This window comes from Notechis scutatus, chromosome 11 (assembly GCF_049901735.1).
Source record: "Notechis scutatus isolate UNSWTSFEM ecotype Mainland chromosome 11, rNotScu1.2, whole genome shotgun sequence".
In the NCBI taxonomy this organism is placed as follows: Eukaryota; Metazoa; Chordata; class Lepidosauria; order Squamata; family Elapidae; genus Notechis; species Notechis scutatus.
In genome coordinates this window covers 9,203,000-9,261,358 of record NC_142019.1, presented here as the reverse complement: position 1 = coordinate 9,261,358, position 58,359 = coordinate 9,203,000, and the positions used below count along the sequence as shown (strand labels likewise).

The 58,359-nt window shown below is 41.1% G+C and overlaps 1 protein-coding gene across 1 annotated transcript; it reads right to left on the bottom strand.

Moving 5' to 3' along the window:
- Positions 1 to 20,895: 20,895 nt before the first annotated feature.
- RHCG (Rh family C glycoprotein) lies at positions 20,896 to 40,714 on the bottom strand. The gene is made up of 11 exons (XM_087972751.1): positions 40,303 to 40,714; positions 33,052 to 33,238; positions 31,582 to 31,732; positions 28,612 to 28,759; positions 27,773 to 27,939; positions 26,849 to 26,986; positions 26,469 to 26,605; positions 25,992 to 26,116; positions 24,189 to 24,262; positions 22,723 to 22,817; positions 20,896 to 21,969 (listed from the first exon to the last, which is right to left on the bottom strand). The coding sequence occupies exons 1-10, from the start codon at positions 40,505 to 40,507 to the stop codon at positions 22,746 to 22,748; spliced, it is 1,404 nt and encodes a 467-aa protein (XP_087828877.1). The 5' UTR covers positions 40,508 to 40,714; the 3' UTR covers positions 20,896 to 21,969; positions 22,723 to 22,745.
- Between the last annotated feature and the right edge of the window lie 17,645 nt (positions 40,715 to 58,359).

Sequence of the window (58,359 nt, the reverse complement as noted above, 5' to 3'; positions counted from 1 at the left end):
GCTTAGCAACAGAAATCTGAGGCTCCCCTGGGGTCAAACACTATCTGACTTGGGATTCACCCATATACCCACACCGATAGACTCTGACATCCTCGGTCCTTGGGAAGAATTTAATGCATGGGAAGGCCAACAGCAACTCAACCGGCTGCTGTGATTTCCCAATTTTATACATAATAATAATATGACCGTTCACCTCTTTTTATACTGGCCGAAAACAGAAAGATTCCAGGATATAAATATTTCATTTTAGAAAGAAAGTGTAAAATATATATCTAACTTGTCCTCCCCCCCACCCCCACCCCCAACCTCCTGTCTCTGGCTTTCCAGCATTTGAAAGATAACTAATTCCAATCTTTCTACAGCCTCCCTCTTGGGGGGGGGGGGATGGAAGAGGAAAGAAAACACATGCAAAGCCCTCAAACCCTGATAATAAAGTTCTTATTTCCAGCACATTTGCCATTTCCTGGTCTAAATAAAGAGTGTCATAAGAGTGACAAGCTAAAAGCCACTGATTACTGTGGATTCTTAGCATTTATTCTCCCAGTTAAAAGAGCAAACATCAGAAATAATGCCGTCCAGCCTAGCTTCGGAGTCTAACCCTGCAATTAATCAGCATTCATGTGAAGAAGGTGCAATATGCATCTGATATGTATGGAGAGGAAAAGAGAGAGAGAAGAGAGAGTAATTAAAGGCAGATGCAAGGGAGAAAGCAAGGGAGAACTGGGGGGAAGGGCTCCCCCAGCATCTTTTAAATACGCAGAGAGGGTTGAGATCTTCCAAAGGCAGCTGTGCAGCTAGCTGCCTTTGCTGCTAATTTCAATCAGTCCTACCTCTTCTCAGCACAGCCCTTCTGCAAATGGGGATCTTGAGGTGGCCAGAATGGCCATGGCTATGCCTAAGGATACCTGCAGGAAAGTGAACAAAGGAGGACAGAAGGATGGATGCTGGATCGATGAATGAATCTTGAAGGTGCCACCAGAGATTCCATCTCTTGGCCAAGGAATGGTAAAACTCAAAATGGTCCAATCAGGATGGAATGTGCTGACAGGCCATCCAATCTTGATGATGATGAGGAAACAAATGGAAAATCATAGGAAATGGCAGGTTTGATGGGTAGGCAAATGTCTCAATCATTTTTTTTGCATGGTCAAATATTACATTTTTCTCACATCCCCTTTGAGCATTTATTTCTTCATTCACTTACTTTGTTGATTTTTAGCCTGCTGGAATCCATCGACTCTTGGTGGGTAACAATCAAGAGCTGATGTTAAAATATTCCCCAGGCAATAATCCAAAGGAAACCATTATTATAACAATTTAGAACTACACAATAGGCCATAAGACCTTTCCTAAGATTGAGAACCAAATAAAAACCTTAAAACTCTTCACGGTCCTCCTTCCCATATTTCCTTTAATCCCCATGTATGAATTTCAGCTCAAGGATCACTCCAGAAAGGATTCTCTGGAACAGATTTCCTCCCCGTGAGGCCTACAGAACGCTTGGGGTTGCAGAAATGATCTTCAGGACAAACTAGGGTGCCATTTGGAAGTCCGGCATCTCATTTTATAGCGTGTTCTTCTCCCACCTTTATTTATTTATTTTTTATTTATTTGATTTGCCAATTGTTTACAAGATAATAAGTATAAGTGTATACATAGTTGTGAATACATGAAATGGGTACATATAAGAAAAATAAAAGAAGAATAAGAGAAACAATAGGACAGGGACGGTAGGCACGTTGGTGCGCTTATGCACGCCCCCTACAGACCTCTTAGGAAAGGGGTGAGGTCAATAGTAGACAGTCTAAGGTTAAAGTTTTTGGGGTTTGGGGAAGAAACTACAGAGTCGGGTAGAGTATTCCAGACATTGACCACTCTATTGCTGAAGTCGTATAGAAAGGTGTGGCCCGTACCCTTAAAGAGAAACACGCTGTTTGTTTTGTCAAGGGATGGAAGAATCATTTGAGAAAAGTGCCCTTTGATTCCGCTTTTGAATTGGTGATCTGAACCCTGACACAGCTCAACAATGCCAAAAAGGAATGGGAGTGAACCTCTCAGGGGTAGAAATCGCTGCTTCCTCCTCATCAGGCCAGCCCTGACCTATGGCTGGTGCATTTCTAGAGGTCCCAGAGAGCCCCACGGAGACCTTTAATCCACAGGGATCAGTAAATTAAGCCACTAAGGCGTGAAGGGCCCAGGCTGTGTTTAATCACCCTCTTTTGTGTATAGCAATGGCTAAATGACTGTACAAAGAGATAAATCCACAGTGAGGTCAAAGAGGGAAGCATTGGGCGATTAACCCTCATCACCTTTTACTGGGGGAGGGCAAAGGGTCAGATTGGCACCAAAGGCTCTCAAGCAATGGCATGGAAGATAAATCGAGAGATAATAATAATCCCAACAATGACAACACCTCGTGAAATCGAGAATCAATTGCATCAGGGCGACTATGAAAACCAGCACCTAGGCTGTTGACGGTACTGGGTGGATTTTTGTGCAACTCAAACGGCATCTTTGCAGAAGGGAAACAAACCCTGGGTTGAAAGATTAAAAAAATTAGTTGCCCACCCTTTCCTGTACGCATCTAAGGTATGTATCTTAAAGAGGGGAGACCCCCCTCCCTCTCATTCCCCCAAATAGAGCAAGGAAAATTGGTCCTGCTCTATGGCCATGGAATTAAAGCGCACATGTAAGAGTGAGGGGCTGGGGACATGACACTTAGTGAAATTTTGAATTGCAATATTTTATGCTGTATCATTTGGTGTCAGATCTCACGCTGAATCATCATCCTTCTATTCACCCTGTCTTAGATGCTCAAGTGTATGACCTGTGATATGCATCTATGCTTGAATGAAGTCATAGTTTCCCTTAACCATGGCTTGTTGAATAACCACGACTTGAGACAATGGTCAATTTAAAGTCATATTTTTGCAAGTTGAAAGGCTCACACCAAGCACTGAACCGTTTAGTGCAGTATGGCTGCTTTTGCACAGCATATGAAGATAAGATCTAGGTTTTCCATATCATGTTTTCAGATTCAGATTAACAGAGTCAGAAGGGACCTTGTAGGCCATCTAGTCCAACCCCCTGCCCAAGCAAGAGACCCTACACCATTCCTGACAGATGGCAGTCCAATCTCTTCTTGAAAGCCTCCAGTGATGATGCTCCCACAACTTTTGAAGGCAACTTCTGGTCCATTGGTGGATTGGCTGATTTTCAGAGATCTCTTTGGCAAAATGGAAACTGGTATGCTAATTGATTATTTTGCCACATTCTCCTTTTTAATAGAAGAATATTTTTACCTCAGGGTTGAATTGGGGGGGTCCTTGGTGTGCTCCAGGGCTGGGCTGCTGGGGGTTTGCAGGGGTTCGGGAGAGCCCCTAGCTAAGATTCTGTGCAGTTTGGAGAACCCCCAAATCCCACACCACCCTGCCCCTCACTGCCCCGCCCCTCCCCACTCCTCCCCTCCTAGAAGTCCCCACGTGGTCCATTTTGGATGCAGGTAAGTGCAGGGCTCACACGGAGGCTCAGTGAGAGCAAAAAACAGGCCTCCCAGAAGTTCGGGAAGGCGGGAAATGGGCCCGTTTCTGGCTTCCAAATAGCCTCCAGAGCCCGGGGAGACTGTTTTTGCCCTCCCAGAGGTTCAAGGAAATCCTCCAGAGCCCGGGGGGGGCAAAAACACCCCCCCACCATGGTGCAGGGGGCCAACTAGACCATGCCCACGCTCACCCAGCAACTGGGCAGAGAACCTTTTGCTAAAAAAAAATTAAGCCCACCCCTGGTGTGCTCTGAGTTTGTTAGTTTGTTAGTTTGTTTATATTTCTTCTTTCTAAACTGCTCATCTCCCTCTATGTACTGATGATGTTACCTAGTTCGGTAATGAAACCTCTGCAAGGAAAACAACCAAGCTCAGAGAACACCAAAGACCCCCAACCTCCTTTCCATTCTTTCTCTCCCCACAGGGACAGAACTGAGCTCTTTTTTCCTTTCTTATTCATGCAAAGCTGAGTAAGTCAGTTGTGCGGCCCAAAGTTTACTCCTTCCTTGCAAACAGGTCAATAATACCACCCAATTCTCTTCTCCCCATTTGGCTCTTCATCCCTTGTAGCTTAGTACCAGATGGCTGTGTGCCTATAACTGATTTTGACCACTGCTTTTATAGGGAGAGCTGGAGGAATTCTCCAGTGTGTTCTCCATCAGGGTATTTATTTATTATGTATTGAGACAATTCATGTAGTTGCCAATTTTTAACCGGTAATCCTGGGTGGCTAACAAACAACACAATACAGAAAATACTATAAAGCTGAAACAAAACAAAGGGAAAATAACAAGAGCACCACATAAATAACTCACAATGCCAAAGCACAACTATAAGATTCCATTAGTATCCTGGCCTTAATGCCTAAGCACAATGCCAGATATTCATGACCTTACAGAAAACAACTAGAGTTGGGTGAGTGGACATGCAGACAGCTAAAGAAAAATGTTTTGCTAAGCAATAGAGGGTAAAATATTGCCTGATTTGGCTAAGTGCCAGTGCCAGTGCCAGCATTGAGGAACCGCTGACTGGCTGGCATGAAAATTCCTACCCTATATAGAATTGGGGGTTGCAATCTATGCTCAATTTAACATGCCCATTTGGCTAGCTTTGTTGTTACTTTAGCAAATGTGGAGTAGCCCAGGTATGAAATCATAGAAGATTACATAAATTGAAGATGATCAGATTTAGTTAATTGATTTGACTCAGATTTGTGTTCCCAGTTTGGTTTTCAACTTCCAGCTATCTCCAGGCCTTGAATCCAATCAATTTGATTCAAATTTTCTAATATGTTCAAGACAAATGCTGCCATCTGCAGAAGACACCCTGATCATTCAAACCAATTTGATGCAGTGATTCTAATAAATTAGTATATTGAAGAAATCTGATTTAAGGGTTTGAAATGCCATCAAATGTCCAGTTTAAAAACTCATACAGCCCTAAAATGACAGTCCTCTCTAAAATGTTTGTAAATTTAATAAATTAAACTTTGTGGAAGGAAGGAAGGAAGGAAGGAAGGAAGGAAGGAAGGAAGGAAGGGAGGGAGGGAGGGAGGGAGGGAGGGAGGGAGGGGAGGAAGGACTATTCCTTTTGAGTAGCAACAGCATATCTGTTAAGAAATAGAACCAGGACTGTAAGGGAAAATGAACATAATCTGTTGGGGCTTTGAGAGAGAAAAAGAGAAGAAGCCACACACCTGAATTCCATACCTATATGCTTAACAATTTTAATGGGTTGGTTTTCTTGTCTTAATTTAGCATATTTTTCTTTACCGTAACTGGCCATTGATATAATTTGCCTTTGGTATAAGAAAAATAATAATGCATTTTTAAAAACCAGGAGGTGGAATACAGGATGGTTTAATGGGTGGATTTAGGCTCAGTCTTTAAATGTTAATGAAAAGCTGCCACCTCCTGTTGACTGTTGGTAGTTTTAAATTCAGCATTCTTTTTTCTCCACTGGCTGTACCCATTTCACAATTTATCCTCAATTTCAGTCTGCTTCCTCATGAGCAAGACTGATCGTGAAATTAATTCCTTTTGTTGGTGATGGATTCTGCCTCCCTACCTCTAGAGATCAATTGACAATTTTACTCTTCACATTTTACCCTCTAATCCATGGCAAAATCAGTGACAAAGAATTCAGAAGAGAGCATCTATATTCAGGATGCTCTCTTCTGAGAGAGAGTATAAGTAAGGAATACTTATACCAGCTGGAACATTCAAAGGAGTATGTCCTCACTATGAATTTATTTGTTCATTAAAATAATGAGTATATTTGCACATGATATCAAACCATCATCTTGGTTTGATATCATGCATTCTCCTTTTCATCCTGACTTGCTGAATGAAATATGGTGACTTTGTGTGCCCAATAACCCCAATAAACCACTGTTGATTGTACTCCTAGACTTCATAGTAAAATGAGTTTGAATATATAAAGCTTGGCAGTATGGAATAGATTTTCACCCCATATCCCTAAGAGCAGAGGGATGAATTGCCACAAATGGGACAGTATCACCACAACAACCCTACATAACCTTTGGAACTCCTTGCCTAAGTATTCTTGCTTAACTTCCTATCAACTGCTCACCTTCTCTGAAGTCCTTCCATTTCTGCTGGACCTTCAGCCAGTTGTAATGGATTATTATTCTAACAGATTCCCAAAGAAACAATTTTCTGTATAGCTTTTCCTGTGGTCTTTTCAATGAGATAGGGAAGTTATTTTATTTTTGTATTCCAAATTCCTACACCACCTATCTCACTTAAGTAACTCTGGGCAATTTGCAAAGTTATACACACAGATGGCTTTTTGTTAGACTAGGATTTATGTTACATGCTCATACTTTGGGAAGTGTGAAGCTCATTGGGTTAGATCACATGTCAATGATTTCTATTTCAGGATCTGACATCTTCAAAAAAGAGAAACCTACTGAAACTTCTAAATGACAGTATTACCATTCCAAATTATATTGATCTACATAGTCCACTGTATGTAGCTTTCTTCTCTTTGATATAGATCTCGGCATACAGAGGTATTCATTCATAAGGAATCATAAAGAATCAATCAGAAAAAAAAGGATCCCATGTCTAGGTTTTCATGAGATCTAGTGCATTAGAAGGCCATTCCATCTTTTCAAAAAATGATGCTCCTTTTAAACAGAAAAGCTATAAAGTAATGCATTTAATAATGGAAGAACCGTGCAGTTCTTAGTTAAAATGTATTCACCCTTAAAGTCTTCACTGATTTAGAGATTGACTGAATAATGGCCATCAACTATACACTTCTGTTCTCATCTTGAAATAACTGTCCATTTTCAGATGGTACAGAAACTACAATTTGCCTTAAACCACAAAGGCATGGCTAACAAACCATAAACAGCTTTATTTTGTTTACACACTTGGCATTTTGTTTTCTGGTCTGTTCCTAGAGGTTTTTTTTTTTAAGAGTCCCCAGATTGAAGAACATACTAAACAAACCAAGCAGGAATCTGTCCATGGTAGGTTAGCTACATCCATTCACATGATGAAGGCACCATAGGGATGGTTGAAGCAGTGTCTTCTAGCACATAAGAATTTACCCAGATTGTGGCTTGCCATGTTGTTCAAACACACCTGCTATCAGAAATGGCACACTAGAACAACAGGGAGTTACATATGCGAGATGGTGTTTTTCTGTGAAAACACTACAGTTGAAGAATGAACAAAGATTGCTAAGGTGCATGTGAGGAATTATTTTTCGGGTTTTTTTGCACTCCCAAAATATTTACATGTCTTTACAAGTTTTCTTTTTAAATAGATTGTGAATTTTATGTTACAAAACTGTTTAAAAATGTATTTATGTACATCTTCCAGCCTTTTTCTATTATGTGGAGAGAAGCATAAGACATCTCCAATGAATCTGTAAATCAACATACACACCTACATTTAGAGTTGGGAATATTTAGCTAGCTTTTCTTAACTGGTTCATCAAATGTGAGGTTTTGACAAGGGGTTCCAAATCATAGCAGCTTAAAATGCACCCTTCAGATTTCTCTTTAGCTACCTGAAACACCATTAGCTCATCCCTCTGGATCCCTCCTCTCTCCCCCCTCCCTTCTTTCTTTCCCTTCTTCCATTTCTTCAAAAGGAGAATAACCTGTGGTATTTCCCCCCCCCCTCTTTTTTTTCCAAGAAACTAATGGACTCCTTAAATAGCAAAAATTGCACCCTGTAATTAAGATCTTGCTTTTTAAATGATTAATCATTCTAACCCCTTTAAGCAGCATCCCACTTACTTCTCCTCTCCCATTGAAATGCAGATCAGAGGAGTGGAGAAGGGAGGGGATTGTTGCTAGAGACTGGGAGAGCACTTAAATCCCTCACAGCTGTCCTTCTGTTTGGTGATCTCTCCAGCTGCCCAGTTATCTGAAGGCCTGATGGATGTGACTACCTCACATGAGAGCTATATCTCATCTGAGCTTCTGCTAAAAAAATATGTGATCCACCAATCAGGCCTCCTTTCCTGAAGTTTATATACATATATACATGCATACACACACACACACACACACACACACACACACACACACACACACACACACTCTTAAGTGTTACTTTGCTAGAACCGTTCAATTCCCCCCTTCTGCTACACTAAAATAGGAAAAGGCAATATGTTGTCTGTGGACACCTTAGTTGACATCTGTCAGGCTCCCTCCCCCCTGACATTATTTTAATTAAAAGAGTCTTTTAATTAAAAATAATAATTATTGAGAAGCTGGCAAAGTGCCAGTTTCTGGCATCATCTTTATTTACCCGATTATCTCTGGGTTTCACACAGGCCTGATTGGCATATTTAGAACATTAGCATGGAAGGTGGGGGCTTTGTTTGGAAGTGTGCCCAGCTGCCTCCCTCTCCCCCCTCCCTCCCCCCCAAAAAACCCCAAGGAGCATCATGGGAGCTAGCGAGAACAATCGCCTGGAGAATGGACAAGCCCAGGTGACCGTTTGCTCCAACTAAACTCCATTTGTTCGTCTCTGCTCAAGAAGAGGAATGTGACCTAATGTAAGCAGGCACTTTTCCCACTCATGTGTTAACCAGATGTATGATAGTGGGCTTTTGGCCCTTGGATAGTTATATAGAAAAAGGTATAGTCTGGGTATTTTTAATCTCATGTGGCAGAGTTCTTTGTTGGCATGCAGCTTAATGGCTTGCAGGTAAGAAGTGGTTGGCTTCACAAACTTGGTTGAGCCCTGAGGAGAGCACATCTTTCTCCTTCTGTCCTGGCCACTTTTTATGGAGGCTGTGATGATCCAGGGTGGGATACAAAACAAACACAGCCACAGAAAACAGGTGAAGCCCCTTTTATTCCTTCACTTTGCTTCCAAGCTCCGAATATTCTTGATGAAAGACAAAAACTCCCACACAAACAGTTACAACAAGAAGGGAAAAAGCAACACAAACTAGGCAAGATAAGGGCTGGAGGACATCCACAGGTAACACACACTGGGAAGAATGCCAAACTCAGAGAGGAACCATCAACTAGAGATATTTCCATGCTTTGTTTCCAGCGTTCGCCCATACACATGTCCGACCTCTTATTCAGTTGTCACATCTACAGCCCATGAAGAGGATCAAGGCCCTCTCCTCCTGAGTAGACCACATCTCTCCCTTATCCTCTCTTCCCTGCATGCCCTAGGATGGAGAGGGGATGGGCCTGGGTCTTCCTCTGACTGCCCAGCTGGCCTCCGCCCTTTCCCAGCCTCCTCCACAAGCCACACTTCCACTCCCTATCACCTGTTCCTCCTCTCCCTCAGAGTCAGCCTCCACCAGGGGCATCACAGAGACACAATTTAGAGTGTTTTAACAAACTGCATCCCTGATTGGTTTGGTGGGAGCAGTGCCCCAGATAGAAAGTCCATACAGAGAGTGGTGAGGACAGTAGAGAAGAGTATAGGAAGCTTGCTTCCCATTATTCAGGATATAGCTTATAAGCACTGTGTGATTAGAGCTCAAAGCATTGTTAGAGACCCCGCACACCCACTCCATGGTCTGTTTCTGTTGCTTCCCTCTGGGAGGAGGTTTTGAAGTATTTCTAGTAGGACTACCAGAATCTGTAACAGCTTTGTTCCCAAGGCCATCCATCTAGTAAACTTGCAAGATTAGTTTTTCTTGCCATGTACATGTATACATCCAAGCTAGACTGTGTTGTTTCTCTGTGTCATATAATATATGTGGGGACATACCTAATTTTGTACTTATTTATTTTAGTCATGTTTACGTAGTGTATAATTGGTGACCCTTTGAGAGCTATATGCAATGAAATTTCATTTTAGTGTACATTCAAAGTGACAATAAAAGCTATTCTAAGTTCTATATGCCTATATATTAACCCTAAGTATGTCACTGGTCCAGTATTTATCATTTGCCTCTTTTTTCTAGTGTCTCTTCTCGACATTTGTTTTCCAGTTTTCTTCTCTGTTGCTTGTTGTCTCTTCAAAGATCAAGCATGATATAAAAACCTCTTCTCTCAATTCATTCTTTTGAGGAGATCACCTTGAACAGGTGAAACAAAATGGACAGAGGTGTGCAGTATGAGATCAACCATCTCCAATAACACCTGAGTAAGATAGGAGCCCAGTCCTGAACCTGTCAAAAATGCAAATGTTGCAAAGCACTGTGATTTTTGTTGTTTTCATCTTCATTGGCAGGCAATCAACCCATCTGTTGGAATCCTTTCCCCATGGTGGAATTTTACACTGGAATCCTCTTGTCTTTCTTTTTTCTAGCTAATGTCCATGCCTTTCGGTTCCATTGTGACTTGACCAAAGGTGGCAGGGTTGGTTCTTCACTCACCACCCTTTATGTGGTCTGAATGATGATTCTTCTGGGATGTGGGAAGAAAGGAGAGAGACTTCGTCTTTCTCTCAAACCCTGACAAACAACATAGCTGTCCTTTTCTATTCAGGATCTTCACACGGTTCGAGCCCCAGACAACATACACCCTGATCTAGACTGAATCAATGCCAAATCAGTATGCAGAGGTAGAATCCACTTGGCAGTGGATTAGCATAAACACTCTAGGAGGCAAATAGAGATACAAACACAGCCACTGTGTGCCATGGGGAGATGCCTCTTTGTTACTTGGGTCTTCCCCCCCTCCTTTTAAGTACAAAGTTGCAGACGTCTGTTAAATGTCAATTATGGGTAGAAAAAAAAGATGTCTGCTTAAGGCTTAGTTATGGGCTTCTTTTTGCCACAGAGAAATGAGCTAGAGACTTAGGCTAGCCAACAATGCATCCAGCTACCAAATGTGAAGGTTGTAACTTTATAAACAGAGCCTTAATAGAGGCTGGCGGGAATGCAAATGAATAAGAGGAGAAGCTTTCAAACAGGCTAGCCATCTTGGTTTTTTTGTGTTTTTTTTTTTAACTTGGGAGGAGTGGAAAGGAAGAAAGAATTAAAAAAATAAAAGGAAATTCAAGAAAAAATTTTAGACTTGCTTCAAGGGTGAAAGACAATTGCTTATACATTGGGATGCTTTCACTGATATCTGTTGCCATGCCTTGGAAATCTAGGAATAAATTGAAATGAATTGGACTAAATCCAGGGGCCTTAGAATATTTGAATATGAGCATTATGTTCTCATTATGTTGAAGTCCAAGAGGACATTAATTGAGACTTCAAGATGGTCCAGTAAAAAGACAAGCTTGGAGGAACAATTCTTAATCACAAGTCCTGTTTCAAATATAGAAACGAGCGCAATTCCTTTATTCTTGATGGGGCTTCCTCTGATCAGAATAATTCAGGTTTTCATAGGATTTTATAACAAAAAACAAAATAGACAAATATTTATCACCAGTGGCAATCTTGTTCTGAGACTGAAAAAAAACTGTTGTCTGGTAGTGACTGAAACCAAACTCACACATTTGGAGACTAGATGATGCTTTATTTTGGGTGAGATTTGAAATAATTATTCTTAGACTGCAGTTATTTCCATAAAATACTTTCTACTGAGTTTTGCATTCAGGAAACATGCAGGTGAGGTCCTGTACCTTCCTGTCTGAATTTCAGTGGAGAATCCAGGTCACTCATTTCACCCAGGTGATTTCTAAATGTGATTAAATAAGTAGATATGTAATAATCGCATATTCATAACACAAAATAAGAGGGGCAGAGAGCCTAACTCCGCCTATCTAGTGACCTACTGAAAAATTATCCTGCACTTTTCAGAACTAGTTCTCATTTAATTTGACTGAAGAGAATTTGCTTTCAAATTTATTTTAAAGAAGATGTTTTATGACCCCAAGTGTTATGTAGTAACTATGCACTTAGTCGATAGTGATGGATGTATAGCCTATGTTTCACTGGACAATCCATTCTTGGTGTTGCCTACAGCAAACTGTGATGATGTCAGAATGACAAAAGCAAGGTGATCTCATCTCATCCAGTATATGCTACAATTATGAACTTAAGTCCTGATAACTGGTACAAGAACCTATATCACAGTTTTTGTGTGATAGCAATAGCACTTAGCAATAGCATTTAGACTTACATATCACTTCACAGTGCTTCACAACCCTCTCTAAGCCATTTAAAGAGTCAGCCTCTTGCCCTCAACAATCTGAGTCCTCATTTTACCCACCTCGGAAGGATAGAAGGCTGAGTCAACCTTGAGCCTGATGAGATTCGAACCGCCAAATTGCAGGCAGGCAGCAGGCAGCAGAAGTAGCCTGCAGTAGTGCACTCTAACCATTGCGCCACCATGGCTCATGAGACAAGTTTCATCACTTGCCTTCACCCAGTGGACATGCATCCTCTATCTCTTTAATGTCTATTCCAATAAATCTCAAGGTAAGAAAACAGAATGGAATCCATCCCTGTAGGCTTTATCAAAATCATTGATTGATTGATATTGATTGATTCATTCTTTTGTTCATTCATTCTACATCTTGCCATCATCAAAAATTGATTCCCATTTTTTTGAATACCCACAGTAGAAGATTGGATTAGAAAATTGATGGAGAATCTGGCAAAATTGATTTGTTTCGTTAGGGAAAAAGCAATAAAAACTTTTTTTTGTAGAAGACTGGACTTTTTGTTGAAAGGGGAAAAGACTGAATGGATGATTTATGAATTTGTGGATTAAAAAGGGTTAAAGAGGGATGGGAATAAGTAAAATAGCAAGACAGGAGTCATAATTCTATTTTCTTTTTTTTCACTTTTTTCTTTTCTTTTCATTTAATTTTTAATACTTTTTATTGTATTGAAAAATTCTAATTAAAAAAAAGAAACACTTCAAAAAAGCAAGTACAAATTTGATAGAGAGATGCGTAGTGATTGGGGAATAAGATGGAAAAGTAAATACCTATTTTCCAGAGGAATAAAACTATGAAATTGCAGGGGAGATTTTTGCAATAGAGTAGGCTTGAGCTTAATCCTTGTCCTCACCCATTTTGTTTCTTCAGATATGACATTTCCCTCCCCTCCCCATTGCACATAAAATGTTAAATGTAGCTTTTATCTTCCAAAGGTTCCCCAGAGCTCACCTTGTCATACATTTTCAATCTGAATTGTCACTTGGATATGTTTGCAGTGCTAATCTGGGTTTTATTTTCAAAGGAAGGATTCATGGGAGAAGATGGATAGGGTTCAAACTGCTCACTTATCCGTAATTAGCCAAGAATATGCAAATTGCATTAATCCAGGTCATACAATTTTACTAAATGATGTGAAGTTAGGGAACAAATGGTTTGTTTGTTTGTTGTCCTCATTTTTAGTCTTATCCTCTGTGAACTATTATCGCAATCTTGGCAAGGGGATAGATAGGAGAAAAGAATTTAAGTTGATGTGTACATATGCAAAAAATGGAGCATTTTTGTTCTGTTCTGAACTGATTTGCTAATTCTGAATTATTATTATTATTATTATTATTATTATTATTATTATTATTATTATTATATACTTTATTCATTAAACATGAAACACAAGTCAACTGAACATTCAAAAATGCATCACAAATACCATTGACTGGTGCTAATGGTTGATATGGGTTGCTGCCAGTGTCCTAGGTAACAACCAAGGGCCTTCTTAAGATGTACAATGTTCCGAGTAGCACAGTTTTTTGCACTTCTGCTGGTATTATTGCAGGAAGTTGCAATTTCTTGATGTATTTTATAAAATTCTTGGACATGGTACTAAGTACCCCAATGACAATGGGTATCACTGATACATGTTTCATCCATAATCGCGTAGTTTTGATGGCCAGGTCACGATATTTTGTTATTTTTTTTCTACTACTACTACTACTACTATTATTATTATTATTATTATTATTATTATTATTATTATTATTATTATTATTATTATTATTATTATTATCATTTGTTACACAATCAGCCAGATGTGTATACTGGATATGGCATTTTTATCCACTTATTCAGTCCAAGGACCTGGCATATGCAGATGTTGTTTGATGGACCAGCGTTGATGATGTTACCTAATTTGGGTAATGAAACATTTGCAAGAAAACAACCAAGTTCAGAGAGCACCAAGGACCCTTCATTTCAATCCTGAACTTCAAAATTTCTCTTTTATTGATTGTATTAAAGGCATTGTGGAAGAATGTAAGCTGTTCCAGGTGAAGTTGCCTTTTGCAATTGACCAATGGCAAGTTTGTTCAATGTCAATGATGTTCAAGAGGTGCCCCATTGTTATTATTAAATTTAATCTCACCTTTTATCTATTATGGTCAACTCATGGTAGCAAACATGCCTAATCCCTCTGCCTCCTGATTTATGCCATTGAAATGATCTGGTGTCTTAAAAAGAATGAGAAAAGCATTTGATTCTCATTTTAATTATAGTGATTATCATCACTAATTTTTTTTCCTAAATAAGAAGCTGTCATATTTCAAAGCAGTTTTTCCCCCCTCTTAAATCAAAGATCTTCTCTTTCATTGTTATTTCCAGGAACATACTAAGGTTTGAAATATTCTTGAGAGTTAGGGAAATAGTTACATCATTACAATCGTCAGACATGCAATATTTAAAACTCTGTGAAAAAGTTTCCCCAGAGAGGCTGCATTACCTTTCCTCATTATGGCTGATCCCTAAGTCCTATAACAATACCCTGAGTTGTTATGCAGTGGGAAACTCCATGTTTGTTTGAATGGGGACTGGACAAAACAGGTGTCCTGTAGTGGGACATTTATCACCCAATCCAGCAAAACTGTGAGACAGAACAGCCAGCATGTTTTATGGCCGCCAAAGAAGGATAAATGAAAGGATCTACCCTTGTCTCCTTATGCAAATGCTTGCAACCCTCTCTATACCCCACAACTCTGAGAAGGTCCCAGAAAGAAGTTGCAACTATTTGGGTTGGAATTTGAGAAGAGGTGTTATCTGCCAATCAAATGCCATTGAAGGAGGAGAAGAGTGTGGGGGGAAAGCACCATATAAAACAAATTGTTTGGTCTGAATCTCCTTATCCTGTTAACCTGAGGCCGGCCAGTCTAGGCCCCGGCCTCCAAGTGTGGGCCTCACACCATTTTGCCTAGCAACAAGGCAAAGACCAGTGCAGAAGAAAAGGCCCATTCTTGTCTGTGAAAGATTCATCATTTGGGGCTGAAAGTGGTCCCTCCCCTCTTTCAAATACTTGTCAGCGGGGAGAATGCAGCTTAGATACGAAGTTGATCAGATCATAGCTAAGCTGTACTCCGTGGCCACTAAAACTGCCAGCAGACTTTCAAACAACTTCACAGAGCATCTGCGTCATGTTATGTCTGGAAGGGTGGAGGAGAGAGGCGGCGGAAAACAATAACGTCTGCTGGAGACATGTTCCAATTCTTATTGATTCCCCTCAGTGTCTGCCTGTCCAGATTTCTGGGCCCTGGGTGAAAGACAGGGGTGCAGCTGAGTCATTTGACACTTTTGGACATAATGAGCTGATGAGAATGACCTCTGGATGTGTATAGCACTGCAGAGGTGAAGCAAACAACTCACAGGGAGATAAACAGCATTTTGTCATAGAACACACACACACACACACACACACACACACACACATATACCATCAATGATAAAATGCTGTTTATGTCCCCATGAATTGTTTGCTTCACCACTGCAATTCTCTGTCTCTCTGTGTGTGTGTACATGTGTATGCACATATGTATGTATGTATACACACACACAGACACACACATTGTGTCAGCAGCCATAACTACATCTGTGTCACATGAGCCAATCAAATTTTAAAAAAAAAGTTAGAAAAAGGAAAGATGCTGGAAGCAGCTACGGTAATTAAATAGTTTTACAGTGGTCTTTTCCATCTAGGTCATTTTGCACCTATTGACCCTAAGCAATCCTAACCACTACAGTTATAAGCAAACTGATTAGATACCACCCAAAAATACAGTATATATCGGACCTGCTTTAGAAACCGCAGGTGATAAAATTATATTCTAGTTCCTGTTTTAAATAAAAATTTGGAGACAACATTTGAGATACTATAGCATCGTCTGCAGGGATACTCAGAGCAGCTGGTGACAAAACTGAATATGGGATGCAGCTGCAAAAAGGGCCAGTGTGATTTTAGACTGCACCAACAGTAGCATCATTTCTAAATCACAGCATTGGCCATGCCTTATTCTGAATATGGATTCGAGTATGAAGAAATCTAATGGAAACCAACTTGGTCTTTAAATAAATGTACAGTTTTTTCTAACCCTCCATTAGCTTTTCACTCACTTGTCTCTACATAGAACAGAGAATATGCAGGAATCCATAAGCTGATAATTATGAAAAAAATGCAAGTAACTGTGTATGAGGCTAAGAGCAATTGCTAGGATCTTCGGAGGGAAATGTTTTTTTTAAAAATGGCAAATACAGATTTGCTTATTTGTTTAAGGATTCAAATCTCCATATTCAGGGTATCTAATATGTAATAGTATGTAAATCCAGTCATAGAAAAGATGTCTTGTGAGTTCTTATGGTGTTGAGAGTTGAATCAACAATTCATGTGGAAAATTGCCCAATAGACATACATGTTAACTCAGCTGAATAGCAAGGACATTGAAACTTCTCTTGAAGTTGCAGTTTATGATACCTGTTTTACGTTCAAGCAGAACAAAAACCCATGAGTGGAATGTCTATTGAGATTTTCAGTCACCAGATCAGGTCATCGTTGTCCCAAAAGTGCTTTTTCAAAAGGCAATTGTTTATCCTTGAAGGTGTTTTCCTTTGTTTTTCCTTGGAGATGTTTCGCTTCTCATCCAAGAAGCATCCTCAATTCTTCAGTCAGAACTGAAGAAGCTTCTTGGATGAGAAGCAAAACATCTTCAAGGAAAAAACAGTCCAGATGCCTTTTGAAAAAGCACTTTTGGGGCAACAATGAGTGGAGCGAGCTAAAAACAATATTGGTAGCCGAAAAAAAAATATTTTTATGACCTTCCCAAGAAAAGAGCTGTGCTCAACATGTTTGTGAACATAGCCAGAAGTAAATAAATTAAGAATCATGCTGTTAACTCTCAGGCCACTAAAGATGACATTTGCCAAACTATACTAAATGTTACTCCGGTATCATTCCTGCCACTCGCTGAATTCACACAGTTGTCAAACAGGACCATGGACAGCACACAATGGACTTGTCTTTAGGACATTGTTTCGCTGAGGAATTCTGCAAATGGAAAGCCATACATCTTAAAAGGTACTGAGGTTGGGAAACATTGGTGTAAGAGAATTCTGCCCCTCCCAAACAGACAAGCTGGGACATTGCTCTAGCAAGTATGGCAGATAAACTCAGTTTCCCCAACTCTGTGTCCTTCTGATTTAGCCATGAAACCCAATTCCCCACAGCCCACATAAAACTACAGTATCGCTCTGTAGAAGTCTGCTACCTTGTGAAAGGATCACCTCTGGAGAACAATTAAAAATAAATAAATAACTAAAATGCTCCATGTGTTATGGGGGGGGAACAACCCTCACAATTCCTTCAGTTGTACATTTTGCTTCCAATCCTCCTAGCTGATTTTGTTCCAACCTTCCCTTCTTTATAAAACTTGTTTCAAGTTTCATAATATTCTGAATCTCCCTTATTTTTCATTTCTAAAGTTAGTCTATCAGCTTCTGCACACGCCATTATTTTCCTTATTATCTCTCCTTTCGGTAGTATATTTTGATTTTTCCAATACTGTGTGTAAACCATTCTTGCTGTGGTCAATACATGTATTATTAAATATGTTGTACCTTTACTGTGGCCTTCTGTCATTATTCCCAACAGGAATAATTGTGGCTTAAATTGAATGTGTTCTCCCACTATTTGCTCTACCCATGCCTGTATCAATGTCCAATATTGTCCTTGGTTGTGTTTTTGAAGCAAAGCAACATCACTGCATCTCCAAACACCAGCCTCATTCCCAGAATTGAGAAGGCCATGCTTCTCTTCTATTACCACATGAATGAGGCCAGGGGAGAGAAGAATGGAAGAACCCCAGCGTCCACTCAAGCAGACAATTTGGCTAGTGAACTGACATAATTACAAGGGACGGAGAGGAGGGGGAAAAAAGCAGGCCTCTCTTGCTTGTGCTTCAGAGGGCTTGACCCCTGCTGGTTTACTTGGACATTGGGGCTAGGCGCTGATTAGAAACCGTATGTCCTTTTCAAGAGCTCAAAGTGATTGGCCACGTTAATCTGATTAGAATTTTTTTCCCCTAGAGTTCAGAAAATCTAGGAGCACTTCACATAGGCATGGAGATCGGCAAGCACATGCACAGACATGGTGACAGGCATGGTGGCTAATATGTCCATAGGAATGGACTTGGCTTTTGGATGTACAGTGCATGCATCTCTACCTTCAAGGATGAATACAAAGCAAAGCTGGCCTATGCAGGGCACATAGCCATGTGGAAATATGAAGAACAGGAATTGGGCATGTCTAGTTTAATGAAAAGAAGAACTAGGGATGACATGATAGCAGTGTTCCAATATCTCAGGGGCTGCCACAAAGAAGAGGGAGTCAAGCTATTCTCCAAAGCACCTGAGGGCAGGACAAGAAGCCATGGGTGGAAACTAATCAAGGAGAGAAGCAACTTAGAACTAAGGAGAAATTTTTTGACAGTGAGAACAATTAACCAATGAAACAACTTGCCTCTGGAAGTTGTGGATGTTCTGACATTGGAGGTTTTAAAGAAGAGATTAGACAACCATTTGTCTGAAATAGTATAGGGTGTCATGTTTGAGGAGGGGGTTGGACTAGAAGACCTCCAAAGTACTTCCATTTGTTTAATGACTGTTTGAAGTTGGCAACAAAAAAGTGACTTATAACTGGTCCTTGTACTTACGGCTATCACAGGTCAAGTGAGCAAAATTCAGACACTTGGCACAATTGAGTCTGACCCACTTACCAACTGTCTTGCTTAGCAATAGAAATTTTGGTTCCAATTGTGGTCATAAATTGAGGACTACATCTATTTGTCTATCCATCCATTCATCTGTTTAACATTTATCTATTTATCATCTATCTACCTATATACCTACCTACCTATCAGAGAGAGAGGGGGAGGGAGGGAGGGGGAGGGGGGAGAGAGGGATAGAGGGAGAAAGGGGGAGAGAGAATCCTACATGTTCCAAAGCAGTTACCAAAGCAAGATGCAACCAAGTAACAACGAACCCTTCAGCAATCAATTTTTCTACCTTCTACCACCACTTCTGCATCACCCTTGACAAAGAACCTAGGAGAAAAAATAGCTGTGGACCAAGACTTCTGGTCATTGTTCCTGTTTTCTCCCTCCCTCCCTCCCTCCCTCTCTCTCTCTCTCTCTCTCCCCTCACCCCTTCTTTAAGTCAAAGTGATAGTGGATCAAGCCAAGCCAAATCCTCACTTATTTTGACAGATGGATCTCCTTCATCCCACCTCCCCATGCCACACAGAGGGGACACTCCTAGCTCTGGAGCCTCTGCCTTTGTTGCTTTCTACTCCCTCCCCATTTCCACAATGCCAACAGTCCAATTAGAACCGTGTCTCATGTGCTTCCATCTTTGCCGACAGTTAATTAAGATGCTGCTGCTGGCAGCTGCTGACAAATTCCAGGAACATGTGATAAAGAGAGACAGGTTTGGGGCAGGGGGGTGCACTGGCCCCTCTTTCTCCAGCATAGAAAATGAGGGTGTTGTATCCCAAGGGCACACAAATGGCTTACATCCAATTCGTTCCTTGGGTGTGAGAATATAAGCAGACACTGTGGAGAGCAGCCCCTCCTTTAGAAAGAAAGAGAGAGAGAGAGAGAGAGAGAGAGAGGGAGGGAGGGAGGGAGGGAGGGAAGGAAGGAAGGAAGGAAGGAAGGAAGGAAGGAAATAAAGAAAGAAGGAAGAAAAGAAGGAGGGAAGGAGGAAGAGAGAAAGAAAGAAAGAAAGAAAGAAAGAAAGAAAGAAAGAAAGAAAGAAAGAAAGAAAGAAAGAAAGAAAGAAAGAAAGAAAGAAAGAAAGAAAGAAAGAAAGAAAGAAAGAAAGAAAAGAAGAAGGGAGGGAGGGAGAGAGAAAGAGAGAGAGAGAGAAAGAAGGAAGGAAATAAAGAAGGAAGGAAGAAAAGAAGGGAGGGAGGAAGAGAGAGGAAAGAAAGAAAAGAAAGAAAGAAAGAAAGAAAGAAAGAAAGAAAGAAAGAAAGAAAGAAAGAAAGAAAGAAGGAGGGAGGGAGGGAGGAAGAGAGAGAGAGAGAGAAAGAAAGAAAGAGAGAGAGAGAACAAGAGAGAGAAAGAGAGATAATGAAGGAAGGAAGGAAGGAAATAAAGAAGAAGGAAGGAAGAAAAGAAGGAGGGAAGGAGGAAGAGAGAGAGAAAGAAAGAAAGAAAGAAAGAAAGAAAGAAAGAAAGAAAGAAAGAAAGAAAGAAAGAAAAGAAGAAGGGAGGGAGGGAGGAAGAGAGAGAGAAAGAAAAAGAAAGAAAGAAAGAAAGAAAGAAAGAAAGAAAGAAAGAAAGAAAGAAAGAAAGAAAGAAAGAAAGAAATGACGAAGGACCAGGAATGACATGATAGCAGTGTTTTAATATTTGAAGGGCTGCCACGAAGGAGAGGGGGACAACCTATTCTTCAAAGCACCTCGGGGCAGGACAAGAAAAAATGGATAGAAACTGATCAAAGAGAGACCTAGCCTAGAACTAAGGAGAAAGTTCCTGGAAGTGAGAACAATCAACAGCTTGCCACCAGAAGTTGTGGGTGCTCCATCACTGGAGGCTTTTAAGAAAAGACTGTCTAAAATGGTATAGGGTCTCCTGCTTGAGCAGGGGGTTGGACTAGAAGACCTCCAAGGTCCCCTCCAACTCTGATATTCAATGTTCTAAGAACCAGTCTGGGTGGAAGATAAAACATGGCAAACATTGGTCACTTTTTGTAAAAACGCCTTTACTTACAACATTTACAGATTTAGGAAAGCATAGTTGTCTGTTGCAGCCTCAAGGCCTTTAATTGATTTGGTGACACCTGGTGTCCCATTGAGTGGGCCAAGATATTCATCAGACTGTAGACAACCACCCCAAGACCTATAACAACACTTAGGTGGTTCTTCTTCCATGCAATGAGAGGGAATCTCACCTGGGAGCCCTTTGAGAGCTGGTTGACAATTTTGCAAATTCAACCACTTTGCTACTCTGGGCTGTTCACTAGATCATTTTGGAAAATGCCCCAATTTCTGTATAGATCCTATGGATGGTCTTATTTTCTGGCATTCTTTTTTTGCAAAACTCGCATTACATTCATTCCCCCTTTCTAAGTCTTGCAACATCTATGAAAGGATTGGTCTTCTCCCTTGATTGGTAGGTTGACTAAGGCTTCCCTGAGGGAAGATGTTGGCTAAAGCATCCAGCTAAAAGACTGATCAGGTTGACTCCTTAAAAAACTCTTTAAAAATTGGGGAGGTGACACTTGCCTGCCCAGAAACCACCATATTCATTCTTCCATATGGCTTGTAGTTTTATCTTTCCTAATGCTTTCCACAAATTTACCTAGAATGGGAGCTGTAATTTTTAGCTTCTTTTGCCTTCCTTCCTTATTATATTTTTTTTTTAAAAAAAACTAATCTCCAGGCCTTTAAATTAAATAAAAAACAGCCAATTTTAGGGAAAGTTATATGCTTTTGCTAAAACTTCAGCTATTTCATTTTAAGAGCTCTGTGGGGAATGCCTCACTCATTTTTTATTGGTCAATAAGCTCTAACATTTTATAGCTTATTCTATGTCATTGTTGTTTCATAACTTGTTTTGGTTTTAGCAAGATGCTTCTGAATCTGAGGATTCACCCTTCTCAACTTCATTATAATTTGTTTGCATATTTTTGTGTGTGTGAGTTCATGTTTAAAAATAATCTCTTCATTTGAATGATAATATTTTTGCCTTCTTCCATTTCCTTAATTCTGCTGTAAAAAAAAGGTGGGGGGGGGGGGAATTCCAAAGGCAGAGGTTGATCACCCTAGAAGAAAAGAAAGAGAGAAATCCCATTACTAGCTGTGGAAATATTTCTTATTGTCTATTTATAGGTCCCTTCTCCAGCTTGGGACCTGACAAATATTTTGTGTACTATAACCCAGTGTTTCTCAACCTTAGCATCTTTAAAATGTGTGGATTTCAGCTCCCAGAATCTCACAGCCAGCAATTCTCACAATCAAAGAGTGTTGTTCTTGCATTACTTTAGCAGTAAGGTCAACAAAGAGAGCATGCAAAATAATTTTTCTTGCTGCAAATTTCCGGACCTCACATGCTTCCATCAAATGCTGAGCCAAGGCAGAAGATGTCTCCTATGGGGATTTTCCAGATTGGGAAGTGGGAGCAGCCAGGAAAGTTGCAGAAGGATGGAAAACATTTGAACCCCTCTGAGCATAAGGCAGAAAACCAGAAGCCTTTGTCACTAGGGTGAGGAGTGCGGGGGAGGGGGCATAAGATTATGATAGCACATGCTGGATATTGCCATTATGAAAATCAACCAGCCACTAAAGAATATCAGGAAGGATGCCTTGTAAATAAAAAGCTTCTTTCCATTGAAAGCATATAAAACTTAGGCTGTAGGCCCAATTTTTGGCAAGTGTGTGCAAAGTATCTGTGCATTGGTTTCATTTGGGCTTTAATACCCTTGGAGAACCTGATCAGGTCTGCGTGGTACTGTAATATTTTAAAAGAAAGATAGAAAGAAGCCAGCATATAAAATTGGTCAAGTTGTCTGTCTTACCCTTTGTCTGTTGATGTCCCGGGTTAAGGGTTAATCACAGGCTTAGCATTGGAGTCATGCATGCAGTAAAGGTTGCTCTCTTCCTCGCCAGGGACCTTTAGAAGGATGACAGAATGTGGGGTGAGTCAGAATCACCTTTAAAAAAAAAATCCCTCTTCCTGCATCAATTGCTTTCACTGTCAAGATATCTGGATTACGGTGTCTGTGGCACACAGCTAGGTGGCTGAGAGGGATGGGAGTTAGAATCCAATATGCCTGGAGGGTAACGCTGGTAAGCTCCCAGCTTGCTATTTGGCAGACAACAGTGTCACCTAGTGGCAGTACATCTATCCTCATACAGTATATCAGATAGATTAGAATTAGATGGATGGATGGTGATAGATGGATAGATAGATAGATAGATAGATAGATAGATAGATAGATAGATAGATAGATAGGAGAGATTAAAGATTGATATAGATAGATGATGGATGAAATAGATAGATATAGATATAGAGGGATAGAGCAGAGAGAAATAGTGATAGAGAGAGATAATAGCTAGCTAGATATAGCTATAGAGAAATAGATAGATAGATGATAGATGATTGAGAGATGATAGATATGCGCGTGTGTTTGAGAGGGAGAGGGAGAGGGAGAGGGAGAGGGAGGGAGGGAGAGAGAGAGAGAGAGAGAATTTCTGTCTCTGCTCCCATATATCTAACTCATATATATAATATATGCTGCATTGTTTTACATCCAGAATAATATATTTCAAGGACTTTGAATATGAGTTCTGTTCCAAAAAAAACAATGAAATGCACAATTAGAGAGCTAGGTTTGGCCATATTGATCTCAAGACAGAGACCATCAATAGATGAGAAATGAAATTCGAACATTTTGGCACTAATATAGAAGAGGGAATATTCTTATGGTATGTTCCTCAGGGGCAGTGAGGATAAACTGGTTTTCAAATTATCATATCAAATCAAAAATACCGGTAGTCCTCAACCTGAATTAAGGGTCAGTTTTCAAATTTATTTATTTATTTTTATAAATTTAGACTTGATTTTATCTTTCTTCCTGTTCTGAAGGAGAGAGACAATATGATGAAGAGATGAAGCTGTTGGACTGGGATGGGAAAACCCAGATTCTAATCCACCCATGGACGCAACCTGGGGGAATTGGGGCCTGTTGTGATCTCTCAAGCCAACCTACCTCACAGGGTTGTTGCTGTGGGTGTCTGTATAGGTCACACTGAGGTATTTATATAACGATCCTGAAAATGTCATGTTCACCTTCTCCATCAGAGAAGACTTATGTTAAAAAACCTGGAAACAGTTTGCAGTTCAGAATTGCTTTACACTTAATGAAATACATATTCCTTTGCTTTCAGGTAGACTTACTTCCAGGACTATGGAATAAATCATTGGTGCTGACTCCACATTTAACTTGGATTAATTTAATTAATCCAGGTCTAATCCACTTACTTCCCAGTAGACATTATCTTCAAAGCAGTTTTCATCTGTAGGGTCACCAAAAAAGGGCAGTTTCAAAATGCCACCTTTGGGGGAAAGAAAAATCGAATGCTAAATTCTCTTATGGTGCATTTTAATTTTTTTATTTTATTTTTTATTTTTCAACTGAGAAAGCCCTCTGTACCATGGCACAAATCACAAAAGAAAAAAAAAGTATGTTGGAGAAAACAAACATCCACCAAGATACATCCAACAATTAATGAGAACCGGAAAAAATTACTCTTAAGTTTGACATCCGGCGTTTGAAAGAGCTGCATAACTGGGAATATGAAAGAAACACATCCTATAATCCCAAAAAAACTGCAGGAATTTTCCATGTCAGTCTACAGTAGTTGAGCTACTCGGAAGTTGTGGGAGTGCCATCACTTGAGACTTTCAAGAAGAGATTGGACTGCCATTTGTCAGAAATGGTGTAGGGTCTCCCACTTGGGCGGGGGGTTGGACTAGATGACCTCCAAGGTCCCTTCCAACTCTGATTTCCTGTTATCTCTTATTATCTATTATCTGTTAGCTCAGAGGGAAGATGATTTTACTTTTCTAATTTTTTTTTCAACCGAAGCTTAACAAGCCAGAAGATGGCAGTAGGGAAACATCAGAGATGTAGGCGCTGGGTTGAGTCATAGAAAATTAGAGATAATGACTAAGCAGAGATTTCAAAACAGCTGTTCTGCATCTGCATGAGGATTTTTCAGTTAGAACATAGAACAATAGGGTTGGGAGGGAACTTGGAGGACACTACACCATTCTAGATAAATGACTATTCAACCTTTTCTTGAAGACCTCCAGTGCAGAGGTGGGTATTCAGCAGGTTCTGACCAGTTCTGGAGAGCCAGTAGCGGAAATTTTGAGTAGTTCAAAGAACTGGCAAATCCCACCTCTGACTGGAGATTTTACAGTATCTTTCCCCTGCCACGCCCACCAAGCCACACCCACAGAACCGGTAGTGAAAATATTTGAATCCCACCACTGCTCCAGTGATTGAATGCCCACAACTTCTGGAGGCAAGCCATTCCACTGATTAATTGTTCTCACTGTCAGGAAAATTATCCTTAGTTCTAGGTTGGGACCTCTCTTTGGTTAATTTTCATCTAATTTAAATCTTGGCTTTGCCTCGAATTATACGTGATGCAGAGAAAGACGATCATCCATGCTCACCTTCAAGCAGGAGAGAATATACAAAAAAAAAAGAGGCTAACTTCAGAATACAGAATATGATTTGGAAGGGACCTTGGAGGTCTTCTTGTCCAACCCCCTGCTTGAGCAGGCGATCCTGTACCATTCCAGACGTTGACCAATCTCTTCTTGAAAACCTCCAGTGTTAGAACACTGCAAGGCATTCCACTGGTTAATTGTTCTAACTGTCAAGAAATTTCTCCTTAGTTCTAGGTTAAGGTAAAGGTCCCCTTTGCACATACATGCTAGTCGTTTCCAACTCTAGGGGGTGGTGCTCATCTCCGTTACAAAGCTGAAGAGCCAGCCCTTTCCGAAGACATCTCCGTGGTCATGTGGCCGGCACGATTAAACGCCGAAGGTGCACAGAACGCTGTTCCCTTCCCACCAAAGTGGTCCCTGTTTTTCTACTTGCATTTTTACCTGCTTTCGAACTGCTAGGTTGGCAGAAGCTGGGACAAGTACCGGGAACTCATTCCATTACACAGCACTAGGGATTCGAACTGCCGACCTTTCTGATCGACAAGCTCAGCGTCTTAGCCAAGAAATCTAGGTTAGATTTCTCATTAAGGATCCTCCACTTACCTACAATAGATCCTCCTACAAAAGCCATAGCTAGTGATACTGCAATGCCAGCTGCTTGGAATCCCCCTTGGATACTAGGCGTTCGATCTCGGTATTCTCCGGCGAAGTCAAACATGTTGATGAGCCTGTGAAAATGAAGTGAAGCGGAAAAGAGGGGAAGGTGAGGATTTCCCTCCATATCAAGGACAATTGTAGTCTTTTTGGTTGAGATCATGAATAAGGGATGCAGTGGCTCAGTGGCCAAGACGCTGAGCTTGTGGCCAACTGGGTAGGCATGGCCAACTTGATGCCACTCCCCCAACTGCTGGTATGTTTTCTCTTTGCACTGGGTAGACCATGTCAAAGCCATGCAAACCAGCCACTTACATTTTCCAGGACAGCCCCACAGGCCAGATCTGACCACATTGTAGACTGGATACAGCCCGTGGACCTTGTGTTTGACACCCTTCCCAACATAGATGGCCTAAAGCACCTCACCCTTTCTTTCCATAGACTGTTTCTGTAGCAGCGGCAGCAGTGACAGCTCCCACGATGCCTCCAATTAAACCTGGCATTCCATGAAGGTTGTGGATGCCACAAGTATCTTGGATATGTAGCTTGGTATCTAGGAAAGGCTAGAAGGAAGGAAGGAAGGAAGGAAGGAAGGAAGGAAGGAAGGAAGGAAGGAAGGAAGGAAGGAAGGAAGGAAGGAAGGAAGGAAGGAAGGAAGGAAAGAAAGGACAAAACGTGAGCTCTACAAAGAGGAACCTACCACAACAATGTAATGTAATATAAAAAAGTAACATTTCCACTTTTTCACCATTTGATCCTGCCATCAAGGCTCGAGAAAGCTTTGGTGCATTCAGAAATGCTCTTACTGTGATGTAGACATATCCGATGGTCGTCACAATGCCACAGATGAAGCCTACAATGAGGGCACCATATGGGGTGAGCATCATTTCAGCAGAAGTTCCCACAGCCACACCTCCAGCCAGGGTGGCATTTTGGATATGGACCTGCGAAGACACAGTACTTTTAATTCCTGATTAAAAGTCTATATTATTATTATTTTTTGCTCAAGGGCCATTTTCACCTCTAACAGTCATTCTTTGATACAGTGTAATAGTCCTTTAAAGTGCAGTCTTACTATGATTAGTACAATGCGTTTTCTGACCTACTGTAGAGGAGGAAGGAGGAAGGGAGGGAGAAAGAGAGAGAGAGAGAAGAGAGGAAGGAAGGAAGAGAGAGAGGAAGGAAGGAAGGAAGGAAGGAAAGAAAGAAAGAAAGAAAGAAAGAAAGAAAGAAAGAAAGAAAGAAAAAGAAAGAAAGAAAGAAAGAAAGAAAGAAAGAAAGAAAGAAAGAAAGAAAGAAAGAAAGAAAGAAAGAAAGAAAGAAAGAAAGAAGAGAGAGAGAAAGGAAGGAAGGAAGAGAAGGAAAGAAAGAAAGGAAGAGAGAGAGAGAAAAGGAAGGAAAAGAAAAAAGAAAAAGAAAGGAAGGAGAAGAAGGAAGGAAGGAAGAGAGAAAGAAAGGAAGAAAGGAAAAGAAAGAAAGAAAGGAAGAAAGAAGAAAGAAAGAAAACACCGCCCCCCCCCTTTGGTGGGGGTTCCATGAAACTTAGTACAAGGTAATAGAAAGCCACGACACCATTTTTAATGATTGATTGATTGATTGGCAGGCAAGCAGGTAGGCAAGTAGACACATAAGCAGCCCTACACCCATAAACACACACCTGTAATAGAGGGTTCCATGAAACTTTGCAAAAGATAAGAGAAAGGCATGACATCTTGCCTGACTTTACTCACCATGCTCAACCTTCCCTTCTTTTGCAAGAGGCTAGAGAAGGCCACAGAAGTGAGGACACAAGCAGCAAGTGAACAATAGGTGTTGATGGCCGCTCGGTGCTGTGCATCTCCATGATTGGAAATGGCTGAGTTAAAGCTGGGCCAGTACATCCACAGAAATAAGGTTCCTGCAATGGTAGTTAAGAACTGGCTTTTTTATAAGGACAGACCAAAAATTGCAGGCAGCTCACTCTTCTGGATAAAGCATGAGGGATGAATGTAAGCCCCCTGAAAAGCTCTCTAGCCGAACTAAAGACAGGGCAGGAAAAATAACTTACTAATCAGTCAGTAATATTGATCTGCATAACAGCATATTTACCCGAATTCTTGTACAGAAATACTTCTATGCATATCAGGATGCATTTTAAAAACATCCAAAACAAGGTTGAGATAGCAGAACCAGGAAACCAAGCTCCCTAATTTAATGAGGTTTGCTGATCAGTAAATGGGTAGTTTAGAAAGAGCTCATCAAGAAACTCTACATTCCCTTCAATGTGATCATAAGGATCAAAAGAGATTTCAAGATTTCCAAAACAATGACATGCCAAGCGTATCTTTTCCTGCTTTCCGAGATGTGATGAGCATGCAGCTTCGTGCCTGATGGATTAAAGGCTCAAAGTCCACAATACCTTCACAATATTTTCCGCTTTAAGTACTTCACTTGGGCTACATTGAACAGAAATAAAAATAGAGAAAACACCTCTTCATCAGTAGCCTGAGCCTCTTTTTCACTATTCCTAACCTCTTGTCTCAGAAAGCAAAGTATCTCCAGTCTAACAGGGAGAGGAACCACAACTCACCAATCATGGCAAAAAGATCTGAATGGTAAACAGATTCCTGCTTGTCTTTGGTCTGGTCAAGGTTGGGCCGGTACAAAATAGAGGTCACAGTTAGGCCAAAGTAAGCACCGAATGTATGAATAGTCATGGATCCTCCAGCATCTTTCACCTGCAGTAATCAATATAAAAGAGGTTGAAGCCTACCCAGAAGTAGTTGGTTTATTCTATAGAGAATCAGTATATCACAAATGAGACTTGAACCCAGTTGCTTAACAATTTAAACAGAACATTTGTGCCTTTGGGCACCTGAAAATTCTATTTCTGGATGTCCCAAAAGGTGCTTTCCAAAGGGCAACTGGACTTTTTTTTTTGGGGGGGGGGGGGTTCCCCTTGAAAATGTTTTGTGTCTCATGCAAGAAGCTTCTTCAATTAAGTTCAGAACTGAAGAAACTTCTTGGATGAGAAGCAAAATGTTTTCAAGGGAAAAAAACTCAAGAAAGCCCTGTTAGCTTTTGAAAAGCACCTTTGGGACAGCCATGACTTAGATGATTGAGAATCTTCATAGACGTGGACTTCTGGATCTTCAGCCCAACGATATCTCTAATTTAACTTTCCTTTATCTGTACTCAGGAAATGTGTTGGACTACAACTCCCTTCACTGCTACCCATATTGAGAATGTAAGAAACTGGAGTCTTGAGGAAGAAGAAGTAGCAGACTTTTCATGTTGCTTAGTTACACAACCCATAGTGTGGACTAGGGTACTATCATAACTTCTGTTGGCCTTCCTCCCTTCTCTCTTCCTTTTACTTTGCTAAGAGATCTTTGAAATTGTAAGCCAGCTGTCAAGGACTATCTTATCTGAAAGATACCCTGGGAGTCTTTCGGGCTGAACAATGAGATAAACAAAATATTTCAAAAAATACAGAAAGGAAACATTGAAAAAAGATACATGCAATTTCTTCTCCCAAGAATGGAGTTGTAACTACTTTGCCCTTCAGAGGACACAACCCTTATCTCTGGTTTTACAAGGGGTGGAAGAATAATTTTGGATATTGTATTTATTCAATCTTCTTGTCCCTTCAGCCTGAATGAGAGTAGAAGATGAACTGTACACATTTAGCAAATTAAATGCTCCTTTGTTTGCAAGAAGAACATGTTGAGCTGAAGTCAATGAGGTCTCCCTGCATTCCACAAGCTGGTTTTATTATTTTAAATCTGCTTTCCCATTCAGACCCTCAAGCCACAATCTCATTCAGCCCCCTTATCTGATGGTTAATCTGTTCCTCTCAGGGGCTTTTATGTACGTTCAATCAAAGTGGGCCCTACTTGTGCAACCACATTCCAAGCCCATAAGAGTTGTGCCCTGCACCTTGTGGGCCATGGATAAGAAGCCAACAATGGGCTCTGCTCCCTCCCTAACTTGGCTCTCCTCTCATCCACATAGTGGATATGAAGGGGCACTGTAATATAATGGTCTACCTTGACCAGTAACATGTTATCACCTCTGGGCATTAAGCAAGATACAGTCACTTATTATTTAGGGATAATAAAATACAAGAATAATACAATCAAAACACATCCAAGTGAAAGAACACAACACAAAAAGGACTGCAGGAATGAAATGTGAAGCATAGCAAATAAAATGACAGCTCTTGATGTTTTAGAAGCCTGAAAGAGCAGTCTTCATCCAAGACTGTAACATGGTAGAAACCAAGCAAGCATCTCTTAGCAGAAGAGCTATCACCAAGAAAGTCCTGTTTCTTTTTGCCACCCTTCTTAAAGCTGAAGAAAATCTGAAATCTTAGCAAATATTTTTCTGGTGCATGTATAGTTGTGAGTTTCTTATTGGATATCTAGGAGGTTCTGCAGGTAGTTTGAGCAAATGTTGCTAAATCAATTTCCCCAACCTGGAGACTTCTAGATGCATTTGGACTGCAAAATTCCCACCTGCTTTCTAAGTTATGCTGGTGGGAAATTCTGGAAATTGTTATGCAATGTATCTTAGAGAGCACTTACTTGGGGAAAGATGTATTATAACATGGGTGTAAAAAATGTAGCTAGTAAGCCACACTGACAGGCTCCATTTTTGTAGTCACCAAGGACCATGAGCAGACAGACTAATATTGAAATTGGAATTAGAGGTTATTTAGAAAGCATTTAAAAAACAGGAAGCAGTCCTATAGGAATTGAAGGCATCTATTTTGCTCCTTAGAAATTATGAATTTATTTTCCCCATTAAACCATGGTGTGATCTACTTTTGGAACATATTTCATGTGTGATGTTAGGATTTTCTCTCTCAATTGTAAGAATATACCTCCAAGGGCAGAAAACTTCTGTCAAAGTTTTATCCCTTAGAAAAACTATGTCATGAATTCATTACAAAAGATTTCAAGTAACTGCATGCATCTAATGCAAGACATGCCAAAATTCAAGTTCAAATTTCTGAGCCTCTTCCTCCTGTCAGTGTGTTATAATGAGCTAGAAGATGATCTCTGGTGCGGGAGGATTGACCCATCTCTTGTTCCCAAAATAGACTAGTATCAGGATGCTTGCTTAAAGAAGTGTCTCTCATGCCCAGCCCTGCAAAGCTTAGAGTAGGCTTTGAGCTGAAGGAAGTTTGTGTCAGGTCCCAAGAACCAAGAACAATAGATGGAGTTACTTCCTTTATTGTTCTTCATCTCTAGACCTATAAGTGAGAATCACTAGGGAGGAGCTGCTTTAAACCTCTTCCTTCTGATCAAACTTTCCAAACTTCATTAGCTCTTTGCTTTCTGGAATGTAGCCCCTCCCTCATGGGAATCCAGATTACATTCCACTACAGTAAGACATACCCTTAAGCTTAAACCATTGTCCTCTTTGTCTTGTGTCTGCACAGAGTTATTCAGGATGGTAAGTGATAACCAAATACACAAAGCAACTTTGTCATAAAAACTGAAATTAAGACAGGGGAGCATCTCTGAATGTTTGAAACCAAGGTGAAGAGCCTTACATGGAGCAGATCAAGCAGGATATATTCATTGATGGAGAAGAGGGTCACTTGAAACAGTGTCATAATGAGCAGCTGGACGGGGCTGACTTTGCCCAAAATGGCACCAAAGGCGATACAAACAGAACCCACGCAGAAATCTGCATTAATCAGGCTGAGAGGAGAAGGAAGAGATGGGGAAGTCAGAGAAGTCTACTGAAGCAACACAACAATGAGCATCTTGGAATTGTAGTTGATCACATGAGCCAGCAGTGAGACATAGCTACAAAAATGACACATGAAGTTTGATTATGTGCCTTTGGAGTCATGGTTGACCCTTGGGGGTGACAGGGGTAGATTTTGTCCACTATGACCTGTCCCTAACATAGACTTTTAGGTCATTCAATTAGGTTGCTCCAAGAAAAGGTGAATTTCTAAATCACGGAAAGTCACAATTCTATTCTATTTTTTTTTGCTGGAAAGTATTCAGGCAAATTGGGAAAGGGCAATGAGGATTGAAGAAATTGATTTGTTTAGCTTTGAAGTGACTGACAAAGATTCTAATGGAACTCTTCCTATTTATCACCCAGGGTAACCCAGAAGCTTTGACCTGATAGACATTTTTCATCATCCTATGTGCAAAATTTACAATAGTGGTCTTAGCTTGAAATAGGGTAGGGCAACATGAGCTTTCAGGCCCCAATATCCCTTAAGGTATATCCCTTAGTGCCTAGCACTTTCTTTGTCTCTTTGACCATTTTCTGTTTTTTAAAAACTGCAAACAGCAATCTTGCATGCTGTAAAGTAAATCACCAGCCTCCAGTATCTCATCTGTTGGCAGGAGACACCTCTGGACTTACAAAGTCCTCTAGAATGTCCCCTAGAGAACATCCTGAAAGACTAGCTCACTATTAATAACATAAGAGCCTCCGTGGCGCAGTGGTTAGAATGCAGTACTACAGGCTACTTCTACTGGCTGTTAGCTGCCTGCAATTTGGCAGTTCGAATCTCACCAGACTCAAGGTTGATTCAGCCTTCCATCCTTCCAAGGTGGGGAAAACGAGGACCCAGATTGTTGGGGGCAATACGCTAAATCTGTAAACCACTTAGAGAGGGCTGTAAAGCACTGCGAAATGATATGTAAGTCTAAGTGCTATTGCTATATACATCATAGCAGCCATTTTGTCAGCACACTCAGTATATTCACTCCAAATTCCACATGTGCCTTTGGTCCTAAATTCCAAATGTGCCTCAGAGTAAATGGAGTGTCTCAGACGATGCTTCCACATTCTCTCTAAAATGCTGTTTTTGGATGTTCTGGACATTTATTTTGGACTCCATAAATAATAACAGAATCCATCTTATCTCTCACCTAGTGCATATCTTTGCATTCCTAAGCCACAAATTTAATCTATCTTCATTATAGTTTCATGCTCGACTTGTCTCCTGCTACACCGAAATGCTTTCTTTCCATGTCCAAGCATGCCAACTTACCTTTCCACTCCAATGAGTATCTTCCCATGCTCAAAGGTATGGAGCCAGCCCTGCATCAGAAGAGCCCACTGGATCCCAAAGGCAGCGAGGAGAAAGTTGAAGCCAACAGCTCCAAAGCCATAGCGTTGAAGAAAGGTCATGAGGAATCCAAAACCCACAAAAATCATCACATGGACATCTTGGAAAGCTGCAATAAAGAAAGATGCTTCATTACATGGACTCTCACTCTCCTTCCATCCTTAACTGCATGCCTAGCAACCACCTCACTCAATACTGACTACTAGTGTATACATGACTGTTCCTCACCTATGGTTTACAATAGTGGTCCCCAACCTTTTGGAGACCAGGAACTGGTTCCCTGGAGAGAGGTTTTTCCATGGACCAGAGGGAGCATGGTTTTGCATACTGCCTGCATTCCATGGATAGGACTTCCCTTGTTTGCATGGCTCAGTTTCTGGGATGCCATGGACTGGTGCCACACCATGAACCAGGGGTTGAGGACAATATTTCTCAACCTTGGCAATTTTATGTCCGGACTTCAACTCCCAGAATTCTCCAGCCAATGTACTGACTGGAGAATTGCGGGAGTTGAAGTCCACACATCTTAAAGATGTCAAGGTTGAGAAACTCTGGTCTACAATGAAAGATTCTGAAAAACACTGCTTGAATGGAAAGTGAAGTCTTTTCTCTTATTTCTGAAAACTCATTCAGAAAACTCTTATTTCTGAAAATTCATTCTGAATTAATAGGCAATGCTGGTAGATATCATCACTAGAATAAATTGGACAGTCAACTTTTGACAAGCCAGGATTCTTCAAAGGGTAATACTAGTTGCACGTAGGAGATCTGAGTCCAGTTTCTGATCATTTAATGGTTGATCTTTGAACTGTCTTTCATTTCTCTTTCTTTCATTCAATATACCACACAGGATTGCTGTAAAGAGGGCATGCATTATCAATTCCAAATAAGTTGCCTTGAATTAAGGAGGAAGGTAGAAGTTATGTTCTCACAATAGGTTTAACCAGGCTAAGTACAGTTCTCTAGCAGAGTTATTAACACAACATAATGAGCCATGGTGGCACAGTAGTTAGAGTGCAGTACTGCAGGCTACTTCTGCTGACTGCTGACTGCCTGCAATTTGGCAGTTCAAATTCACCAGGTTGACAGACTTCTATCCTTCCAAGGTGGATAAAATGAGGGCCAGATTACTGACTCTGTATAATAGGCTGACTCTGTACACTGATTAGAGAGGGGCTGTAAAGCAGTATATAAGTCTAAGTGCTATTGTCATAATAAAACCAAGTTAATGTTAACTTTACTTATTATTTTTGTGGCTTAGCTGGTTGTGCGAATTCAGCCACTTTGATTAGTTTATGATTTAATGCATTGTGGCATCCCACAAAAAGTGTGAATTTGGTATCCGGGAGTAAATTTATTGCATTAACAAAATCAATATTGGCCTAACCTCTAATGAAAAAAAAAATGCTGTTGCCAACATTTTTGGGTCAAAAGCTTCAAAATCTAATCTCCTAGAATTTTCTCTATCTGCGTGATAAAGAGCAACTTTCATCCTATACCCTAGGCAAGTGGGGTGGAGAGATATTTTGTCTGCCGAACAAACAACTTTGTAGATCTTTAACCAACTTTGCTGCTCATCATATCCTCAAGATAGGAATCTGCTCTAGTGCTGTAAAATGAAACTTGGCAATTATTGGTAGTCCAGGAGATGCCCAAAGCAAGGCAGCAAATTGAAGATGGGTGTTGTGTTTCTTCCATCACTAGCTTAGGAATCTGCCTTTTCTCCCACCAACTCATGCAACCAGAAAAATACATGCATTGCCCCATTCCCCACTGATAGTTTTGAGAAGTATTTTAACTGCAGGAGGTAAAAACCCACCCTTTGCAACAGGTTTCATTAAAATAACAGGATGGAATTAGTTTTGTGTCTCCAGTTTATTCTATTCTGGCTTTATTTTATTTTTTTAACTATTCACAGATATTTTTTCACAATCAAAAAGAACATTTGGGAGAATACTGCACTCTAACCATTGTGCTACCATGGCTCTGTACTATTTTCTTTTTGAAGGTTGGCAGCTTCCATGGCACCCTACATTTCAATTTTATCCACACAAAAGATGATGCAAGGTAATTGCTCCTGTGAAACTTTTTTTAAGACCAGGAAGGAGAGGTGACCAGAAGTATTGCACAACATAGAAAACACCTCATGTGTCAGTCACCCTTTCAAGACTGACAAGGAGCAAAAGAAATCCCATTACTTTATTCACCTTTCAACAAAGGTCTTGCGCCACTATTTGCTGAAATGCAACATGATGCCAGAAATCCTTCTTTATTCACTCAGAGTTAAAAACAAAGCCATAACTTGTATTCAAACTAAAAAAAATCAAATTATTGGGTATCAAAAAAACTTTGGAAACTAAGATGTAAATTTCTCTGAGATTGACTACTGAACTAGATGCGAATCTAGTTCATGCCAACCAAACAACAAACTCTTAAATGATTCTCAAATACACAAGACAAGAAGCAATGGATGGAAACTAATCAAGCAGAGAACCAAACTAGAGCTAAGAAGAAATTTCCTTCCTTCTTTCCTACCTTATCTTCCTACCTACTACCTATCTATCTACTATAGGTAGAAGAGGAAGAATGGCCTATTTGGGTAGGTAGTCCTTTCTTCCTTCTTTCTTCCTTCCTTCTTCCTTCCTTCCTTCCTTCCTTCCTTCCTTCCTTCCTTCCTTCCTTCCTTCCTTCCTTCCTTCCTTCCTTCCTTCTTTCCTTCCTCTCATCTTACTTTCCTATCTACCACCTACCTACCATAGGTAGAAGAAGAAGAATGATCTATTTGGATAAATAGTCCTTCCTTCCTACTACCTACCTATCTACCATAGGTAGAAGAGGAAAAATGACTTATAGTTCTTCCTCCCTCCCTCCCTCCCTCCCTCCCTCCCTCCCTTCCTTCCTGAAAGATCCTACTGAACTCAAAAGCTTTCATGGAATTCTGTGTCCTCTAATTTGGCACAGTAAATACATCTTCTTAATCCAGAAGTTGATATCTATATGTGGACTCATGAAGAAAGAAGAGGATTTAGACTGAAGCTCCATTGCTGCTCTCTGAAAGAAGTTTAATGATTAAACCCTTGTTTAGTTTAATCCAGGATGATGATGATGAGTGTGAGCCTGGGCAGCTTAATGCTCTCCAGGGACTAATGGTACTAGCCGATTCTGATCAAAACCTCATGCTTAATGAAGTGAGGTGTTCTGTTTATGAAATCTAAGTGGAAAACAGGCCATTTCCTCTAAGTGCTTTAAGACTGCAACTTGGTTAATAACCAAGAACCAGATTTCCTGAAGACTGTGAAATGGAAACAACTCCTAACATAGCATTTTGTGCATAAAGCGTTTTGTGTCAATACTACCCACAACGAAGGAAAAACCCTGCTGACTTCAGATTCCACAATTCCCAGACAGCAGGACATTGAAGCAAAGATTGCTGTACATTTGATAGATGTATGTTTGAAATTCATTACCAGGAATGCTAATTATTCCATAAATCAATTTTGAGCAATATCAGTAATTGAAGGAGTAACCAAATAACATAATAACAGAGTTGGAAGGGACCTTGGAGGTCTTCTAGTCCAACCCTATGCTCAAGCAGGACACCCTTTACCACTTCAGAAGCATGGCTGTCCAATCTTTTCTTAAAAACCTCCAGTGATGGAGCAGCCACAACTTCTGAAGGCAAGTCGTTCTACTGATTAATTGTTTTTATTATCAGTCTCCTGCTTCTAGTTGAGATATCTTCCCAAGGGTGAGAGAGAAGGACTGACTCAACACCACCCAGCTGGCTTTGTGCCTAAGGCAGAACTAGAACTCACAGTCTCCCAGTTTCCAACTTGGTGCCTTAACCATTACAGAGTACAAATAGTCCTCAATGTACAACCACAATTGAGTCCCAAATTTATATTGTTAAGTGAGGCATTTGTTCAGTGAGTTTCATTCTTTTCTTGCCATATGAATCACTGCAATTGTTAAATTAACAACACGGTTGTTAATTGAATCGAGTTTCCCCATTGACCTTGCTTGTCAGAAGGTCACAAAAGGGGATCCCATGACTCTGGGACACAACAACCATCATAAAAGTGAACCACTTGTCAAGCAGTCAAATGTAAATCACAAGACCAGGGGGATGCTGCAGAGGTCATAAGTGCAAAAACTGGTCATCAGTCACTTTTTTCAGTGCCATTGTAACTTTGAACGGTCCTGTCCTGGGTCTCTCTAACCTATTTCCTCACCCCCATTTGTGCCTGCAAAGTACAATCCTTGACTACCTCTGCAATATGGTGAGTTCGATATTCTCCTTAAAAAATCCAGTGATCTGCTAGGGAAATCCCATCTGGCTTCTAGTTCCAAACCCCTGCCAAAAAGTTCACCCTTCTCGATTGACTTAATGTCCAGAAGCATTCTCTGCTCAGAGCATGAATTTTCTAAACCCTTTCAGCTTGCGAAACCCAAGTGATACTTCCCTAGCTGAGTAGCAGTGGCAATGTCTTTCCACACAGTTCTGCACCATGGTCAAATTTTGCTCATCCAAACCATGCATCCTTCAAGAAAACTGCAAGAGTTTTAAGTACTTACAATGAGAATTGTTACATATGGGAAAAAGACAAGGCTCAGATGTAAAGGGAAATCATTTATACTGCATCCAGTTTTGATCACCACAATGTAAAAAAGATGTTGAGGCTCTAGAAAGAGTGCAGAGAAGAGCAACAAAGATGATTAGGGGGCTGAAAACATATGAAGAACGGTTGCAGGAACTGGGTTTGTCTAGTTTGATGAAAAGAAGGACTAGGGTTGACATGATAGCAGCAGTGTTCCAATATCTCAAGGGCTGCCCCAAAGAAGAGGGAGTCAAGCTATTCTCCAAAGCACCTGAAGGCAGGACAAGAAACAATGGGTGGAAACTAATCAAGGAGAGAAGCAACTCAGAACTAAAGAGAAATTTCCTGACAGTTAGAACAATTAATCAGTGGAACAACTTGCGTCCAGAGGTTGTGAATGCTCCAACACAAACAACAGTTTTAAACAATAGTTTTTAAGAGATTGGATAACCATTTGTCTGAAATGGTATAGGATTTCCTACCTAAGCAGGGGGTTGGACTAGAATACCTCCAAGGTCCCTTCCAACTCTGTTATTCTATTCTATTTCTCCAGATTCGGGGCCTTTTCCCATATGCAGATAAACCTAGTACAAGCATGACTTGGAAATCTGTTTTTTCTGCCATGTCCCCATGATGTTATCTTTCATCTTATCCATGGTCCATGAATGTGACACAGCGCAGGCCACGCTTAGCTGAATCGGGAGAATTTTAACCTTTTTTCTGACACTGTCAAGGACATTCTTAAGGTGTTTAAAATTGTTTAAGCTTTGTCACCCATTATTCGCAGGGAAGTCAAAAGTCTGGCAGTGGCTCAAAAGAGAAGTAATAGAAGCAAAATAGGGATCCCAAAAGTGCTTCTTCAAAAAGCAACTGGATTTTCTTGGTGTTTTTTTCCCCTGGAAAACATTTTCCTTCTTATCCAAGAAGGTTCTTCAGTTCTCAGTTCTTCAGTTCTCAGAACTGGCAGACTAGAATTCAAAGTCTCCAAGTTTCCAGATTGGTGATTTAACCATTACAGAATACTGGCCCTTTCTTCCTATTTTGGGCCCTCCAACTTCAGAAGAAGCTTCTTGGATGAAAAGGAAAAAAAAACCAAATAAATCCAGTTGCCATTTGGAAAACCACTTTTGGGACAACCATGACCAGGATGATGGAGAATCTCCATAGATATGATAGGGAGTGATAGTGGGAATAACCCATGTCATGCCAGTATAGCTTTGTGTTGAAATGGAAAAGCAGAAAGCATTCCAGCTTACCAGAAAGAAAAGGACCAATGGACCAACTTAAAAAAACAAAACAAATTGAATTGCTAGAATGTAAGATAGCTAAACAAGGTTCATATACGTAATTACCTGGAATTCTAATACAGGCAATAGCAATAGCATTTAGACTTTACTTTAGACAGTACTTTACAACCCTCTCTAAGCAGTGTACTAAGTCATCAATCTCGGTCCTCATTTTACCCACCTCAGAAGGATAGAAGGCCAAGTCAACCTCCAAATAGTTTCTCTGCACTCCATAAACATTTGATGTGATTTATTGTCTCTTCAGAAAAGATGCCTTTTGTTCTTTCCCCTATTTCAATGTTTCTCAACCTCAGCAATTTTAACCTATGTGGAGTTCAACTCCAGAATTCCCAAGACAATATAAAATGGCTGAGATTGGGAAACACTGTCCAATTTCCAAGCTAAGCCCCAATTGAAGTTGAATCGCAGAGGTTATTTTATTATAAAAATCAGTTAAATCATCAATTAAGAGTCCTGTTCCAGGTGAAGATTCCTTTGAGAAAGGCTGTATTTCAGTTGTGATTGGAACATCTTGATTCACTTTTCTATTATTCTCTCCAGACTAACCCTACCTAAGCACAGAAGGAATTTTTCAGATCAGGACTTTAAGGGCTGGCATTCAGAACCTCACCCAGTAAATGAGGGAGAAACACCAAGCAAAGGGTTATCTCCTACAGATCATGAAGAAATACATATTGCATACATACATAAAACAGGAGGAAATTGCATTAGATATTTGAAGTAGATGAAACAATCCAAACTGTAAGTGAAACAATCCACATTTTTATTTCTAGTGGAAATAGAATACTTCTAAGGGTGATAGATTTCTTCCCACTTAGAGGCATCTCCCAAACTTTCAAAATTGCCACTTTTAACATGGCAGGAGAGAGAAAACTATTTCTTTTAAAGATGAATGGAAATAAATGTTATTCATTATATCTGATCTGGCTTCAATGCACAGGCAAGCAAAGTGAAATCAGATTAGAGTCTTTGTTGTGGTTGCAGCCCATACATTTTGGAGCATGATCCTGGGATGCCCAGGAAAAGTTGTGCAGCCCAAACAAACAAAGTTTCTTTAAAGTCCACGGCTGATTATATAAAACCAGTAAACCCAGACACAGGCTGACTATGCCACTACATGTTATGGCATTAATCTGGAGCTCTGTGTAGCCTTGTGGTTTTCAAGTATGGCTTTCTGCCATTCAGAATTCTGCAGAGGAAAAGTGCAACACAAAAGGCATGCCAAAGAAACCCAAGGCTGGCTTGTTGCCTGGTATAGCTATACTCACAGGGGTACCTGAAGTAGAATTCATTCTCAATATCAGAGACGTTCCTTTGTTGTTTTTCCTTCTCCCAATCAGCCACATCTGCCTCCGGGTTGAAGCGCACGAAAATCCCAAAAAGGATGATCATGGCCACCTCCCAGAGGAGGCAAACCATAGGTAAGCGCCAGCGCATATCGGTGTTCCTAGCCATCGTGCTCAGGCACACCATGAGTTCAACTTCTTTGCCCCTTTGTTCAGTGAAGGTGGCAGGACAGAGAAGTCACAGGAGCTTGGAAAGGAGCTCCACAAACAGTCCAACCTGTTCATTCATTTTTATTTAATCTGGGGAGAAGTGGGTGTGGCTCTGAGGCTGCCAGTCATCCCAGCAACCCAGGGAGGGCATCTGTCTCTCCACTCTCTCGTACTAGTCCAAAGAGAAGAAGCCAGGCGAGTGTCCTGGCTTTTCTTAAGAATGTATTCCACACACCAGCATGACATCACAGATGAATGGATTCTGTTTCCAGCATGACAAGCCTTTCTCTGCTGTGTCACATTCCAAGTGAAAGTGGAGGAAGATAAGCCAAGGAAGTATCTAAGAAAGACAAGGCAAGCCATTTGGGGATGATCCTGGGGCAGATGTATGGGAATCGATGGGGCTGACCTCAAATACCTTTGCAGAGAAAGGATGCAGGTTGCAATCCTGTTCCTTTGACTTCTCTATTTCATCCCTCAGCTCCTTGCATCCATATAAGCAGGAGCCAAAGCAAGGAAGTTGCTCTACCACTCTCCTTAATATCTGGAATCCACAGGCTGCTGTCTGCTACAGCAAATCATCTTATTTTTAAGATTTCTGTCTTTGTGTGTGCATGATTTAGAGTTGTTTGTTTGATCTTGGGATATGCTGGGCTATGATTCTCATCATCCCCACCCAGTGCATTTGAAGTGAATGAATGAGTAAGTGAGACCCCCAGACCCCCAGTGAAACTGCAATTATATATTCTGTAGAAAGCAGTTGTCTCCAGCCTGACAACTTCTGGTGTCTTGATTTACTTTCCTCCAGATATTGACCAGGGACCATGAGGTTATTGTCCTACCATTCTGGACTGTGCCTGGCTGACTTAAGCTGGTTGTGAGATCTCATTTATGTTAATGCTTAGCATTCCAACAAGCGCCACATGTAACATTTCTCCTCCATTTTTCTACATATTCAGTTGAATGAAAAGGAATTCACTTTTGAAATGACTGGCACAGTAATTGGGTGGAGAGAGGAACATTTCATTTGTTTCCAAACCAGGTTTACTTGTGGATGCGATGAACCGGCTCTGAGTCATGGATGTCTCCATAGTGTCCAGTTACGAATGTGGGAGACCTGGGACATCAAGGTCTCCAAGTACAGACAGCCTGACCATGTCACCGATATTCATCATTGGGCTGCTGTTCCCCCTTCCGTCTCAGTGCACCACCTCCCTGTTATCATTTCTAACCAAGGACTGCTTTATGAACCATCGGCGCTGGGCTACGGATTTTGGGGTTGAGCCGCAGGGACTGTATGGACATTGGTTTCCTCACCATCACAGGCTCACTCAAATGTTATGATGTTTACATGCGTGGAACCAGGAAAGATTGATTCCAGACCTTGGGTGACACGTGATTAATGACACTGCCAAAAGTGGTGACTCCACTAGTGTGACCATCTCTTAGCGAATTTTTACTCTCAGAGAGGTTCTCCCCTCTGATCATTTATGATACCATAATGACCAAAGGGTTATGTCTGAATGGCTTGCCTTTGGGGGGGACAGCTGTGTTTTCAACAATCTGCCCACTCTCTGGCTTCTTAGGATCCTATTAAATCACTAGGGAATATATCAGGAAGAAATTCCTTCTGTGTGCAGTGGGGATTCAGGAGGATGAGAAGATATGTTATAGATCACCACCAGTGGCAGCAACCTTCACCACTTCCATGATACAACCAAGCTCAAAAACATTTCCAAGAGAAAAGAGGAAAAAAAACAATTTCTCCAACCTTCTCAAACAGAAAAAGGAAATGTCTGAGACATCATAGGACAGATTTTATCTCTTTCCAGGTTCACCCTATCCTATATAGCCATATGGTATCAAACTGTAGTATATTCTAGATTCTGCCCTCAGCTGTGCCTGGCATGTTTCAGTACAAAGCTATTACCAATTTGCAAGTGACTGTTGATCTTTGCATGCTGGAGACATATTAAAAAAATTGTTTAGTAATCTGCTTCTCTGGCAAGCAGAACCATCAATTAATTTGCCTACCAGGGGAGGATGTATTTCCCCTGAACTGCAACTTTGAACGGCTTTCACCATTGTCTACAGTGACAGAAGCTGCTGGCAGGCAAAGTTCAACCACATCTAAAGGCTATAGGTTCTTCATGCCTTTATTGTTCTTTTGCTCATACTTATAATGCCACTGAGTCTTTTCCCTCCTTATTCTGAATTTTTGTAATAGTTTCTTCCCCCATGCCATCACTTTGCTAAACACCGAACTCCTATAGCACTGTCTTATGCCTAAGATATCTACCCACGTAGTAGGGCTGGATTGCTATTATCCTTGTCATCTTTGTCATCTTCTCATCTTTCTCACTTCTCATCTTTCCTACTACCTTCTCCTACAGATATATTATGATTTATCAATTGTTTGTATCTTATGATTTATGATTGTACCTTATGATTTATGATCTATGACTTATCACTCCGTTGTTCATATGTACACTGAGAGCTTTTGTACCAGAGACAAATTCCTTATGTATGTAACCACACTTGGCAAAATAGAGGATTCTATTCTATTCTATTCTATTCTATTCTATTCTATTCTATTCTATTCTATTCTATTCTATTCTATTCTATTCTATTCTATTCTATTCTATTCCATTCTATTCTATTCCATTCCATTCTATGGATCATGTGACCATGGGGATGCCACAATTATGATAAGTATGAAAAATGGTGATAAGTCACTTTTTTCAGTGCCATTGAAACTTCAAACAGACACTAAATGAACTGCTGTAAGTCGAGATTTACCTGTAGATGGTCCATCAATACTATGGCATATCAATAAATGTTTAGGGTTCTGCAATTCCCCACATTCTCAGTTCACGTTCTCATCACAAAAGGGTCACTGCAGCGTATTTATGGATTATGGAGTATTTACATCTGTAGCCCCCACCCTTTTCCCCGTGAAACTCAGGATCATTTTTTCTGACTTTATCCTCATTAAAGACAACAACAAAATCCTGTTATGCAGCAGGAGAGAGAATGAGAAAAGAGAGACAGCCTGCTTCAAGGTCGTCGCGTAAGCTTCATGATTGAATGAAAAACTGAAACTCTATCTTCCTTGGCTGAAGTCCATCATTCTCATTAGGCTTTATTCTGTTCTCTCTCTGAAATATCTTTTTCCTGATTTACAAACACAACACAAATCATGGAAAAAATGGGAGCCCCACAGGGTGTGTAGGAATCAGTGAGGGGGCAGGGAAGAAAGAAGAGATGGATGGGGTGGGGCAGCTGGAGGTTGGGAAGAAGATTATCCAGCCCATCAAGCCGTGGCAAGGATAACCCGGGGTCAGGACTAAGACTTGGAGCATTAAGCGAAAGCAATTTACAAGTTCAGTTCTAATGTTCTTCCTGGCCCTTTACAACTCTATAGGTCAGCAGTGAAACCTATTCATTTTAAGTCACTTTTCCTCCTAGCCTGGAAAAAAAACCAACCATGACAGTTAAGAAACATGGCAATTTTGCATCTACACACACAGAAAAGAAAGAATATGACCTACCATATTTTTTTCACCTTTTTAACAACTTTTTGGGCAAACCTCAGCCCTTCTGTTTAACATTAGGGCATCCTGCTTATTATGTCCCACAGTTAAAATACAGGTTTGCACACTGAGAATTAGTCCATTGGCTTTCTGATCAGGAAAACATTTATCTTTGGGAAGTCCTGTAGAATGTTTTTTCTCCCTCCGGGGACATTCTAATCTTCTTGCTTAAATTTTCAATATCCATTCTATCTTTTAAAACTGTGTAACTGTATTTTGAAACCTTATGCTTATTCCCACTGCTGAAATTATGGTCCAGTCAGGGAAATGATCTGATGTAGCAAATAATTCCTATACATTTTTGAAAATATTCTAAAAAGTAATATTTAACATAGTTAAATAACACATTTGACTACCTGAATCTAATTGCCTATTATGCGTTGAATGTTCTAGCATTTGTTGTGCCTTCAGGCTTTTTCACCAGAAAAGACCTAGCTATTCTCCAGTTTCAAACATGTTCAAGCCCAAATCAACATTTACAACAGAAGAGAAATTTTATTTTAATTTATTTATTTTTGTCAAGCATGCATTTGAGGCTATATATAAGTATAAACATGATTATAAATACATGAAATAGATACAAATAAAAGGGAACATTAAGACAGGGATGGTAAGCACGTTGGTGTGATTATGCACATCCCTTACAGACCTCTTAGGAATGGGGTGAGGTCAATAGTAGACAGTCTGAGGTTAAAGTGTTTGGGGTTAGTGGAAGAAAACAGAGTCAGGAAGAGTATTCTAGGCATTGACCACTCTGTTGCTGAAGTTGTATTTCCTGCAATCAAGGTACAGTTGGTGCGGTTTACCTTAAGTTTGTATCTATTGTGTGCTCGTGTATTGTTGAGGTTGAAGCTGAAGTAGTCATTGACTGGTAGGACATTGTAATGGATAATTTTATGTACTACACTTAGGTCAGACCGAAGGCGGCGTAGTTCTGAGTTATCTAAGCCTAAAATTTCAAGTCTGGAGGCATAGGGTATTCTGTTGTGAGTAGATGGAGGTGAAAAGCTCTGTTAGACCCTCAAACAGAGTCTACAACAAGAAGAAAAGAAATGAGATCTGTTAAATTAGATTGCTCACGGTTTTATGCAAGGGTGTGGAGATCAAGTCAAACTTGATTCGAATTTTCAGTTCACATCCCTGAATCAATCCAATTCAATTTTTTTGAACTGTATTTTCAGGTTAATGTGATTCTGAACACACAGTTTCCTTTGTAGTCGCGAAAGGTCATTGAATCATTCAGTTTGACTCTGAGGTTGGATGCAAATTCAGAAAGTCAATTTGATGCAGAGAATCAGTCCAAGTGCTCTTGTGCTGAATATGCTAATCAAATATTCACGCGGGGGGCTGCGAGTTCATCCTTGGGATTTTGTTCAATGGTGACATATCTCCAGAATAGGTTCTTGTAACCTTTGCATCTGCTTTATCTGCAGACACGGATGCAAATAGAATAAGAAATGCAATTCCGCTTAACCTAGTAAGGAAAAGGTTGTGAGCAGATCATTCATTCATGCTCCTGATCAGCCTGCAGCCTTGGTTTTAAACAGTGGTGGGGTTCAAAATTTTTAGCAATGGGTTCTCTGCCCTGTTGCTGGGTGAGCGTGGCCATGGTGGGTGTGGCCTAGTCAGCCTCCTGCACCATAGCCAGGGAGGGGTGTTTTTGCCTTCCCCAGGCTCTGGAGGTTTTTCTCGAGCCTCCAGAAGGTGAAAATGGCCTCCCCAGGCTCCGGAAACCCTCCAGAGGCCAGAAACTGGCCCATTTCTGGCCTTCCCGAACTTCTGGGAGGCCCATTTTTCACCCTCCCCAAGCCTCTGCACACACCCTGTACTTACCTGCATCCAAAACAGGCCGTGTGGGGGCCCCTGGGAGGGGAGGGGTGGGCGGGGCCAGCCAGGAGTGAGATTTGGGGGTTCTCCAAACTGTGCAGAATCTTAGCTAGGGCCTCTCCTGAACCCCTGTGAACCCCCAGCAACCCACCCCTGGTGTTAAATGCATATGGAGAACTTCGGGGAGGTGACTCTTCCAGCTGCTGATTCCTGAGTTCAAGCTAGCTTTAAGACTTGGCTGCTTTGGACTTTTCTTGACTGGAAAGTAGGCTGAAAAGCCACCCCATCTCTGACTTCTTCCTGTTGAGCAATACTGAAAACTACATAGCTTCTATTCTACTCCTGAGATGGAGGATTTCAGACGTAGATCTGAGTATACAAATGCAAGCCAACCCAGTCGGGAGCAGTATTTGTGTTTTGAAGGGAGGGAAGTCAGTCAGGAATTGACTGCTTTTAGCTCCATCCTCTCCTTTATGCCACAATTTTGCACCTGGCCGTAATTGAGGAATATCTATGTTCTGGTTAAAAACAAAATAAGTGGGTTTCCATACCACATTGAGCCATAATGATATTGATGGAGTTTGAGCTCAGCTGAGAGTATAGATGCAGCCACATGGATTTGTAAGTTGCAGATTTACAGATTTACAGAGTTGGAAGGGACTTTGTAGGTCATCTAGTCCAGGAGTTGCCAAACTTTTGGACCCCAGGGACCACTAACTGGTTCTGTGGGTGTGACCTAATTTGTGGGTGTGGCTTGGTGGTCATGTGACTGGCTGGGCATGGCTTGTATGTAAATATTATAAATATTTATATAAATATTGAATTTTTTTACAAAAAAGAGCAACTTTTACCCAAAATCAGGCAAAGCAGGCAGGCAGATTGATCTATCTATCTGCCATCGGATAGTTCAGACTCTCAAATTTGCTTGCCGTGAGTCTGCACTGAATAATAGAAACTTCAGTCCTGAGAGAGGTTCGGCTGTGCTTAAAAGCAGAGCCGAAGATCTAAAGACTAACTAGAAAGCAAGAAATCCAACCATTTCCTACTTCCTAGCTAATCTAAATCTCCCGGCACAGCAGAAGAGCTGAAAAAGGAAAAATAGCAATTTAGTAGACAAGTCTGCCAGGTAAGGAATGAGTGCGTGGGGAGGGTTCCCGTGGGCCATGTGGGCTGAGCAGCCTTGTGTTTCTATGCAGCCTGGATTAATTGCTTTGGGGTGGTGCTCTGGGGGTGAGATTACTCTGTGGCCCACCAAAATTTTCTCATGGCCCACCAGTAGTCCGCGGCCCACCAGTTGGCGACCACTGATCTAGTCCAACCCCCTCTGGACTCGATGAAGCTGACCATACAGTAAATCAAGGCAAATGCAGAGGAACCAATTGAGATGCCAGCCGATTGTTCCCAATCTTGATATGAACAATCTTGATCTGGAACTTGAGACCAAACTCCCCAGCCCTTCAGAATGCAGGTAAGGGAGGCACCCAGTGGGAAATGAAGCTCTGCAGAAAAAGACCTGATAAAATCAAAGTTGCTTGGGTGTTGGATGCAGAAGATTTAGGGCTTCAAGGCTGCTTCTCAATGGAGATTTCTTGGGGGATGACATTCAGCAAAGCTCCTACCAGGAAGCTACAGGTATTATGCTTGATTGTGTGATTTCCTTGAGCCCTAGGTCAGGCCCAGCCCAAATTGCTGATTAATTAATACCTTTGAAACTTAATGCTGGGTGTGGATGTTTGATGGAACCTTGACCTTGTTCTGACTTAAACATGGGTATAGTCACCCCTTACATCTCTGACGATAGACTTTGGCTAGCTTAAAGGTTTTATGACTAAGCATAATCATAAGTGCACTTTCTTGGTGCTCTCTTATTTTTTGAAGAAATCTTCCTGAATGATTAAAGCTACTTATCAAGGAAGCTCGAGGTGATATAAATGGAGAGGAGAGGAGAAGTTATCTCCCCTCATTTTATCCTCACCGTAACAACAACTGAATGAAAAACTGCTGGTGACCTTCTACCGCTGCACCATAGAGAGTATCTTAACTTACTGCACCTCTGTATGGTTTGCCAATTGTACAGTGGCAGATAGAGCAGCACTCCAGAGGGTTAACGTCATTGCCCAGAAGATCATTGGTTGCCCTCTTCCCTCTTTGGAAGAGCTTTATAGCTCCTGCTGCCTTAAGAAAGTTCAAAACTTCCTCAAAGATCCATCTCATCCTGGGAATCCTTTTCTGGAACTATTACCACCTGGCAGACGATACAGAATAATAAAAACAAAGACAAATAGGCTGAAAAACAGCTTCTATCCCAGGGCAGCAGCTCTTTTGAATTCTACTGTATAGTGCAGTGTTGGTGCGTTGTCAGGGGTTTTCGGTTCAATGTGTGGAGTGTGAAGGATGTGTGTTTGTGTTTATTTTCATAGTCATGATGTGCACTGAAGATGGTGTTTGATTTCGTTGTACGAGGTGCAATGACAATAAAGTAAACTAACTAACTTGTTCAACCCTATGAGCTGAGTTAGACTGGGAGATGAAGCTTGCTTCAAAGACGTTCAATAAGTTTGCCTTCAGAAGTTGCGGGTGCTCCATCACTGGAAGTTTTAAATAAGAGATTGGACAACCATTTGTCTGAAATAGTATAGGGTCTCCTACTTGAGCAAGGGGTTGGATTAGAAGACCTCCAAGGCCCCTCTGTATTCTGTTAAGCTTAGTGGCTGAGAAGGGATCTGAACCGAGTGTCTTACTCCCAGTCCATCATGTTAACCATTATTTTACTCTATCTTTCAGTTCAAGCTAGACTCCTATCAGTTTTTAAAATCAAACATTATGGGCAAATCTCCAACTTAGGCACCTGCCTTCCTGGTCCAATGACTTCTCCAAAGCTCTCACCTTTCCCCCGCTGGGTTGTGAGACCTGGGACTCACAGCTGAAAAGCCCTCCTGCTTCTGTTTCTTTTTCAGGTCACCAGCTAAGAACAGAAAAAGCAGCATGGCTGAAAACCGATGAAAAGCGAATGGTTGAGACTTGGGAAAGGATGGAAAGAAACCACAGAATTACAGGTTGTCTTTGACGTTCATTTCAAGGCCATTTGAAGTTGTGGAAGAGGTGATATATTCAGCAGACCAGTTCCGGAGAACCGGTAGCGGAAATTTTGAGTAGTTCAGAGAACCGGCAGATACCGCCTCTGCCTGGCCCCGCCCCCATCTCTTCTCTGCCTCCCATTGAGTCCCAGCTGATCGGCTGGGTCTTCTTTGGTTGCCCTGCACAGGAGAACGGAGCTGGAAAGCAGGTTAGTGGGGTGAGGAGGGAATGATGATTTTGCAATAACCTTCCCCTACCATGCCCACCAAATGCCCACCAAGCCATGCCACTCCCACCAAGCCATGCCCACAGAACCAGTAGTAAAAATTTTTTGAATCCACCACTGAGTTGCGGCACTGAAATAAAGTGACTTAGGACCAGTTGTCACACTTATGACTGTTCCCGCCATCCCATGGTCATGTGATCAGAATTTGGATACTGGGCAACTGGCATGTATTTATGACAGTTGCAATGTCCCGGGGATATTTGATCTACATTTTAACCTTCTCAGATGGCTTGTGACAAACAAAACTTAGTGGGGGAAGCCAGCTTGACTTAATGATCCCATGATTCCCTTAACAACTGGGCCAAGACAGGATGTGAGATGGGGCAAAACACATAACAACTGTCTTGCTTGGCCACAATTGGCTCCTTTGGGTTCCTAAGTTGAGGAATATGTGTAATCATAATGGAAAGCTGAATACTGATTTATGGTGATCAGCCCAAAATTTTGACATGCAGTTGGAATTCCCACTATTAAAGCCCCCGATAGCCAACAGGCAACCAGATGATGTACATTTTGATCAAGGAACTTTGGAACCAAAGCATCTTGCTCCTTGTCAGAAATGATCCCAGATAACCTAAAGCACTCAATGGTCTGTACACTGAGCACCTTTATTGCTCATCTCAATGGCCCAACTTTGGATATTTGTACTATTAGTCGCCTGCTCCTTGACTTTGCATGCATAATTTGCATGCAAGATTCAGCCCTGTAGAAATACGGTGAGACCAAATACGGTGAGACCACCTCAGCTGCATGCTGATGGACAAACTGCGTTGGTTGAACAGGCAGTTATGTTGGAAAACATGTTTTCGGTGTGTCTCTGTGTGTAACAAAAATTGAATGTTCTTCAAATGTTCCTGCCGTATTCATCCAAGGTCAGGGATGGTTGGCTTTGTAAGGATGGCAAACGATGTTGCATAATTTGTTTCAGTGATGGAAAGGAATGTTTCAGCAGGCTAACAGACTTCTTGTCCTTCAAGTCTGACCTAGAAGAGGATGGCTTCTAACAGAATAACACAGTTAGAAGGGATATTAGAGGTCTTCTAGCCCAACCCCCTGTTGAAGCAGGAAACCCTATAGCATTTCAGGCAAATGCTTGTCCAATCTCTTCTTAAAAACCTCCAGTTTCAGAGAAAAATCCTCCTGCCTGTTTAAGGTCAGAGCGCCCCCACCCCCACCCCAGGGCACCTCTGGGTGTGTGTGTTTCCCAGCCTCCCCACCCCCCAGACCATCTCTCCTTATACCAAGCCTTGGAAACAAAAAGTCAGAGTGGATATTTAACTAGAATATATTTCCATTATGAAAGATCTCTCTCAGAAAATGTAATTATTTCTCAGCCAGGGACACCAACCTGCTCCATGTAGATCACGGTTCAATTAGGGTTGTGTTTGACCTTGGGGGGTCTGGGGTGGGCGTGGCCAGGGTGGGCATGGCCAGCTTGACATCACTTGGTGATGTCAGCTTGACATCACTGTGAGGGCCCCGAGCTCTCTGCCAGCAAAAATGGGCTCCTGAGGGTCACCTGTGGCCCTCGTGAGCTCCATTTTTGGCTGTGATGGCCTCCTACAACCTTCTGCCAGTGAAAATGGGGCTCAGGAGGGCCGCCTGCAGCCCTCCCGAGCACCATTTTTGTTGGGAGAGGCACTGTGGGCCGATCCTTTGCTGTTTCCAGGGCCAGATCTAAACACCCCAGGGGGCCGATCCGGCCTCCGGGCTTTGAGTTTGACACCCCTGATCTAGATTGATGGCCATGCTGCTTGGGGACAATAAGAGTTTTAAATTAACACATCTGGAATGGATATGTTTGAGAAAAGCTGCTGCATTTATTTATTTATGTAACATACACACATACCAGATAATTAATATTATGTTAATTTATATTCTTTCAATATATGCAGCTGCTCAATTAACAAGCAACCCCCGAGAGGCTAATGCCCAATTTAAAAGCACGGAAACTAACTCTCTCACCCCCACCACCCACCACCACAACACACATTTGTGAGGCTACTGACATATCTACACAAATCAATGCCTCAGAAAAGGCTCGGCTAATATCCTGGGCCAAAATAAATAAATAAGCACCCACCTATATAATCCGAGTTGTGAGTGAGTGATTTTGTGAACTTCCTCTTCCTATGAAAGCTCAATTGATGGAGAGCTTTTTAATAATAATTAATCCTAAGTTTCATTAACAGAGGTATACAATTGAGATCAAGGGAGGTACTGATACCACTCTATAAAGCCTTAGTAAGACAACACCTAGACCATCCAGTTTTGGTCACCACACTATGAAAAAGATGTTGAAACTCTAGAAAAAGTGCAGAGAAGAGCAACCAGGATGATTAGGAGACTGGAGACTAAAACATATGAAGAACGGTTACAGGAATTGGGCTTGGCTAGTCTAGTAAAGAGAAGGACCAAGGGAGATATGATAGCAGTCTTCCAATATTTGAGGGGCTGCCACATGGAGGAAGGGGTCAAGCTATTTTCTAAAGCACCTGTAGGCCAGACAAGGAATAATGGATGGAAACTGAACAAGGAGAGATTTAACCTGGAAATAAGGAGAAACTTTCTGACAGTGAGAACAATCAATGAATGGAACAGCTTGCCTCAGAAGTTGTGGGAGTGCCATCACTTGAGACTTTCAAGAAGAAATTGGACCACCATTTGTCAGAAATGGTGTAGGGTCTCCCGCTTGGGTGGGGGGTGGGGTGGACTAGATGACCTACAAGGTCCCTTCCAACTCTGATTATCTGTTATCCTGTTAATAGAATTCATGAAAAATAAAACAAAACCCAAATTGTTCCAATTCCCAGGCTGTCATCAATGAAATCAATGGCCCCTCAGAAAGTCAAAATTCTGAGGAATTAAAAATATTTGCAAACCCACCCTCTACCAGGATTTTTAAAAATCCCTTTCATCTTCAACTTTTCTTCTTATGCTTCTATTTTACATTTTTACCATTTTTCTTTCTAAGAGCATTTTTGGCCTCTACTTGATTATGTTTTCTAGGAATATCCACGGAGCCTGGATGTTCTTGGAACAATAAAGGACCCAGAGACTTTTTTTTTTGCAAATAAATATAAAGCTGAAAGATGTGCTAGCTGCCTGTTTGCTTGCTTATAGGATTTAGTTAAAGTTTTAATTGCAACAACATTTTAAAAAAGCCAAGTGGGGCAGCTAGAAATCTGCCTTTGAACTCAGCTCTTTAAACAAAGGATTGACCTTTAGAAAACAGGATATACTTTTCAATCAGCTATTTTGATTGACTTGTACTTGAAGGCACCAGAGCTGTTCAGATCCTGAGACAGGCATGTCCAGCTTGTGATGGAAAGGACCGTAGGGATGGCCAATACAAAACTTCTTTTGGGAAGAAAGAATCCAGAAGGACCAGGGGAGACCGATCACAGTGTTCCAGTATTTGAGGGGCTGCCACAAAGAGGAGAGGGTCAAGCTATTTTCCAAAGCATCTAAAGGCCAGACAAAGAATAATGGATCGTCAAGGAGAGGTTCAACCTAGAAATAAGGAGAATTTTTCTGACAGTGAGGACAATATGACGAGCAGTTGCAGGAAAGGGGTATAACAAAGAGAAGGACTAGGGGTGATTTGATAATCTTCTAATATTTGAGGGTCTGTCACAAAGCAGAGGAGGTCAACCTATTCTCCAAAGTCCCTGAGGTCACCACACTATAAAAAAGATGTTGAGACTCTAGAAAGAGTGCAGAGAAGAGCAACCAGGATGATTAAGAGATTGGAGTTTAAAACATACAATGAACGGTTGCAGGAACTGGGCATGGCTAGTCTAGCAAAGAGAAGGACTAGTGGAGACATGATAGCAGAGTTCAAGTATTTGAGGGGCTGCCACAGAGAGGAAGGGGTCAAGCTATTTCCCAACCACCTGAAGGCCAGACAAGGAACAATGGATGGGAACTGATCAAGGAGAGATTCAACCTGGAAATAAGGAGAAATTTTCTGACAGTGAGAACAATCAACCAATGGAACAGAAGTTGCCTTCAGAAGTTGTAGGAGCTTCATCACTGGAGGCTTTCAAGAACAGATTGGACTGTGATTTGTCAGAAATGGTGTAGGGTCTCCTGCTTGGGTGAGGGGTTGGACTAGATGACCTACAAGGTCCCTTCCAACTCTGTTAATCTGTCTGACTATCTGTCTATCCAGCCTCACAAAAAAACCTGGCAAAATTCTGCATTGCTTCCCTTTGGCTGTAATTCCAGAGACATGTAACAAACTCTACTTTCCTGGCACGTTACTCCAAATTATGTTGAGATTATCATTCTTATTCTTCCTGAATCGTTCTAATTCTGGTTTTAATTGCAGGGCCTATAAAGTCCTGTCTCTAGTTCCCTTAGTATGCTTAAAAGCTCTTGCAGGCTTTGCATTTTTTGAACGCACAACTTGTGAGAAGGTTCCGTTTTCTTCCCATTGTAAATTGTAATTCTTAGGAACAAAAACAGGCTCTAATCTATAGACAAGTCAAGGCCAGGAAAGGAGGGTTCGGAAAACAATGGGGTGTCAGTTCAGCAGAGCAAATGTTGCCTTTTCCAACAGAGAGCCGGGCTTTTTTTTTTTTTTTTTTTTGCTGTATCATATTTTCAGACTGACGGCCTTTGGCAATGAAAGCCAAGGGAACTGCTCTTCCTGCCAGGTTTGTTAATATCGTTGCTAGCATTTTACCTGGCTTTTTAGACAATTCCCATCTCTCAAAGAAGCCTAAATTAATTCAGAAGGAAGGAGGGAGTCCAAATTATAGCTCCATCTTTGGATAAGGCACCCCAGGGGAACTAGGAGTGAACCAAGTGGTGAACTCTTTCATGCTAGAAAAGGAATGGTGGGAAACATGCAAGCATTTATATGCCATTTAAAATGGAATGGAATTTAATGGAATGGAATAGGACAATGAATGGCCTGGCCTGGCTTGGCCTGGAATAGAATAAGAATAAGAATAAGAATAAGAATAGAATAGAATAGAATAGAATAGAATAGAATAGAATAGAATAGAGAAGAGAAGAGAAGAGGAGAGGAGAGGAGAGGAGAGGAGAGGAGAAGAAAAGAAAAGAAAAGAAAAGAAAAGAAAAGAAAAGAAAAGAAAAGAAAAGAAAAGAAAAGAAAAGAAAAGAAAAGAAAATAGGACAATGAATGGAATGGAATGGAATACTTTATTGGCCAAGTGTGATCAGATAAGATAAGGAATTTGCCTCTGTTGCAGAAGCTCTGGAGTGTCTTTCCCTTCATGAAGCTTCACCTGGAAGATCAGTATCCATAGTAGACCTCAAACTTACAACCATTCATTTATCCACCCTTCAAAGTTACAATGGCATTGGAAGAAAGTTATTTATGATCAGTCCTTGCACTTATGAGCATTGCCGCAGCATCTCCACAGTCACACAATCAAAATGTGAGTGCTTGGCATCTGGTTACAACAATTTCGGCGTCCCTGGTGTTAATCCTGAAGCCAAGTCATACATCCATAGCAAACAGAATTCTGTGCCAATATGATATCTTGAAATATTCTTTGAGGAATCTACCTGCCTTGGAGTTCTGTTTGCTGTGGGTGTATTACTTGGAACATTGACACTGGGGTTGTGTGATTGCCATTTGAAGCATTTTCCTAGCTGCTTCTGATTGGCAAAATCAATGGGTGAAGCCAGATTAGCTTAACACACTGCACTAATTTGCTTAACAATTGTGGCATGACTCTCTTAACAACATTGCCTTGCTTGGCAATGGTCATTTTGGTCCCAGCTGTGGTTTTAAGTCAAGGACTACCTGCATTTACTTCCTGGAGTGGCAGATGGGAGCACAGGACACCCAATCACAGCATTTATCTGAGAAAGCCGAATGTCCTAACAAGAAACGGATGCAAAACTGCCCCCTTTTCTTCCTTGAATTGTCCCTATTTTAGATCCAGTTCTTTTCCAGGGACAGAATGCAGAGCAGCCTGGGACACCAGATTATATTTTAATTCCATGGAAATTATCCATCTGCCCCCTTAAACATTGCTGCTCTTGACTTGATGCTTTATACAGGTGAAACTCAAAAAATTAGATTATCGTCCAAAAGTTCATTTATTTCAGTAATGCAACTTAAATGGTGAAACTAATATATGAGATAGACTCATTACATGCAAAGCAAGATAGTTCAAGCCGTGATTTGTCATAATTGAAAACCCCAAATCCACAATCTCAGAAAATTAGAATATTGTGAAAAGGTTCAATATTCTAGGCTCTAAGTGTCCCACTCTAATCAGCTAATTAAGCCATAACACCTGCAAAGGGTTCCTGAGCCTTTAAATGGTCTCTCAGTCAGGTTCAGTAGGAAGCACAATCATGGGAAAGACTGCTGACCTGACAGTTGTGCAGAAAACCATCCTTGACACCCTCCATAAGGAGGGAAAGCCACAAAAGGTAATTGCAAAAGAAGCTGGATGTTCCCAAAGTGCTGTATCAAAGCACATTAATAGAAAGTTATGTGGAAGGGAAAAGTGGAAGAAAAAGGTGCACAAGCAGCAGAGATGACTGCAGCCTGGAGAGGATTGTCAAGAAAAGGCCATTCAAAAGTGTTGAGGACTTTCACAAGGAGTGGACTGAGGCTGGAGTCAGTGCATCAAGAGCCACCACACACAGACGGATCCTGGACATGGGCTTCAAATGTCGTATTCCTCTTGTCAAGCCGCTCCTGAACAACAAACATGTCAGAAGCATCTTACCTGGGCTAAAAGAAAAACAGAACTGGTCTGTTGCTCATGGTCCAAAGTCCTCTTTTCTGATGAGAGCAACTTTTGCATCTCATTTGGAAACCAAGGATCCAGAGTCTGGAGGAAGAATGGAGACACTGCAAGATGCTTGAAGTTTCCACAGTCTGTGTTGATATGGGGAACCATGTCATCTGGTGTTGGTCCACTATGCTTCATTAAGTCCAGGGTCAACGTAGCCATCTACCAGGAAATTTTGGAGCACTTCATGCTTCCTTCCGCAAACAAGCTTTATGGGGATGCTGACTTCATTTTCCAGCAGGACTTGGCACCTGCCCAGACTGCCAAAAGCACCAAAACCTGGTTCAATGACCGTGGGATTACTGTGGTTGATTGGCCAGCAAACTCGCCTGACCTGAACCCCATAGAGAATCTATGGGGCATTGCCAAGAGAAAGATGAGAGAAATGAGACCGAACAATGCAGAAGAGCTGAAGGCCGCTATTGAAGCATCCTGGTCTTCCATAACACCTCAGCAGTGCCACAGGCTGATAGCTTCCATGCCACGCCACATTGAGGCAGTAATTGCTGCAAAGGGGGCCCAAACCAAGTACTGAGTACATATGCATGCTTATACTTTTCAGAGTTCCAATATTGTTCTATGTACAATCCTTGTTTTATTGATTGCATGTAATATTCTAATTTTCTGAGATTGTGGATTTGGGGTTTTCATGAGCTGTAAGCCATAATCATCACAATTATGACAAATCACGGCTTGAACTATCTTGCTTTGCATGTAATGAGTCTATCTCATATATTAGGTTCACCTTTTAAGTTGCATTACTGAAATAAATCAACTTTTGCACGATATTCTAATTTTTCGAGTTTCACCTTCTCTCTGACTTCTTCCCAAGCTTAAGAGAATCAAGAAGGTGGACAAGACATTCCTTCATCCTCATTCTGAGCACCGGGTTAAAATTATGTGTCATTGGTGCATAAATGTGGGACTGGCCATAGAGTTCACTGAACATTCAAGAGCCAAACCTGATGCCCAGGAGGAGGTTTGGTAGCAATAAGAAAACAAAGGATTATGTTGCAAGAATGTCAACCTGCTGGAAGTGCTAAGGATCAGCCACAAAGCTTAATGTACACATTATTTTAAGTTTCACCCAAGAATTGGAAAATAACTGGCTAAGGCAGTTTGGTTATAAATTCCAATTGTCCAGGGACAAAAAAAAAAAAAGAGAGAGAGAGGAACATTTGGTCTGGTGCAATTTTATTCAGCTGTAACTACGTAGACAGGAGAAAAGAAAGTCTTTCCACCCAGTTTGGAAGAATCCATGACTCACTTAAAAATGAAGACAAGAGCTAAATTTGGTGCTCACCAAATCTTTGTTCTGCAAGGCAGAGACTTTTACAAAGAGGGGAATGTGTGAGCATCACACTCAGTTATGGAGACTATGGGTTGTGGAGAGCCTATGGGTTAGTCTCAATCTTCCATATATTTAAACAGGATTTTTTAGATTAAAACAGGGTCCCCAATCCCCGGTCCATGGACTGGCACTGGGCTGTAGCATGCCAGCAACTGGCCAACACAAAGAAGCAAAGCTCCATCCGTGGGATGCAGGCAGCACATGAAACCACATCTCCTCTGGTCCACAGAAAAAGCTTTCTTCACGGAACTGGTCCCTGGTGCCCAAAATTTATTTATTTTATTTTTATTTATTTATTTGATTTGTCAATCGTCTACAAGATAATAGGTATAAGTATAAACATGAGTAAGAATACAGGAAATAGGTACGAATAAATGGGAACATTAGGACAGGGATGGTAGGCACGATGGTGCACTTATGCATGCCCCTTACAGACCTCTTAAGAATGGGTTGAGGTCAATAGTGGATAGTTTGAGGTTAAAGGAGTGGGAGTTAGAGGATGTAACAACAGAATCAGGTAGTGCATTCCAGGCATTGACCACTCTGTTGCTGAAGTTGTACTTTCTGCAATCGAGTTTGGAGTGGTTTACACTGAGTTTGTATCTGTTGTGTGCTCTTGTGTTGTTGCATGTTGGAGGCTGCTAAGTTAAAAGATGATATGACCCAACACAGTGAATGGGTTCTATAATGTGGATTTTAAATTTTGTAAGCATCCTGGAGACATTTTATATAATTTGAGTGGCCATATACATTTGTCTAATGAAGATATAGCTCTTAATCCTAAAAGACCTAGTCAAGATCATTATGTGATTTATCATGTGACGCCATCAACAATATATCAAATATCTGATGGGAGGGGGAAAAAACAGATAGTCCTCGACTTATATCAGTTCATTTCGTGACTGT

Coding starts and splice junctions, on each gene's coding strand:
- RHCG (XM_087972751.1), bottom strand. CDS start 40,507: ATGGTGTGCCTGAGCACGATGGCTAGGAACACCGATATGCGCTGGCGC. Junction 26,987..27,772: donor AGAAGGGAAGGTTGAGCATG/GTGAGTAAAGTC, acceptor GTGTCTTCGCAG/GTCCATATCCAAAATGCCAC. Junction 24,263..25,991: donor TGTAGGAGGATCTATTGTAG/GTAAGTGGAGGA, acceptor TTTCCCCCAAAG/GTGGCATTTTGAAACTGCCC.